Source organism: Pelophylax lessonae (genome assembly GCF_965119305.1).
Source record: "Pelophylax lessonae genome assembly, chromosome: 10".
NCBI lineage: Eukaryota > Metazoa > Chordata > Amphibia > Anura > Ranidae > Pelophylax > Pelophylax lessonae.
Window position 1 is genome coordinate 7362661 of NC_138777.1, and position 65921 is coordinate 7428581.

At 44.1% G+C, this 65921-nt stretch overlaps 1 protein-coding gene across 1 annotated transcript; it reads left to right on the forward strand.

Moving 5' to 3' along the window:
- Positions 1-27073: 27073 nt before the first annotated feature.
- On the forward strand, positions 27074-54647 carry LOC309565493 (uncharacterized protein; the record flags this gene model as incomplete). The annotated part of the gene is made up of 7 exons (XM_082270463.1): positions 27074-27169; positions 31481-31843; positions 33730-34062; positions 38130-38237; positions 41336-41818; positions 52012-52365; positions 54598-54647. The coding sequence occupies exons 1-7, from the start codon at positions 27112-27114 to the stop codon at positions 54645-54647; spliced, it is 1749 nt and encodes a 582-aa protein (XP_082126589.1). The 5' UTR covers positions 27074-27111.
- Positions 54648-65921: the final 11274 nt, after the last annotated feature.

A 65921-nucleotide genomic window follows, 5' to 3' on the forward strand; every position in this document is an offset into this window, starting at 1 on the left:
ACGCTCCTGCGTTTCTTATATGGTGTGGATTTTCAGCTGCAGAAATAGTTCCACGTCAGTAGTCATGTAAGAGATATGCTGAGATACCATTCCCAACCTCAATGACTCATCATGTGTGGAAGGTCTTATTTCAGCCAGTAAATACACACAATTAGCAAACTGGTTCCTAGAGTGACTTTATGTATGTGGTAACACAATGATGAAGGTTGAGGGATAGGTTGAGTGGAGGTGGTAGGTGATAGACACTTGAAGGTGAGACAGTAGCAGATGGATGCAGGAAGGTTTAGCAATGTTGTATGATAGCAGATGATAGAATAGCAGGTGGACATACAAAAGAGATCAACCCAGTGCAGAAAAGTAGCAGTAGTCTCAAGAGCTAGCAATCTAGTTATGCAGATGTGATAAACAGTCTTTACTATGCAGAGCTAGATAGTGTAAGCTTAGTATAAGTTTATAGAGAATTCGCCTGCGGGGTACTTAGCACTATTAGCGATACAGCCGAAGGGTGGTTCAGGAGAGGCGGATGATCCAGTAGCGGGATACAGGGATCAGCGCAGCGAGGTTCCGTCAGCGAAGTAAGCTTGCAAGCATGGAAGCTTCAAGCAAGGTTAGCATCCAGGTAAGGGTGTTTGAACGAACACATGTGAGTGAGAACCGGCGCTTTAAATAGCCATCTAGTCCGGCGCTGGGTGATGACAGCTCCAGTCTTAAAGGTGTATGCGCACCTTTCCAAAAGTAAATGGTGGGGCGCATACACTTGTGGAAAGTGTAATTTAGGGTACCAAAGGTACCGGAACATTACACTGGTGTGGTGACTGAGCGTTGCTGCAGCAATACTGCAAACAGTGACAAAAGCACTTTTACTGTGTTATAACTGGTGTGATAGACCAGTGGCCCCCCAATACCACATATTGAAGTGGGGTGTTATCTGAGTAAACTTTTACAAGTGTATTTGTGTCCTGCAACAATATTGCCTCTTTTGCTGCGTTAAGTCTGATACACACACAGTGCCAAACTCACTGGCCAATTTTTTGAAAAACTGGTGTGATAAACCTATAGCCCCCCAATACCACATATTGAAGTGGGGTGGTATCCGAGTATACTTTCATAAGTAGAGATGGCCTTGCGGTTCGCGGCAAATTTTTCTTGTACTTTTTTGTACTTTTGCCGATGTTCACGAATATGTCCGCGCCGCCATTTTCTTTTTCATTCAGAAGAATTTTGACCCATGACACAGCCGTCAGGTGGAACGGGACAGCCAATTGAAACATTTCAGCACATGGACATGCCCCCTACCTTATAAATAGACGAAAGCTGTTGGCCATTTCACATTACGCATTTTGTCAGCATAGGGAGAGGTCTGCTGTATGCATCAGGGAGAGATTGCCAGACACAAATAGCTCTGTTAAGATCCACAAAAGTCCATTCAGGGCTGGTATTTCAGTATAGGCCTACTACAGTCTCTTTTAAGTTTAGGGACAGGTATCCAGTCTGTGCTTTAGGGGCAGTTAGAGATCGGAAGCAGTGACACAAATCGCTCTGTTAATGTCCACAAAAGTAATTTAAAGGGCTGCAATTTTTTTGGTATTGCTGTGCACTATATAGCGGGGAGGGGGGTAATCCACGGTATAATATACTTTGTAGATAGCATATTATAGTGGATTAGTGGTATTATTGTGCACTGTGCAGCATTGTGACAGGTGAGTGTTGCTGCAGCTCTGACGGGTATATAATAAGGGGCACTCTGACCGCAATATTAAAGGGGCACTCTGACCGCAATATTAAAGGGGCACTCTGACCGCAATATTAAAGGGGAACTCTGACGGGAATAATAAAGGGGCATTCTGACCGCAATATTAAAAGGGAACTCTCCCCCGCATAATAAAGGGGCACTCTGACGGGAATAATAAAGGGGCACTCTGACTGGAATAATAATGGGGAACTCTGAGCGGGACACATAAAGGGGCACTCTGATGGGGACACAATGGATGTAAAGGGCCACTCTGATGGGGACACACTGGATGTAAAGGGGCACTCTGACGGGGACACACTGGATGTAAAGGAGCATTCTGATGGGGACATGGATGTAAAGGAGGACTCTTGATGGGGACATGGACACAGGCTGAATGATGGCGGGGGACACAGGCTACATGACAGCAGTGACATGGGCTGAATGACGGGGGGAATAAACACTGGATGAGGGGGGACACAGGCTGGATGAGGGGGGACACAGGCTGACAGTGTGTCCCTGTCAGAGTGCCCCTTTATATCCAGTGTGTCCCCGTCAGAGTGCCCCTTTATGTGGGCTAATTTTTGGGGCCTATACAGGCCGACACTTACTTCTGTATACTGTGTGAATGCGTAATGTACCTCCAGCCACCAAATACTACGTTCTTAGCTGTCAGGTAAACGCATGTGGGCTAATTTTTGGGGCCCCTCGGAATGGCCGACACTTACTTCTTTATCCCGTGAATGCCTAATTTTTCAGACTGGAAATGAAAATCAATGGGTCTGTAAAGGTTCCGCCAAATTGTGGAATGGATGCGGACCCATTTTACAGATGTGTGAATGGACCCTATATGTATTAGACAATGTATTTACCGGCTGCTTTCAGTTCTGGCTGATTTATGAAAAAAAAAAATTTTTTGCTGTAAAAAAAAAAAAATTAGGGTAACTTTTCCAATTGCAATTCTTCTGTTATGACATTGTTCGTCCATCTCTAATTGTAAGTGTATTACACCCCTATATACTGCACACCTATACCAGTCCTTTAAAATACTTTTTTTGTGGACTTATTATAGAGCGATCTGTGTCACTGACAATCTGTCCCTTCTGCACACAGCAAACCTCTCCCTACACTGACAAAAGACAGAATGTAAAATAGCAGCCAGGTCAGGTCTATTTATAAGGTAGGGGGTATGTCCATGCGCTGAAATGTCACAATTGGCTGTCCTGTTCCACCTGATTGCTGTGTCATGGGTCAAAGTTCTCCCCAATGTAAACTAATATGGCTGCCGCGAACAACGCCATATTGTCACATGATCGGCGGACAGCGAACTAGCAAAGTTCACCGCTAACAGAACCGCCGGGCGAACTGCAGGGCCATCTCTACCCTGGATACACTCAAACTGTTCGGCTTGAATGAGGAACTGGATATTAGAACTATTCTCTAAATATTAATATATGGTCCTTTTCATTGCTTTTTTTTTTTTTTTCCTATATTTTTCTCTGGAAGTATGTACAATTATTATCTGCATCCTTCCTGAGAGATTTTTTTTTATTTTATTTATTTATTTATTTATTATTTTGTCCTTATTATTATTTTTATCATTATTTTTATAATTTTTTGCCAATACATCAGGCCACTTTAGTCCAAAATGTCTAATTTCCTCTGTTTTCCCCCTGTCTTTTCTCTTGTGCAGTGTCACACATATTTTAGGTTTTATAGTTCATAAATATTCCTCCACTATATGCACTCATTTTTATCACTATATCCAAATATTTACTATTTGTATTTTATTTCTAGTTTACATATATTGTTTATTGCTCATAATTTTATTTATGTACCATCCACTATGCACTCCTTAGATTCTATATTTGTGTATTCACGTTATTTTACGCTTCATTCTCCCCTATATTAATCCGGCTTTTCCATGTCCTACCCACACTTGAGAAAGGAGCGCGCATGCTCCGTACGAGCCCTGTGCATGCTCAGAAACTCGTTGTGTTTTTCCTTCTCTGGTGAAGTCACATGCCAGCCAGCGTTGCAGTCCAGCTGCTCTCCATCCAACTTGCTTCCGGGTTTACACAACACCCACCGGAGGATCTCAGTGTACCCTATTTGGAGGCATTTTTCTTTGTCTGCTCGGTCATCACCTTTACGTAAGAGCCTTTTTATCCCTTCTTATGTAAGTGTACATTTGGCTGATTGCCCTTTTATATCATTAAACTGCTACACTTAGAGGCGCTCTCCTGTTTTTCATTTTAACTTGATCAAGAGCCGTCTTCACTCTTGGAGGAGAGCTACTGCCCTAATAATTGCCCTTCAGCCTAAAGTTGTTGAGCTCCTGAGCACTGGCAGTTTGCCTTTGGTATAAGACTCAGCCTCTTTGGCCCCTGATTGAAGGAGATGCGGCCTCCCGTACACACATACAGTGCATGGCAGCTCCCCGTCCCCTTTCCTAGCAGAGACCTTAGCCCCGCCCCTAGCATTGCCAGCACCGCTCTATCTCCCCTCCCTCTCTCTTTCCCTACAGTTGAGCAGAGCAGCCTAGGGCAGGTCCGGTGCAAGGATTTTCGCGCCTTGGCAAAATAAAAATTGCCGCCTTCCCATATGCTCTCCCACCCCCCATCCCCCATCCCAAGTTTCTGAAGGGGTTAAAACCAGTGGTGGCTGGTGCTCCATCGGTTAGGGGGGCGGCAGACAGACCTGCCCACAGAACCCCCCTGTCACTCCAGAGTCTAATCTCCTTTGGCCAATTGGGAAACAGGTCTCAGGACCCGCTTCCTGATTGGCCCGGGAGGAGAATCAGTGTGACAATAACAAATATTCATTCGCTATTGTCACACAACAGGGTGGGTTCAGGAGCAGTGCTCTACCAGCCCACCCTTTTTTGAAGCCTTTTAGAGCCTCTGGTTCTAATCATGTGCTTCAAAAGTAAAACCCTCATTGGAATCCAGGCACCCTGCATGTAGATTAGGTGGCCGGATGCATGGATGGGGGGGGGGGGGGGGCGGCGCCCCTGCGCCTCTAATAGACAGGCTGGCGGCCACTGGTTAAAACCCCTTCAGTGACTTACGGTAAGACACTTACCTCAGGTTAGGCTCTGCCGGCACCCCCTGCTAAGTTGCGCCCTAGACAGCTGCCTAGGTTGCCTTACTGGTAGCACCGACCCTGGCCTTGGGTGTGTCAGTATTGGGGGGCAGGGCTGCACACAGTGCTCCCGGTGACGTCACGAGGCAGCTCACACTCTGCTCAGAATTGGGAGATGCCCATTGACTTCTGGGATTGATGACACTCATCTCCCTGGAGCCAATGCAATGTACGTCGCTGCGGCAACATAAGGAGGAAGAGAAGAGATATTTTAGAATGCACCCAAGTCCTGCATGGTGGCAAGTCTAAAATGGAACTCTGCTTTAAACAGGACAAATTAAATTACAGAATAAAATTTAAACTTTTATCTGAAGTAACAGTAAAAAGGTTATTTTTTTTTTTTTTTTAGTTTTGTTATTTTTTTTTTGGTCTAAGGTTTGCGTAAACAAAAAAAAAAAAAAGAAAATCTTGTTTGTCTTTAAAAATATTATTATTAGTTTGATTACAATTATTTATTACTTTGTTATTTTTAGTAATGACAAGGTTCATGCGGAATAAACAGGTCCATAGCAGAATTGTAAAAATTGCTCTGGTCCAGGTCCGCTGATAGGGAGGGGGCCACCAGTCCTCCTGTAGGGGGCCCCAACAGCACAAGGAATCGATGCGGTCAGACGGAGGGGCAATTACAGAAGGAAGCCCTGTGTGGCTCTCTGCAGCAGCTGAAAGCCAGTTTCTCCTCCTCCTGCTGCAGGGAGAGAGACAGACACAGGGCATCGTTCCTGAAATTGCTTCTCCAACACCGATCCCCCATCCCTGTTCTGCCTGCTTCTGACCCCCCTTCCCGTGTGCCCCCCTTTCACTATGCTGCCCCCCTCCCGCAGAGCTGCAGTGCTTCCCTTCCCTGTAAAAAGAAAAAAACGAATTAAAAAAAAAATAATAATTAATTAAAAAAAATGTAAGAATCAAAAAAAACCATTAATAAATAATTTAGAAAAAATTGTAAAATAAAAGAATTGTTACAAAAGTTATACATTCTAAAAAAAAAAAAAATGTTAAAACAATTAAAAAAGGGCTAATTCACACGGCTTCTCTGTTATGATTGTGTCTGCTAATAATGATTTTAATGTATATTTAGTGAAAGTTTTGTTTTGATAAATTGGGGGGGGGGGGGGTGCTGCCAGGCAGGCTGTACGGGGCCCTGTGATTTCTAACAGCAGCCCTGCTCTGGTCCATAGAAGGTGTATGGGGAGAAGGAAAATGGTTAAGGGAAATTTAAAATCAATATAGAAAAAAAAAAACCTTTGAACTATGAGCAATAATTCAGTTTGATACAAAAGATAAAGAATGTGTCATAGTTTTATGTATTTTTTGCCTTGATGACTCCTTCTCTCCCTCCCATTCCAGAGTCCAATTCTCTATTGTATAAAACCGTTTTACGTTTATTACCCTGTTTTTTCCTGTAGCCAAAGTGCAAATGAAAAAGTGTCACAGACAGTATTCAGCTGCAATGGCACCTTAAAGCGGTATTAAACACAAAAACTAAAAATGTCATATATTGCAGCTTACCAATCATTAGATGTTGTGGCTGCATTCATTTTCTTTTTAGGAATTTTTCTACTGTCTTTTCACCTGATGATATGGCCAATGACACACTTTCTGTATTAGAGCGCCCCCACTCTGGATGAAGAATCACAGGGGGGCACCTTTACACAGGAGCAGTCAGTCTGAGGGGAGGAGAGTTTTTAGAAAGACTAGAAGATTTAGATACACTAACAAACTGAAGCCAAACTCCAGCTTACATTTTATAATCAGTTACAGCAAACATTTTTTTTTTCTTTTGGGATAAAGATTGTGCATGAATAAATAAAAGATGATCATTGTAAGCGCCCCTGTCAGTGTTAAGTGGTTTGTCTTTAAGGTAAGCTGATACATTCTGCTGGAGAGCTTGAGCTTCTGAAAAACAACTGACTTGATGGATGGATCACCAAATGAAAATAGAAAAATCGAAAATCTAAAAAAGAAATGAATGCAGCCATCACATCTAAGGCTCCATTCACACCTGGGCATTTTTGAGTGTTTTTCAGCTCCAAAAACGCTAAAAAAAACGTTCCAAAACGCCCAACAAGTAAAACCCCATTCATTTAAATGGCCCCTGTTCACATCTGAGCGTTTTGCAAAATGCCTGTAGCTGAAAAAAGTACATGAGTTTCTTTTTGGGCTGATTACCAGCGTTTTTGATAGATGTCAATGCCTGCCTCCAAAAACGCCTGGAAAAAAAACGCCTGAAAATCGCGGTAAAAAATGGCGGTAAAAATCACGGTAAAAAACACGGTAAAACGCTACGCTCAAGTGTGAATGCAGCCTAAGGCTACGTTCACATCTTGGCGTTGCTATTGCAGGCGTTTTTTCAGGCGTTTTTGCAGGCGTTTTACAGGCGTTTTTTGTGCAGGCGTCTGTAGATTGACTAGAAACCAATGGAAAATGCCTCTAATCTGCCCAAAAAGAAGCTCATGTACTTTTTTGAGCGTTGGGCGTTTTGCTCACGGCATCAAAACGCTCAGATGTGAACAGGGGCCATTTAAATGAATGGGGTTTTACTTGTTGGGTGTTTTGGAATGTTTTTTTTTAGCATTTTTGGAGGTGAAAAACACTCAAAAACGCCCAGGTGTGAATGGAGCCTAAGGGTTTAACCACTTTACCACCGGAGGATTTTGCTGTCTTCCGTCCAGGCCACTTTTTACGATTCGGCGCTGTGCGACTTCAACTGACAATTGCGCGGTCGTGCAATGCCGTACCCAAAGGAAATTTACGTCCTTTTTTTCCCACAAATAGAGCTTTCTATTGGTGGTATTTGATCACCTGTGAGATTTTTACTTTTTGCGCTATAAACAAAAAAAGAGCGTTTATTTTGAAAAAATAACAATATTTTTAACATTTTTTTATATGAAATTCCCGCCAAAAAAGATGTAAAAAACAATTTTTTTTAAAAATTTTGGCCAATTTGTTTTCTGCTACCTATGTTTGGTAAAAAAAATCGCAATAAGCGTATTTTGATTGGTTTGCGCAAAAGTTATTGCGTTTACTAACAAAGGGAAAGATTTCTGTCATTTTTGGTGTTTTTTTTAACGCGTAATGGCGGCGATCTGCGTTTTTTTTTGCGGGACTGCGACATTGTGGCGGACAGATCGGACCCTTGACTGACATTTTTGACACTTTTGGGGGTACCAGTGACATTTCTACAGTAATCAGTGCTATATATATGCACTGTTACTGTAAAAATGACACTGGCAGGGAAGGGGTTAATTTTATTGGAGAGGGAGGGGTTAATGTATGCCTGGTGCTTACTGACGTGTGGGGGGGGGGGGTGACTGAGTGACACAGGGACAGATCGGATGTCCAGCTATGCTGAACAGTCCGATCTGTCACTCCCTGTCACTATGGAGATCCGCCCGCTCGGTTTACACAGGCGGGCGGATCTCCACACTAGATCCCCGGCGATCGGGGCAGAGCAGCGGCGATCGCCGCTGCTCCGCCCCTGGCCCGACTCCCGCTGTGAATGAATACAGTGGGAGCAAGCCTCCGGCGGCGCGCAAGCCTCCGGCGGCGCGCAAGCGCCGCCCAGAAGGGGGAGTGTCTGACGACGTAGTACTACGTCGTCAGACGATAACGAGCCACTCTGCCGCAGTAATATTACTGTGGGCGGAGGTAAAGTGGTTAATACTGCTTTAACCACTTAAGCCCTGGAAGATTTTATCCCCTTCCTGACCAGGGCCTATTTTGTGATTCAGCACTGCGTGACTTTAACGGACAATTGCGCGGTCGTGCGACGCTGTACCTAAACGAATTTGGCGTCCTTTTTTCCCCACAAACAGAGCTTTCTTTTGGTGATATTTGATCACCTGTGCGATTTTTTGATCATATAAACAAAAAAGAGCGACAATTTTGCAAAAATAACAATATTTTTCACATTTTTTTATATGAAATTCCCCCAAAAAATGTAAAAATCTATTTTTTTTTAACATTTTAGGCCAATTTATTTTTTTACCATATGTTTGGTAAAAATAATCGCATAAAGCATATTTTGATTGGTTTGCGCAAAAATTATTGCGTTTACTAAGGGAAAGATTTTTGTTATTTTTGTTGTTTTTTTTTTTTAACGCGTAATGGCGGCGATCTGCGATTGTTTTTTTTTTGTGGGTCTGTGACATTGCGGCGGACAGATCGGACCCTTGACTGACATTTTTGACACTTTTGGGGGTACCAGTGACATTAATACAGTAATCAGTGCTATACATATGCTCTGTTACTGTAAAAATGACACTGGCAGTGAAGGAGTTAACTGTATTGGAGAGGGAGGGGTTAAGTGTGTCCTAGGGGAGTGATTCTAACTGTGATTGGCTGTGGCTTGATGTGCAAGAAAAGTGATCAACGGTCCTACATAGTAGAACCATCTGATCACCATTCCTACACAGGGGAGAATGACAGGCGGCTGTGTTTACATTAGCCGCTTGCCTTTCTCCCGCTGTCACGGACGATCGCGAGTGACCGGCGGACATCGGGTCCGCCGGTCACACGCGCGGGGGGGTCCGTGACCGAGCGGGAGCGCGCATCCGGCGGCGCGCGCTCACTCCCAAAACCCTTACAGGCTAGCGACGTATCCCTACGTCGCTTTGCCTGTGAGGGGCTGACCGCCAACGTAAATAGTCGTGCGGCAGTCGGCAAGTGGTTAACAGTTCATTTTCTCCATTTGCAGAGTGTTAAAAAGAGAAAAAAACATGGGGTATTAAGGCACAATTCCAGAGATGTATGAAATATGTTTTTATTAACCAGTTCTGGACCAGAAGGTTTTGCCCCTTTTTCCTCCACAAACAGAGCTTTCTTTTGGTGATATTTGATCACCTCTGCAATTTTTATTTTTTGCGCTATAAACAAAAAAAGAGCGACAATTTTGAAAAAAAAATATATATATTTTTCACATTCTGCTATATAACATTCCAAATAAAAAATGTAAAAGTCACATTTTTTTCATCCTTTTAGACCAATTTGTTTTCTACTATATATTTTTGGAAAACAAAATTGCAAAAAGCATATTTTGATTGATTTGGGCAAAAGGGCAAAAGAGTGACAATTCTGAAAAAAAAAAACAAAAAAAACAAAAACAACAATTTTTCACTTTCTGCTATATAACATTCCAAAATAAATAAATAAATAAATAAAAATCTAAATTTTTTAACATTTTAGGCCAATTTGTTTTCTGCTACATATTTTTGGTAAAAAAAAAAATTGCAATAAGCGGATATTGATTGGTTTGCGCAAAAGTTATCGCGTCTACTAACTACGGGAAAGATTTATGTCATTTTATTGTTTTTTGTTTTTTTTTACTAGTAATGGCAGCGATCTGCGTTTTTTTTTTGCCGGGACTGCGACATTGCGGCAAACAGATCGGACCCCTAACTGACATTTTGACACTTTTGGGGGGACCAGTGACATTACTACAGTAATCAGTGCTATAAATATGCACTGTCACTGTACTAATGGCACTGGCAGGGAAGGTCTTAACCCAGGGTCGTTCAAAGGGTTAAGTGTATGCCTAGGGGAGTGATTACTAACTGTGAGGGGGAGGGGCTTGTGAAATGACCATAGAGACCTGTGTTGCTATATAGAAGGATCACAGGCGCTCTGTGATCATTCCAGAGAGAAGAACGGTCGGCTGTGATTACAACATCCGACCGTTCTTCTCTCTCAGCAGGGAACGATCGCCACCGCCGGTCCTGTGGATCGGCATCCCCGCTGCCTTGTGGGTGTGGGATCGCGTCGCCGGCGGTGAACGCTCGCCCCCAGCACCGCCTTCCGCGAACCAACGTACCCATACGCCGAACCAGCCTGGCGCAGTATATATGCGGGCGGTCGGCAAGTGGTTAAAGTGTATGTATTGTTCTGCTAGATTTGGGGTAAAACCCAATCAGGTTATTTTGTTGCTGATTGTTCACCACTGGGGATATTTTTTATTTTCTTTCCCAGGGATACAAAAGGATATTAGAGGAAATCTCTCCAAAGCGAGGGAAATTTCCATCATAGACAGTTGTCATCAGAATCCTGATTCCAATTGCAAGGGGGAGAACCTCTGGGTGAGTCTAGGATGGAAAAGGACTTGGGGGTACTGGTAGACAACAGGCTTGGCAGTGGCATGCAATGCCAAGCTGCTGCAAGCAAAGCCAACAGAATACTGGGATGTATAAAAAAGGGGATTCACTCCAGAAATAAAGAGTTTACTCTCCCATTTTACAAGACTCTGGTCCGGCCACATCTGGAGTATACTGTCCAGTTCTGGGCACCGGTCCTCAGGAAGGATGTGCTGGAACTGGAGAGAGTCCAGAGAAGGGCAACAAAAATAATTAGGGGAATGGAGGACATCAGCTATGAGGAAAGACTACAAGCACTGAACTTATTCTCTCTGGAGAAGAGACGATTGAGGGAGGATATGATATCAGTGTACAAATACTGTACTGGCGACCCTAGCATAAGGAACAAACTATTCAAAGAAAGGGAATACAATAAGACACGGGGCCACTCACTAAAACTAGAGGAAAAACGGTTTAACCTTCAAATACGTAAGGGGTTCTTCACTGTAAGAGCGGTAAGGATGTGGAATTCTCTTCCACAAGCAGTGGTATCAGCAGGGAGCATTGATAGTTTCAAAAAACTATTAAATGGGCACCTTAAAGACCACAACATACAGGGGTATACAATGTACAACATACAGGGGTATACAATGTACGACATACAGGGGTATACAATGTACAACATACAGGGGTATACAATGTACGACATACAGGGGTATACAATGTACAACATACAGGGGTATACAATGTACAACATACAGGGGTATACAATGTACTACATACAGGGGGTATACAATGTACAACATACAGGGGTATACAATGTACAACATACAGGGGTATACAATGTACAACATACAGGGGTATACAATGTACGGTTAGCAGCAAACACACACACACATCATAGGTTGAACTGGATATACTGATGTCTTTTTTCAACCTCACTAACTATGTAACTATGTATAAGGTTACCCTCACCTTTTGCTCTCATGCAAACTTTCACCAGTTCAAATAGAGAGGGGACTTCCCTCCATTGGGAACACAGACCACAATAAGGCTCCATTCACAGCAATGCATTTTTTTCATGAGTTTTACAGAATCGCAGGACATTTTTTTTTTTATGTCACATCAATGCATTTTTGTGCCTCTGCCTTTTTGGAAAGGGTGAGGGACTTTTTTAAGCGCAATACAGTGCTTTTTGTTTGCTTTTTTGGTTCAATAGACTTCAATAGAGAAGCTGCAAAAAAGTGTGTAGTGCGTATTTAAAGCGGAGTTCCGGCCACAGAATCGTTTTTTTTTATTCAATAAATACTTCCCAAACAGTGATCCTCCACCCTTCATACATCCGCTTATCCGGTTTTATACATTTAAATAATAGATTGACAATCAGAAAAACTTACTTACGCAGTATGCAAGTATATGCCCTACTTCCTGGTTCTAGATGGAGGGGGCCGATGAATGCAGCGCGAAATCTCGCGCATGCCCAGTACTATGCAATCGGCATAGTATAGGGACGCCTATCATCGCGTTATTTCCTGTTTGCAAATAACGCGATGAGAGGAGCGGCCGGCCGCCTACGTCACTGCCCATTGCCTCCTGGGAGTGATGAGTAAGAGCTCCCAGGATGCATTGCGGGACAGGAATTGACGGCGCGGGCCGCGGCCGCACAGGGAGGAATTCGAAGGAAAGGTGAGTATATTTTCTTCTGAAACAAGGTAAGTAAAAAAAAAAAAAAAACGGGAATATCCAATTCTTTTTCAGATTACAATAAGGAAGCGGATGCCACAAAATGTAAAGTAACGATTTTGCGGCCGGAACTCCGCTTTAATCGTGATTTTGCCGCAGTTTGTGTTTTGCATTTTTTAAGTCTGCCCAACAACAAAGTTTCCAAAAAAAACATAAAAAATGCAAAACACAAGTTGCAGTAAAAATACAGTAAAATCGCAGTAAAAAAAAAAAAAAACACAGCAAAAAGCACTGCAGAAACGTTTAACCACTTCTGGACCGGAAGATTTTCCCCCTCTTAATGACCAGGCCATTTTTTGCGATTCGGCACTGCGTTACTTTAATGGACAATTGCGTGGTCGTGTAAAGCTGTACCCAAATAAAATTGATGTCCTTTTTATCCCACAAACAGAGCTTTCTTTTGGTGGTATTTCATCACCTGTGCGATATTTATTTTTTGCGCTATAAAAAAAAAAGAGCGACAATTCTGAACAAAAAAAAAAAAAACTATATTTTTCACTTTCTGCTATATAACATATCCAAAAAATAAATAAATAAATAAAAATCTAAACTTTTTAACATTTTCAGGCCATTTTGTTTTCTGCTACATATTTTTGGTAAAATAAAAATCGCAATAAGCGTATTTTGATTGGTTTGCGCAAAAGTTATCGCATCTACAAACTATGGGAAAGATTTATGTCGTTTTTATTGTTTTTTTTTTTTTTTTACTAGTAATGGCGGGGATCTGCAATATTTTGCGGGACTGCAACATTGCCGCGGACAGATCGGACCCCTAACTGACATTTTTGACACTTTTGGGGGACCAGTGACATTACTACAGTAATCAGTTCTAAAAGTATGCACTGTCACTGTAATAATGACACTGGCAGGGAAGGGCGAATACTGTGGTGATCAAGGGTTTAAATGTGAGCCTAGGGGAGTGATTCTAATGGGGGGGGGGGCTGGAAGAAATGTCAGAAGACCTCCTAACAGACAATAGCCCTGTCAGAGAACCTGGCTCTGTAATGTATTCTCAGGTACAATGACATTAAACACAGAAGAGTGACACTGACCTGATCCTAGGAGGAGAAGAAAGCAGATTACATGCAGAATTTTCAGCCCGGTCCTCATTCTTCCATCCATGCCGGATCCACTGCAAGAGAACTGTGAGGGACGTCTCAACTGTACAAGATGAGCAACATTGAATGGACTTTGTATCATTTTTACTTTTCAGGAAGCACAAGTTCTGATCACATGATAGAAGTGTAATCTCTGTACATGTACCAATAAGAGCTCAGATATACACTATATTACCAAAAGTATTGGGACACCTACCTTTACATGCACATAAACTTTAATGGGATCCAGAAGTGCATTTGTGAGGTCAGGCTGACATGGATGAGAAGGCCTGGCGCACTGTCTCTGCTCTAATTCATCCCAAAGGTGTTCTATTGGGTGCAAGCCAGTCATGTTTCTCCACCCCAAACTCGCTCACCCATGTCTTTCTAATGCATTCTTTGCATTAAGATAAAAAACCTTCTGTGTGCACCAGCCCCCCTCAGCCCCCCTAATACCTACCTGAGTCCCAACTTGATCCAGCGATGTTTCACCAGAGCCTCAGCTGTTCGGGACTCTTCCTCCTGATTGACTGAGACATAGCAGCGGCCACCATTGGCTCCAGCTGCTGTCAATCAAAATCAATGAGCCATTGAGGAGAGAGAGAGGGGGCAGCAGGTTGGCTCGGGTGCCCCATAGCAAGCTGCTTTCTGTGGGGGCACTCAGCAGGAGGAAGGAGCCAGTGAGGGACTCAAGAAGTGGAGGATCTAGGCTATTTAGAAAAATAATTTTTTAATGTCACTTTAAGATGATTTACCTCCCTAAATTTAATGATGTTTTCCGGAATTGTCCTATTTGGATAGCTGGTTCCATTTTCTGGGAAATTGATAATTGTGTTGGCTAATTCCTCTGGAGAGGCCCCCTCCCTCTCCCCTCACCTAGCGAAGTCCACCTTGCAACTAGGGATGGCCTTGTGGTTTGCCCGGCGGTTGGTTCACGGCAAATTTTGCTTGTTCGCTACCCGCCAATTTTGCGAACACATGGCGTTGTTTGCAGTGGCCATATTAGTTTACATTGGGGAGAACTTTGACCCATGACACAGCCGTCAGGTGGAGGACAGCCAATTGAAACATTTCAGCGCATGGATAGTCCCCCTACCCTATAAATAGACCTGAGCTGGCCGCCATTTCACATTTTTGTCAGCATAGGGAGAGGTCTGCTGTGCTCATGAGGGAGAGATTGCCAGTGACATAAATAGCTCTGTTAAGATCCACAAAAGTCCTTTTCAGGGCTGGTATTTGGTATAGGCAGTGGTGGGATTCAGCCGGTTCGCACCGGTTCCATAGAACCAGTTACTAACTTTCTGCAAGTTCGCAGAACTGGCTGTTCCCTCACAATTGAGTACAATTGAATGTCCCGTGCTCGGACCGTGCAGCCGCAGACGTGGCGGCCGGGAGCAGAGAGCCCCGACCCGCCCATTCTGTGACAATAGCGAATGAAAATTCCCTATGGTCATACGGATCCTCCTCCTGGCCAATCAGGGAGTGGGTCCTCCCACTTCCTGATTGGCCGAAAGGCAAACACCGTGCCATTGGACGAGGAGGCGGGAGGACTGAGGACTCGGAGACGCGGGGAGCTGGGGACTGAAGAGAAGCTGCGTGACCGTGCGTGAGGTAAGTGCATGGGTCTCGTGGGGGGATCGCTGGCACTCTGCAATGATTTGGGGCAATGATGTGGGCACTCTGCAATTATTGGGGGCAATGCTGTGGGCACTCTGTAATGATTTGGGGCAATGCTGTGGGCACTCTGCAATCATTGGGGGCAATGCTGTGGGCACTCTGCAATGATTCGGGGCAATGATGTGGGCACTCTGCAATCATTGGGGGCAATGCTGTGGGCACTCTGTAATGATTTGGGGCAATGCTGTGGGCACTCTGCAATCATTGGGGGCAATGCTGTGGGCACTCTGCAATGATTGGGGGCAATGCTGTGGGCACTCTGCAATGATTGGGGGCAATGCTGTGTGCACTCTGCAATGATTGGGGGCAATGCTGTGGGCACTCTTCAATTATGGGGGCAATGCTGTGGGCACTCTGCAATGAATGGGGGCAATGCTGTGGGCACTCTGCAATTATTGGGGGCAATGCTGTGGGCACTCTGCATTTATTGGGGGCAATGCTGTGGGCACTCTGCAATGATTGGGGGCAATGCTGTGGGCACTCTGCAATGATTGGAGGCAATGCTGTGGGCACTCTGCAATGATTGGGGGCAATGCTGTGGGCACTCTGAAATGATTGGGGGCAATGCTTTGGGCACTCTGCAATGATGGGGGCAATGCTGTGGGCACTCTGCAATGATTGGGGGCAATGCTGTGGGTACTCTGCAATGATTGGGGGCAATGCTGTGTGCACTCTGCAATGATTGGGGGCAATGCTGTGTGCACTCTTCAATGATGGGGGCAATGCTGTGGGCACTCTGCAATGAATGGGGGCAATGCTGTGGGCACTCTGCAATTATTGGGGCAATGCTGTGGGCACTCTGCAATTATTGGGGGCAATGCTGTGGGCACTCTGCAATGATTGGGGCAATGCTGTGGGCACTCTGCAATGATTGGGGGCAATGCTGTGGGCACTCTGCAATGATTGGGGCAATGCTGTGGGCACTCTGCAATGATTGAGGGCAATGCTGTGGGCACTCTGAAATGATTGGGGGCAATGCTTTGGGCACTCTGCAATGATTGGGGGCAATGCTGTGGGCACTCTGCAATGATTGGGGGCAATGCTGTGGGCACTCTGCAATGATTGGGGGCAATGCTGTGGGCACTCTGCAATGACTGTGGGCAATGCTGTGGGCACTCTGCAATGATTGGGGGCAATTCTGTGGGCACTCTGCAATGATTGGGGGCAATTCTGTGGGCACTCTGCAATGATTGGGGCAATGCTGTAGGCACTCTGCAATGATTGGGGGCAATGCTGTGGGCACTCTGCAATGATTGGGGGCAATGCTGTGGGCACTCTGCAATGATTGGGGGCAATGCTGTGGGCACTCTGCAATAATTGGGGGCAATGCTGTGGGCACTCTGCAATGATTGGGGGCAATGCTGTGGGCACTGTGCATTGAAAGGGGGGCACGCTGGTCACTGTGCATTGAAAGGGGGGCACGCTGGTCATTCTGCTGGGAAAGTCGGAATTGGTTACTAAAATTTTTGAATCCCACCACTGGGTATAGGCCTACTACACTTTCTTTTTAGTTCAGGGACAGGTATCCAGTGTGCTCCAGGGAGAGATCGAGATCGGCAGTGACACAAATCGCTCTGTTAATGTCCACAAAGTCCTGTTAAGGGCTGCTATTTGGTATAGGTGTGCAGTTTTTCAGTTTAGGGACAGGTATCCAGTGTGCTCCAGGGACAGAGATCAGCAGTGACACAAATCGCTCTGTTAATATCCACAAAAGTCATTTCAAGGGCTGCTATTTATTTGGTATAGGTGTGCAGTGCACTATATAGGGGTGTAATCCACGGTATAATATACTTTGTAATATAGAAAGCATATTATAGTGGATTCGTAGTATTATTGTGCACTGTGCAGCATTGTGACTGGTGTGGTGACTGAGTGTTGCTGCAGCAATACTACAAACCATGGCAAAAGCACTTTTAATGTATTATAACTGGTGTGATAGACCAGTGGCCCCCCAATACCACACATTGAAGTGGGTTGTTATCTGAGTATACTTTTACAAGTGTATTTGTGTCCTGCAACAATATTGCCTCTTTTGCTGTGTTAACTCTGCTACACACAGTGCCAAACTCACTGGCCAATTTTTTGAACAACTGGTGTGATAAACCAGTGGCCCCCCAATACCACATATTGAAGTGGGGTGTTATTTAACAGTATCCTTTTCTAAGAGTGTACTGTATTTTAGTCCTGCAAAAATTTGGCCTCTTTTGCTGTGTTAACTCTGCTACACACAGTGATAACAGTTACTGGCCAATTATTTGTAGAACTGGTGTAATCAACCTGTGGCCCCCCAATACCACGGATTGAAGCGGGGTTTTATCTGAGTATACTTTCCTAAGTGTATTTGTGTCCTGCAACAATATTGCCTCTTTTGCTGTGTTAACTCTGATACACACAGTGCCAAACTCCCATGCCAATTTTTTGAACAACTGGTGTGATAGACCAGTGGCCCCCCAATACCACATATTGAAGTGGGGTGTTATTTGAGTATACTTTTACAAGTGTATTTGTGTCCTGCAACAATATTGCTTCTTTTGCTGTGTTAACTCTGATACACACAGTGCCAAACTCCCATGACAATTTTTTGAACAACTGGTGTGATAGACCAGTGGACCCCCAATACCACATATTGAAGTAGGGTGTTATTTAACAGTATACTTTTCTAAGAGTGTATTTTAGTCCTGCAAAAATTTGGCCTCTTTTGCTGCGTTAACTGTGCTACACACAGTGATAACAGTTACTGGCCAATTATTTGTAGAACTGGTGTGATAAAACTGTGGCCCCCCAATACCACAGATTGAAGTGGGGTGTTATCTGAGTATACTTTCATAAGTGTATTTGTGTCCTGCAACAATATTGCCTCTTTTGCTGCTTTAAGTCTGATAGACACAGTGCCAAACTCACTGGCCAATTTTTTGAACAACTGGTGTGATAAACCACTGGCCCCCCAATACCACATATTGAAGTGGGGTGTTATTTAACATTATACTTTTCTAAGAGTGTATTTTAGTCCTGCAAAAATTTGGCCTCTTTGCTGTGTTAACTCTGCTACACACAGTGACAAAAGTTACTGGCCAATTTTTTGTAGAACTGGTGTGATAAACCTGTGGCCCCCAATACCACAGATGAAGCGGGGTGTTATATACCTTTTTCCAGATATACTGCGATTCTCTAGAGACTTTTGTCACAGGTTAATTTAAAAACATGACAGGCAGAGGCAGGCAGAGGCAGATGACAGGCAGAGGAAGAGGCAGACACTTACGCAGGGGTGGTAGGGGTAGGGCAGGAGCAGTAGCCAAAGTGTGAAGTTTCAGAAGGTGCGTTCTATTACGTCTAAGGACGCACCAGACTTGGTTGAGTGGCTCACTCAGCCTTCCTCTTCTGAACCCTCCTCATCCTCTCTATCTGCACCCTATTCACTCTCTGCTGTGTGCACCCCCAAAGACACTACCACAAACACCACCACCACCACCACATACCCTCCGCTTGAGTCCCTGGAATTATTTTCTGATCCATCACAAGACATTTGTGATGTGCAGCCATTCTTGGCATTGGATCAGGTAGAGGAGGTAGCAACAGCCACCACTCAGCAGTCTGACGACAGTACCCAGATCAGCCCAAGGAGGTTGGTCCCCGCTGTTGCTGCCTACTCCGAGATCTCGAATGTTAGTGGTGGGGAAGGTGACATGGATGATGACGTGTCTATGGACGTCACGTGGGTGGCCAAAATAGAGGAAGAGGAGGGGAGTTCAGAGGGAGAGACGGACCGGCAGATAGGGAGGAGAGGCAGGCAGAACTTGCATTGCACAAGAGGTACAAAGCAGACTGCAAATGTATCAAGAACGAGCCATCAACCATGTACAGTCACATCTGGCGCTCCCAGGACGCCGCCACATGGCTCCGCAGTGTGGGCTTTTTTCAATGTGTCCGTTGCTGACAACAGTGTTGCCATCTGCAGCATTTGCAGTCAACGCATAAGTCGCGGTAAGTCCAACACTCACCTAGGGACAACCGCCTTAAGAAGGCACATGAACTCCCATCACCGAGCCCAGTGGGAGCAACGCCGTCAGAAACCAAAAGGACGTTCAGCGCAGCAGGGGGGATCTTGACCGATAAGCGCACTCACCTAGCTCATGACTACCTCACATTTATAAAAATGCATGAGGCATGGATCTCTGAGGAATTCAACACATGTGACCAGTAGACCAGGTTTCATTGAAATTCCTCATGACAGGCCACAAATATCCGCCAGATCGCCATCCACCCACAACAATTCCTGGTCCTTGTCTTCGCTAAATACAGCCGCATAAAAGGTATTTCATGTCTATGGAATGCCAGATTTTCGGGGCCTTTCATGGCCGACAATTATTTTTTCTGTGAATGCCTAATGTACCTCCAGCCACCGAATACTACATTCTTAGCTGTCAGGTAAACCCATGTGGGCTAATTTTTAGGGCCAATACTGGCCGACACTTACTTCTGTATCCTGTGAATGCCTAATGTACCTTCAGCCACAGAATACAACATTCTTAGCTGTCAGGTAAACGCATGTGGGCTAATTTTTGGGGCCAATACTGGCCGACACATACTTCTGTATCCTGTGAATGCCTAATGTACCTTCAGCCACAGAATACTATGTTCTTAGCTGTCAGGTAAACGCATGTGGGCTAATTTTTGGGGCCTTTCATGGCCGACACTTACTTCTGTATCCTGTGATTGCCTAATGTACCTCCAGCCACCAAATGCTACATTCTTTGCTGTCAAGTAAACCCATGTGGTCTAATTTTTGGGACCTGGAATGGGCGACACTTACTTCGGTATCCTGTGAATGCCTAATGTACCTCCAGCCACCAAATACTACGTTCTTTGCTGTCAGGTAAACCCATGTGGTCTAATTTTTGGGGCTTATACTGGCCGACATTTACTTTTCTATCCTGTGAATGCCTAATGTACCTTCAGCCACAGAATACAACATTCTTAGCTATCAGGTAAACCCACTTGGGCTAATTTTTGGGGCCAATACTGGCCGACACTTACTTCTGTATCATGTGAATGCCTAATGTACCTTCAGCCACAGAATACTACGTTCTTAGCTGTCAGGTTAACGCATGTGGGCTAATTTTGGGGCCTTTCATGGCCAACACTTACTTCTGTATCCTGTGAATGCCTAATGTACCTCCAGCCACCAAATACTACATTCTTTGCTGTCAGGTAAACCCATGTGGGGGCCTATACTGGCCGACACTTACTTCTGTATCCTGTGAATGCCTAATGTACCTCCAGCCATCAAATACTAGGTTCTTAGCTGTTAGGTAAACGCATGTGTGCTAATTTTTGGGGCCTTTCATGGCCGACACTTACTTCTGTATCCTGTGTTTGTTTCCATCATACAGGCTGGCACAGGGGAGGCGCACGATCTCTCTGAGCAGCACGGGCTGCTCGGGTGAGACTGCACCTCCCCCACTTTGTCATGCCTGTGGGATTTTTGGATTGCCCAGAGCTCATTAGGTCTCCATGTTACACCAGCCAGTCCTTTGGCGTCTCGCACAGCACACATGTTTGGGTCATGGTTTTCTGCTGAGGTAATTCACTTTCTTTTCCAGCCATCTTTTGTAGTATAGCACAGCATATTGGTGTCTACTTTCCATTACTTTGTTTCTTCATTTACTTGTGGTGAGGCGCTCATCAATACAGGTTTATATCTATATTACCTGTTCCTACTCTTGTATTCACTTTCACCTTGGACCTTCTTTCTTCACTATTTCTATTATATCTCTTCACATCCCACTCTATATACTTCTGCTCTTTTACTCATTTTACCATTTTCTTTGATTATTGGGTCCCTTTATTAATTGTACTATATGAATATATGAGCTATTGCAATCAATTGCTACCTCTTTTTCACCTAGTTATCAGTCCTATCATTGGGGCCCATCCCTCACTATTGTTATTTATGTTTCCTTTCCTTTTTCTGTTCGGAGATGCCTGTATGCGCTCTTGGCTCACATCCCTAGTCCCTATACTACAGCTCCCGTTGCAGACTATATGGGCATCCCTCTCTATGTGACGGGTTACCATCCCATATACAGTGGCTATGTAAGTACTATACAGGGTAGGATCATTTGTTCTCTCCCTGGTTACCCTGTTACCCCCCTCTCCCCTGAGTGTGGACCCATCAGTTACTCTTACATGCTTTATTATTAGATCCTTGATGCATTCGGCCCCGAAGAAGTAATGATGATCACGAAACACGTAGGGCCCTATGATGCATCTGAATTTTATTTTACCATACCAGTTTTTATTACGATGGCACACTGTTATGCTTTATGATATGCATGTATAAACAGTTTTAGATGTCAATATTGGAATATGCTATATCTTTGTTATTACTCAATGGGCTCTCATTATGTATCCCTATTTTTATCCAATGTACTATTTTACCTTGATTGTTTACTGTACTGCTGTGTGGGATGCATGTGTTATTGCATACGGATGTTACCATCGGTATATGGTTTGTACCTGTTACTATTCATTAAATATATGGTTTTTAACCATGACCTATTTTTTCAAATGCCATCTTGCCTCAATTAAAGTCCCAATTTTTTCCCCTTGTTTTCACAATGTTGCAGGAGTGTCTCGGCTGCCCGATAATCTCCCTCCTTATTGGCTGAGATGACAGCGTGGTGCCATTGGCTCCCACTGCTGTCAATTAAAGTCAGTGAGCCAATGAGGAGAGAGAGGGGCCAGACCGTGGCCCTGTGTCTGAACTGATCCCCCGCTGAGCAGGCGGATGACAGCTGTGTCTCAGCGCTGTGTGCGGAGATACAGCTGTCAGCTCCCCGTTCTTTTCTATGGGGGAATCGAAAGGCAATGGACCATCTGTCCTTTCTCATCCGATCCGCTAGACGGATGGAAAATAGGGTTTTCATCCGTCCGGTTTTGACGGATCGGATCGGATCCGATGTCAGCGGACATGTCTCCGCTGACATCTGATGCCCCATAGAGATACATGGGGCGTCCGTTCAGATCCGCCAAAAAAAACTGACAGGCGAATCTGAATGGACTCCATGTGTGAAAGGGGCCTTAGGCGTGAAGGGGTTAACAGTAGCTCAAATTTTGTGATACACAAACCAACAACATTTTATATTACCAGCTTGACTTTCAGAAAATATATAAAGTTTTGGCATTTAGAGTGCTTTTCTATGTACAAAATGTATTAAAAAAAAAAGCACCAGCAAAGAAAAAGTTAAAAAATTTCCTGCCAAGAGGAAGAAGTGGAAGAAGCTTAAGCTTCAATAACAGCAAATGTTTCATATCTTGTTGTAACTTGTTACTTTGTTATTTTGTTTTGATTCTTCTGTAAAGTTTGAACAAATTGTAGCATAAACATTTCCTTCAGATCTGTATCTCTGTGCTCTTATTTTAACCACTTCTGGACAGGAAGATTTTGCTGCTCAATGACCAGGCCACTTTTTTCAACTTGGCACTGCGCGAATTTAACGAACTATTGTGCGGCCATGCAATGCTGTGCCCAAACAAAATTTACCCCCTTTTTTTTCCACAAACAGAGCTTTCTTTTGGTGGTATTTGATCACCTCTGCACTTTTTATTTTTTGCGATATTAATAAAAAAAGATCAAAAATTTTGCATTTGACATTTTCTACTTTGTCAGTTAAAAAATATCCAATATATTCAATTTTTGTCATTTATTTAGGACAGAAGAATTTATTTAGCTACATGTCTTTGACAAAAAAATTCTCAATGAGCGTATTTTTATCCACTTTAAGACCACGTTACTTTAACGGACAATTGCGCGGTCGTGTGAAGCTGTACCCCTGTACGTCCTTTTTTCCCCACAAATAGAGCCTCCTTTTGGTGGTATTTGATCACCTGTGCGATTTTTAATAAAAAAAAGGAGCGACAATTTTGAAAGAAAAAAAACAATATTTTTCACATTCTGATATATAACATTCCCCCCCCCCCCTCCCCCCCAAAAAATTAAAAATCTGATTTTTTTTAACATTTTAGGCCAATTTGTTTTCTGCTACATATTGTTGGTAAAAAAAAATCACAATAAGCATATATTGATTGGTTTGCGCAAAATTTATCGCGTTTACTAACTTCGGGAAAGATTTGTCATTTTTATTGTTTTGTTTTTTTTTTTTTTTTTTTTTCACTAGTAATGGTGGCGATTTGCAATTTTTTTGCGGGACTGTGACATTGCGGCGGACAGATCGGACCCATAACTGACATTTTTTACACTTCTGGGGGACCAGTGACATTACTACAGTAATCAGTGCTAAAATATGCACTGTTAGTGTAATAATGACACTGGTAGGGAAGGGGTTAACACTGTTGGTGATCAAGGGGTTAAATGTATGCCTCATGCTTACTGACGTGTGTGGGGGGAGGGGGTTCTGTGACACAGACACGGATCCCAGGTTCAGCTATGCTGAATTCTGTGATCTTCTCCTGTCTGTCACAGAGAAGATCTGTCTGCTTTGTTTACACAAGCAGGTGGATCTTCTCACGCTTTCCCCGACGAAAGACCTGAGGGTAATGGTGGACAACAGGCTTGGCAGTGGCATGCAATGCAGTGGCAAGCAAAGCCAACAGAATACTGGGTTGTATAAAAAAGGGGATTCACTCCAGAAATAAAGAGATTATTCTCCCGCTCTACAAGACTCTGGTCCGCCCACATCTGGAGTATGCTGTCCAGTTCTGGGCACCGGTCCTCAGGAAGGATGTGCTGGAACTGGAGAGAGTCCGGAGAAGGGCAACAAAAATAATTAGGGGAATGGAGGGCATCGACTATGAGGAAAGACTACAAACACTGAACGTATTCTCTCTGGAGAAGAGACGATTGAGGGGGGATACGATATCAATGTACATATACTGTACTGGTGACCCTAGCATAAGGAACAAACTATTCAGAGAAAGGGAATACAATCAGACACGTGGCCACTCACTAAAACTAGAGGAAAAACGGTTTAACCTTAAAGTACGTAGGGGGTTCTTCACTGTCAGAGCAGTAAGGATGTGGAATTCTCTTCCACAAGCAGTGGTATCAGCAGGGAGCATTGATAGTTAAAAAAAAAACTATTAGATGGGCACCTTAACCACTTACTGCAAATCGACGAAGCCCTACATTGGCTGCAATAAGTGGCTGTACCGGGATGATATGCAGCTAGAGGCATCATCCTGGTACCATTTTTTTAGAGCCGGCGGTCGGCTTTTAGACGGTAACGATCGATGCAGCTCGGGAGTTGCTGGATCATTACCCCAGCGAGCGGGAGGGGACACCCCCTCCCTCCCGCCACCTTCCGCGGCTCTGCCCGGGTCTCCCGTCCCACCGGGAGACCCAAGCAACCAGCCGGCGTGACCACCAGCTGGTTGGAGTCCCGATCAAAGCTGGATTCAGCTTTGATCGGGTCTCTGATGACGTAACCCAGAGGCGTCGTCCATGACGTTACGTCTGGGTTACTCGGCTACTAAAGACGCCAAATTTAAAAAGTGACTGTATTCAAAAATGCAGTTTTCGGCATTTTGAATACATTGAAGTGCAGTGGAGGGGTTTGGGGTCTATTAGACCCCCGATCCCTCCATAAAGAGTACCTGTCACTGCCTAGTATTGTCACATGGGATGTTTACATTGCTTGTGACAGCAATAAAAGTGATCAGATTTTTTTTTTTTTAAAACCTGTGCTAAAATAAAAAAAATTTTAACAGCTCCCGTCGCCGTGAGCTTGCGCACGAAATTAAACGTATATATGGAAGTCGCGCACGCAAATTAAATCGCGTGTGAGGTATCGCCGCGATCGCCAGAGCGAGAGCAATAATTTAAAAAAAGAGCTACTCTCTACCTCTAAAATGGTAACCGTTTAAAATGATTAAAGTGTCGCCTATGGAGATCTCTATTGACCGTAGTTTGTCTCCATTCCGCGGGTGTGCGCAATTTTAAACTGTAACATGTTGGGTATCTATTTACTCGGCGTGACATCATCTTTAACAATATATGAAAAATGGGCTAACTTTACTGTTTAGTTTTTTTTAAATGCAGTGAAATGTAATTTTTCCAACAAAATAGAGTTTGAAAGACCGCTGCGCAAATACCGCATGACAGAAAATATTGCAATGACCGCCATTTTATTCTCCAGTGTCTTTGCTAAAAATATATATATATTTATATAATGTTTGGGGGTTCTAAGTAATTTTCAAGCAAAAAAAAATACTGATTTTAACCTGTAAACACCATGTGTCAGAAATGGGCTGGGTCCTTAAAGTGGAGTTCCACCCTCAAAATGAACTTTTCACGGTCCGCTTGCTTTAATTTACCTGAAAAAGAATTGGATAATTACATTTTTTTTTTTATTCACTTACCTTGTTTTTAAAGAAAATATACTTACCTTCCTTCCTGTTCCTCCCTCTGCGGCCGCGCCGTCACTTCCTCCTTGCATTGACTCCTGGGATCCCAGGAGTCAATGCCCTGCACCAGCCCCGCTCCTCACTTCCGGTGCAGGCGCGTCATTCAGTGACGAGCGGGGCCGGTGCAGGGCATTCTGGGACTCTGACGTCACGGAAGAGGACGCTCCAGCTTCAGCTGCCCACACCTGAGATGGCAGCTCTGGACAAGACATTTTCAAGGTAAGTATTTCTTCTAAAGGGTAAGCGAACCCGGGGACAGTTCCGAGGTTATCGTTGCTTAAATGCACTAGCCCTGACTGTCCCTGGGGTATTTTTATCTAAAAAAAAAAAAATGTTCAGGGTGGAACTCCGCTTTAAGTGGTTAAAGACCACAACATACAGGGGTACACAATGTACAGTTAGCAGTACACACACATAAGGCCCCTTTCACACAGGCGGACCGTTCAGATCCACCTGTTAGTTTTTTTGGCGGATCTGAACGGTCCCCCCATGCATTCCTATGGGGCATCGGATGTCAGCGGAGACATGTCCGCTGACATCCGACCCGATCCGATCCGTCAAATCTGGACGGATGGAAACCCTATTTTCCATCCGTCCAGCGGATCGCATCGTATGGGAATCGGATCCGATTTCCCCCATAGAGATGTATGGGGAACTGACAACTGTGTCTCCGCAACACAGCGCGGAGACACAGCTGTCATCCTCCTGCTCAGCGGGGGATCGGCGGATCGAGAAAAGCAGAGTCCGTTTGACGGACTACAAGTGTGAAAGAGCCCTTATGGGTTGAACTGGATGGACTGATGTCTTTTTTTTCAACCTCACCAACTATGTAACTATGTAACCTCTGCGTTTTTTTTTTTTTTGTGCTATAAACACAAAAAGGGCAACAATTTTGAAAGAAAAAAAAAATTATATATATATATACAGTATATATATTTTACTTTCTGCTATAAAACATATCAATAAAAAAATGTAAAAAATAAAATGTCTTCATCAGTTTCAGCCAATTTGTATTCTGCTACATATATTTGGTAACAAAAAAATCCCAATAAGTGTATATTGATTGGTTTACGTAAAAGTTATAGTTACAAGTGCAGAGTTACTCTTTATACCTAGAAATTTATGGGAAGGGGGAGGGGCAGATATGCTGCCTTTAAAGTGAAAGTGCAACAAAGTTGATGGAGGAAGGATCACTTCCCTCTTCGGTCTCCGGAGAGGATTCAGCCCCGAAGGTGCGATGAGAATCTGGCGGAGAACTCCGGATATAATCTTCTTTCTTCTCCACCTAGGATCAGGTCAGTGTCACTCTTCTGTGTTTAATGGAATTGTACCTGAGAATACATTACAGAGCCGTACAATGGAAGTTCTCAGGAAATCTATAGGGAACATCTGACAGACAGCCCCTCCCCCACTAGCAATGCATTTACTGTATAAAAAGTTAAAGGGTTTGCACACTCTAGCAATCATCTCCTCCTATTTGCTCCCTCTTCAGTAAATTTAAGTGTTTTGTTACATCTGTTTGATAACTGCAAAGAAAAAAAAAGTTTCCTTCCAGAAATGTGATCAGCTGACAACTTCCTGCGCTCTCTAACTGCCCCGCATCCAAACTGTTCCTGGTTGTCACTGAGGACTACAGAATCTCCATCCATGTTACTGAGAAGAGGACTCGGAGTCTGGAATAAAGTGTTTGTAACCCTAAATAAAAAAATAAAAAAAATGATCCTGTTCCCTTAAGCTGCAAAAGACCCCCCCCCCTTAACCACTTTAAGACCGGAGGATTTTCCTGCTTAATAACCAGGCCACTTTTTTCAACTTGGCACTGCGTGACTTTAACTGACAATTGCGTGGTCACGCAACGCTGTACCCAAACTCAATTTACGTTCTTTTTTTCCTACAAACAGAGCTTTCTTTTGGGGGTATTTTATCACCTCTACACTTTTTAATTTTTGCAATACTAATAAAAAATGAGTGAAAATTTTGCGAAAATATTGTTTTTTTTTTTTCAGAATTGTCGCTCTTTTTTTGTTTATAGCGCAAAAAATAAATAGCACAGGTGATCAAATACCACCAAAAGAAAGCTCTATTTGTGGGAAAAAAAACACATTAATTTTATTAAGGTACAGTTTTGCACGACCGCGCAATTGTCAGTTAAAGTAATGCAGTGCCCAATCGCAAAACATGGCCTGGTCAGGAATGGGGTAAAACCTTCCGGTCTTAAAGTGGATAAAAATACGCTCAAAGAGAATTTTTTTGTCAAAGACATGTAGCTAAATACATTTTGGCCTAAATATGTGACAAAAATTGAATATATTGGATAATTTTTAACTGTCAAAGTAGAAAATGTCAATTTTTTCACATTCTGCTATATGACCTTACCAAAAAAAAAAAAAAAAAATGTAAAAATCAAAATTTTTTAACATTTTAGGCCAATTTGTTTTCTGCTACACATTTTTGGTAAAAAAAATAAAAAAAAATTGCAATAAGCGTATTTTGATTGGTTTGCCCAAAAGTTATCATGTCTGCTAACCACAGGAAAGATTTATGTCATTTTTATTGTTTTTTTTTTTTTTTTTACTAGTAATGGCGGCGATCTGCGATTTTTAGCGGGATTGCGACATTGCGGTGGACATATTTGACTCCTGACTGACACTTTTGGGGGGACCAGTGACATTACTACAGTAATCAGTGCTAAAAATATTCACTGTTACTGTAATTATGACACTGGCAGGGAAGGGGTTAACACTGTGGGTGATCAAGGGGTTAAATGTGAGCCTAGGGGAGTGATTCTAACTGTAAGGGGACGGGGCTTGTGAAATGATCATAGAGACCTTTGATCCTATATAGAAGGATCACAGGCGCTCTGTGATCATTCTAGAGAGAAGAACGGTCAGCTGTGTTTACAACATCCGACCGTTCCTCTCTCTAGGCGGGGAGTGATTGCGGGTGGCCGGCGGCTCAGATTGCCGAGTGGGGGCGGGAGCTCGCTGTTGGCTGCAGGCCCGTGACTGTATACCTCAGTCGGTTCGCGCAGGAGGGGCTAAGTAAAACTGCAGAGGGCCGTCCTGGAACAGGTTAAATTAACCACTTCCCACAAATCTATGTACCTGTATGTCGGCTCAGAGAAGTGGTTGTGGCGGGATGATTTGCAGCTGCAGGCATCACCCCGGTAACTTTTTTAGAGTCGGCAGTCGGCTTTCAGAAGATAGTAACCGATGCAGCTCAGAAGCCGATCAGCCATTATCCCAGCAAGGGAACCCCCCCCCTCCTGCTGCCTTCCGTGGCTCTGCCTGTGTCATGACGTCACTTCCGTGACGTCATGACACAGGCAGAGCCACGGAATACATTGAAGTGCAGTGGAGGGGTTTGGTGTCTTTTAGACCCCAAATCCCTCCATAAAGAGTACCTGTCACTGCCTATTACTGTCACATTCCCCCCCTATTCCTCCATAAAGAGTACCTGTCACTGCCTATTACTGTCACATTCCCCCCAATCCCTCCATAAAGAGTACCTGTCACTGCCTATTACTGTCACATTCCCCCCCAATCCCTCCATAAAGAGTACCTGTCACTGCCTATTACTGTCACATTCCCCCCCAATCCCTCCATAAAGAGTACCTGTCACTGCCTATTACTGTCACATTCCCCCTGATCCCTCCATAAAGAGTACCTGTCACTCCTATTACTGTCACATTCCCCCCGATCCCTCGATAAAGAGTACCTGTCACTGCTATTACTGTCACATTCCCCGATCCCTCCATAAAGAGGACCTGTCACTGCCTATTACTGTCACATTCCCCCCGATCCCTCCATAAAGAGTACCTGTCACTGCCTATTACTGTCACATTCCCCGATCCCTCCATAAAGAGGACCTGTCACTCCTATTACTGTCACATTCCCCCCGATCCCTCCATAAAGAGTACCTGTCACTCCTATTACTGTCACATTCCCCCCGATCCCTTCATAAAGAGTACCTGTCACTGCCTATTACTGTCACATTCCTCCCGATCCCTCCATAAAGAGTACCTGTCACTCCTATTACTGTCACATTCCCCCCGATCCCTCCATAAAGAGTACCTGTCACTGCCTATTACTGTCACATTCCCCCTGATCCCTCCATAAAGAGTACCTGTCACTCCTATTACTGTCACATTCCTCCCCGCTCCCTCCATAAAGAGTACCTGTCACTCCTATTACTGTCACATTCCCCCTGATCCCTCCATAAAGAGTACCTGTCACTGCCTATTACTGTCACATTCCTCCCGATCCCTCCATAAAGAGTACCTGTCACTCCTATTACTGTCACATTCCCCCCGATCCCTCCATAAAGAGTACCTGTCACTGCCTATTACTGTCACATTCCCCCTGATACCTCCATAAAGAGTACCTGTCACTGCCTATTACTGTCACATTCCCCCTGATCCCTCCATAAAGAGTACCTGTCACTCCTATTACTGTCACATTCCTCCCCGATCCCTCCATAAAGAGTACCTGTCACTGCTATTACTGTCACATTCCCACCGATCCCTCCATAAAGAGTACCTGTCACTGCTATTACTGTCACATTCCCACCGATCCCTCCATAAAGAGTACCTGTCGCTCCTATTACTGTCCCATTCCCCCCCGATCCCTCCATAAAGAGTACCTGTCGCTGCCTATTACTGTCACATTCCCACCAATCCCTCCATAAAAAGTACCTGTCACTGCCTATTACTGTCACATTCCCACCAATCCCTCCATAAAGAGTACCTGTCACTGCCTATTACTGTCCCATTCCCCCCCGATCCCTCCATAAAGAGTACCTGTCGCTGCCTATTACTGTCACATTCCCACCAATCCCTCCATAAAGAGTACCTGTCACTGCCTATTACTGTCACATTCCCACCAATCCCTCCATAAAGAGTACCTGTCACTGCCTATTACTGTCACAAGGGATGTTTACATTCCTTCTCACAGCAATAAAAGTGATCAGCTTTTTTTTTTTAAACAGTGCTAAAAATAAAACCGCATACATAAGTCGTGCCCGCAAATGAAAACTGTGTTCAAACCACACATGTGAGGTATCACCGCGTTTGCCAGAGCGAGAGCAAAAATTCTAAAAAAAACCTCCCCTGTACCTCTAAACTGATAACCGTTTAAAATTTTCCGGAACGCTGCACAGTATGTAATGGCACGCTGATTGTCCAGAATGTCATCAAATCTGTATTCTTTTAAAGTGGTTGTAAACCTCAGACATGAAATGTGAACAAAGCATATCCCTCCCCTCTGTGTACTTGTCTCCATCCAGAGCACTAAGTGTTATTTCTGTCTGCTGCTTCCTTCCTCTGCTATCTGCATGAGTCACTTCTGACAAGTTTTCCTGACCCCCAAGAGAAAAATGGTGACAGGGGAGGGACCTCCAGCAGACTGACAGCTCCACCTCTGTTCCTGTGTGCTGTGTGAAGGATGGGTGTCCCTTCTCTCCAATCAGCTCTCAGACCTCTACTAACTGAGCTCTGCAGAGTGTAACTGAATAATCTGAATGATGAAGCATTGACTGCTTTCACATATTGATGGTTTTAGGAGAAGTCCTCTGTAATTGTCGTGACTCATTTTAATTGTATTTTTTAGCTGATTTTCAGGTTCAGAAGTTGAGAGTCACGGGGAAAGATTCTCCTGTTAAAGGCCTTGTGGGAGAAGATGTCACCATCCCGTGTCTGCTATCTGGTGTCCGGACTCCGCTAAATTTATTAGTAGTTCAAGTTATCTGGAAACTGAAGTCACATGATGGAACCCAGCGCCAGGTTTATCATTTTGAAAGTTTCACGCACAGTCCGTCCAGATCCGGATCCCACATGGCCGACAGTGACCTCGTACAAGGCAACTTTAGTCTTTATATTCCCAGTGTTCAGATCAGCGATGACGGAGACTATATCTGCTCTGTGCTCGTCTCTCCTGATGATGGTTCTGCCAAATTTCCTCTGCATGTATCAGGTATGTAGTGATAACGTTCCAAACACCTATAGCTTTAGAACTGGAAATAACATAAAGCATGACAAATAACATAGCGGTAGTGACCTAAAGGCTCTATTCACTCCTGAGCGTATCGTTTTCAGGCTTTTTTTGGGCGTATTCCAGGTGCTTTTTCAGGTGTTTTTTGCAGGTGTTTGGAGGAAGACATCGACATCTAACAAAAACGCTTGTAATCTGCCAAAAGGAGCTCATGTACTTTTTTTCATATGTGAACAGGGGCCATTGAAATGAATGGGATTTTGCTTGTTGGCGATTTTGAGACTTCAGAGATGAGCGTTTTATGAGCTTAAAAACACTCAGGTGTGAACAGGGCCTAAAGGGAAATGTATAAGCAGAGTCTGAGCCTACTTGGATTATAATAATCTCACTTCATGTACCCTCAAAACATTCCTTAAAGCCTAAGTTTAGCTAAAAACACAAACCTAAAAATCAGCACAAGGGACATAACTTACAGTTAGTATCAGGCCCAGACTGATCATAGGGCACAGAGGGCACTTACCCAGTAGACCAGGGGTGCATGTCCTTCTGGGTCCCAGACAACTAGGCTGCTCCTTGACCCTGTGCCGCTCACCTAGCCTCTCCAGCAGCTCAGTTCAGCTGTCAGGGCTGGGGGGTGGAAACTACAGGTCAGCTGACCTGTGACCATGAAGAGGGAGGAGCTGGAGGAGACGCTGGACCAGAAAGAACGTAGTGGGGACCCGTGTGCCTGAATAGGACAAGCGGTGGGGCAGCTGCATTTAGAAAGCCCACTTCTCCTTCTATCCCTCCCGCAGGCATTCACAGGCTGCAGGAGGAAAATGGACAAATTGATTCTTCTAAATGCAGCTGCCCTAACGCTCCTCCTATCCAGCTTCCTTCTGCTGCCCCCTGTGCTCTTTGCCCCCCCCCTGTGATTTCAGGCTCCCCTGTGTGTTTTCCAGCTCCCCTATGCTCTCAGGCCCCCCTGTGCACTCAGCCCCCCCCCCAAGCTTTCAGTTTTCCCCCAGTGCTCTCTAGCCCCTCAGTGCTCTCTGGCCACCCCTATGCTCTTAGGCTCCCACAGTGCTCTCAGTTTCCCCCAGTGTTCTCTGGCCACCCCTGTTCTCTCAGCCACCCCCCCGTGCTCTCCAGCCCCTCAGTGCTCTCTGGCCACCCTATGCTCTCAGGCTCCCCCGATGCTCTCAGGCTCTCCCAGTGCTCTCCAGCCCATCTGTGCTCTCAGCCCCCCCCCCAGTACTCTCCAGCCACCCCTGTGCTCTCTGCCCCTCCCAGTGCTGTCTGCCCCCCCTGCTCTCCAGCCCCCCCCCTACACCAGTGCTTTCTGCCCCCCTCCCCACAGTGCTCTCTGTCTCTCCCTGTGCTCTCCACCCCCACTGTACTCTCCACCCCTATGCTCTCCTGTGCTCTCTGGCCCTCCTCAGTGCTCTCCGACCCCCTCTGTACTCTCCCTGTGCTCTACACCCACCTGTGCTCTCTGACCCCCCATGCTCTCTGCCCTCCTGTGCTCTCTGGCCCCCTTGTGCTCTCTGCCCCCCCAGTGCTCTCCAGCCCCCCGTGCTCTGGGACCCCCCATGCTCTCCAGCTCCCCCTCATGCTGTCTGCGCCCCCCCAGTGCTCTGTTTCCCCAGTGCTCTCCAGCCCCCCTGTGCTCTCAGTCCCCCCCCAGTGCTCTACAGCCCCCCTGTGCTCTCAGTCCCCCCCCCCAGTGCTCTCCAGCCACCCCTGTGCGCTCAGCTCCCCAAGATGATTGGTTCTCTGCGGAAGTAAGACCATTTACATTTCTCTGCAATACTGTATATTAGCACTGTAAGTACACAGAGGTAACTTTTCTGCTACATCGATAACACTCTGTATCAACTTTTTTGCAGTTAAACCTCAAAATGCACTGCCACGTTCCATGTCAATCGACCTCAGCCATGAAAATTCTCTTACAGTCAGTTGTGATGCCAACATGTTTTATCCAGAAACTATCACGATCCGGTGGGTTAAATATAGTAAAATTGCCGCCACCAATTTATCCCTGGACAGAGACACTTGTGCCAGATTGCCATCCAGGAACAGCGACGGAACATTTAATGTGACCAGCACAGTGATTGTGAGTCCGTCCAGCGTTGATGAAGATGGAGATAAATACTTCTGTATTGTCGGTCACCGATCCATGGATGAGAAAACTGCTCTCACTTTGATTCTGCATGTATCAGGTAACAATTATTGGAATGTCACGGCAAATTAAACCCATTCTACACATATGCTCCCCGACTCCCTTTCTGGAGATCACCCACTGTACTTTTTTATTTATTTATACATCTACCTCCTTCAGATGTCTTCAGGCTGGCCCTGTGATGTGCAGGGTCCTTTTTCTCTGAGCTTCTCCTGCTATGGGTGGTCCTCAATGATGCAGAGAGTAGGGGTGATGTAATCACATCAGTGCTACTCTCTGTTATTACATTATAAGAAGGGCGTTTAATGGGACTGGTCCATGACACTGCACTCACAGAATGTTCTCAGTCTTCCAGGTTAAAGTAGTTATTAAGCCATGCAACAACCTTTTAACAATCCCCTCTGCTATGTTAAATAATGTCCTCTGTGTACATTTGTTTTTTTATAAATACTGAGGTGCACCTGATTTCAGAGCGCTGAACGCCACTTACGTGACTGGCCGCCTCTCTCCTCTCTCAAGCTGACAGCAAAGTGGGCGGGGCTGAGAAACCCCCACTGACGTCAGCCAGGAGGAGGAGAGGAGGAGTGACATAAGCACGTGAGGCTCTCAGCCACGTTAGAAACGATCCGCGCTCTGAAATTAGGTACACAGCAGCATTTTTTTTTTAAAGAAACAAATGCACTGGGGACATTATTTACCATTGCAGAGGGGATTGTTGCAAGATTGTTGTATTATGAAACCAGTAGGAGGGGAGGATTGTGGAGTGGACAGAACTGACAGGCAGGGAGGGGAGGGGGAAGGAGGACAGAGGGAGACAAAGGAGAGCTGCAGATAGCAGCGGATGATGGAGGCACACAAACTGTCCACGGGGTTAGAGCTCAGCAGACAAGATAAACTGTGGTCAGTTTACGGGGGGGGGGGGGGGGGCATAGCCAGGCAGGATCAGCCAGGTATTTCAGGTGATACAGGAGGGCAAATTATACAGCACAAGCACTCTGTGCTGTGTAACATGCTTTAAGGCATGGATCCTCAAACTACGGCCCTCCAGCTGTTGCGGCACTAAACATCCTGTGAGGCATTGTAAAACTCTGACATTTCCAGACATGACTAGGCATGATGGGAATTCTAGTTCCTGAACAGCTGGAGGGCCATAGTTTGAAGACCCTTGCTTTAAGGTAACAGGATCCAATTTTTTTTTTTTTTTAGGGTAACAAACACTTTAAATGGTGCAGGTTGTCATTCAACTCAGTAGAATGAGGACATCTAGTGGCAAAAATTAATTACAGTGGGGAACAGTAATAAGGCTTTTTTTCATTTTAAACCCCCCTGCTGGAGAATTATATTTTAAAAAATTTGAGTTGGGTTTTCGGTGTCCACCCAACTTTCAGAAATCCCAGATCTTCCTGGAGATCTCTCAGCATTTTATTGAACTCCACACATCTATTTGTTTAAGTGAAGAAATTCTTGCTGCAGCCAATCCTTTCCTCAGGTTTTTTGAGGTTTGTAGCATGGTGATCGGACTGTGGTGATTAAAGCCTCGTACACATGCACCGATTGTTGGCCGACCGATCGGCCGTCTTTTGTCCAGTGTTGTTGTGTTGGTTGAAATGTGCTCTAGACTGCACACAAATTTTGTCAGCCAACAACAACCAACTGCAGAAGTGATGTCATGTTCTGGTCTACTTTTCGTGTGTTTTTTCTTCTCTGAGCATGCCCAGTCTTGATCATCACATTTTTGTCTGCCGAAATCTGTACTGACTGAGGAACAATCGGCCGTTCTGCTGACGGCCAACAAAAATTTTATAGCATGCACACCAGATTTTGTTCGGCTGAAAAGTTGCAGTCGGTTGTCGGAAGCATCATACTAACAAGCCGACAATCGGCCGATCGGACGTTGGTGGAAAATTTACGGCCAACAATTGGTGCGTGTGTACGAGGCTGTAGGCCAGGTTCACACATGTGCAAATTGAATGCGGGATCCGATTTCCCCGCATCCGATTTACATGGCATGTGAGTTTGATTGGCTCTCAGTGGAGCCAGTTCACACATGTCCGGGGTGGCCGCAGTCCAGAATTCAGGCAAAAGTCAGACCTGAATCGCACCTGAACCTGTGAACAGACATGCATCGGACACCAGGCATTAACCCTTGGCTGCACATGTGTGAACCCAGCCTTATACAATGGGGTTATTACCTGTGGTGGCAAAGATGCCCGGCTCAGCCAGCTGTTAGAGTTTGAAAAAAGTTATAAATGCTGTCAAATGTTTATTGTCAATATATGCAGTGATGTTGTCAGTGGCTTTCCATTAGAGCTGCACCATTCTGGATAAAATGAGAATCGTGATTTTTTTTTTGCTTAGAATAAAGATCAGGATTCTCGGGGTAACATCATCTTTTACATCATACTAAAACATTGGGCTAATGTTACTGTTTCGTTTTTTTTAAATTCATTAAAGTGTATTTTTTTCCAAAAAAACTGCGTCTGAAAGACTTCTGCGCAAATACAGTGTGACATAAAAGATTGCAACGAACGCCATTTTATTTTTTAGGGTCTCTGCTTAGTATATATATATATATATATATATATATATATATATATATATATATATATTGTTGGGGGGGTTCTAAGTAATTTTCTAGCAAAAAAAATACTGATCTTTAAGGCCCCTTTCACACACTCCGTCCGTCGGCGGACTCCGTTTTTCTCAGCGGGGGATCAATCCACCAATACCCGCTGAGCAGGCGGATGGCAGCTGTTTCTCTGCGCTGTGTGCGGAGACACAGCTGTCAGGTCCCCGCTGTTCTCTATGGGGGAATCGGATGGGAACGGACCGTCTGTCTGTTCTCATCCGATCCGCTGGACGGATGGAAAATAGGGTTTCCATCTATCCAGATTTGACGGATCGGATGTCAGCAGACATGTCTCCGCTGACATCCGATGCCTCATAGAGATGCATGGGGCATCCGTTCAGATCCGCCAAAAAAACTGACAGGCGGATCTGAACGGTCCGCCTGTGTGAAAGGGGCCTTAGTCCCGGTTCACATTTGTGCGATGCGGGAACGCTGCGAATATACAGCGTGTTCCTGCATCGCATCCGCACCCCTGGCAGTTCACACTGCCATATACGATACGCTGGGGGTGTCAATTAAAAGTTAATGACACCCCTAGATCAGATCACATATCGCAGTGCGATCTGAAAGTTCGCACAGAATCGGATCGTACTAGTGTGAACCCCCATGCGATCCGATTCTGCTGCGGACCAAAAAAAGGGCCCTGTGTGTGTTAGGTGCAATTGCAGTGCAAATTCAGCCATACAAACTGTATCACAGAGATCGCATGTAATTTTAGGAGTAGTGCGCTCCGAATTACATGCGATCTCTGGGATTGCACAAATGTGAAGCGGCACTTAGAGGTTAAACTGCCCTCACTACAGACAGAAGTTCATTGCTTTGAGCTAAAGGAAGGTAATGATACATTGTAAAACATTGTGTTTATAGTTATCTAGCAGTCCTAACAATGTTGATAAACATTTGCAGAGGCTCTTTTTTTTTTTTTTTTTTTGACAGCTGTGAGTGAGCAGGGAAGGCTCTGTAAAGCACCTTTCCGACCCGGTCCCTGTCAGTTTTTCAGGCGGACCAGATCGGATGCTCCATGCAGCCCAATGGAGCGATGGATGTCAGCGGATACATCTCCGCTGACACCCGCTGCCATCAGATCTGATCCTGTCCATGAAATCCGGACGGATGGAAACCCTATTTTCCATCCGTCTGGAGGATTGGATCAGATAAGATCTGATGAAAACGGACAGGCGGTTAGTTTTCATCCCATCCCCCATAGAAGAGAGCGGGTCTGACAGGTCCCTCTCGGCACATAGAGTGGAGACGGAGCTGTCATCCGCCTGCTTAGCGGGATCGGCGGAACGATCCCCACTGAGGAAAACAAAGTCCGCCTGGGTGCACCGCCCGTGTGAAAGGGGCCTAAGAATGGAGTACATGCTGTTTTAAGATTGTGAGGGGGGTGAATCGAGATCGCAATTTTTTAACGATTAATCATGCAGCTCTACTTTCCATGCATAAGATGACATGTCAATTATGTTTTTCTTTTATAGAAACTAAAATGACAATAGGAACCGTGATAGCTATCGTCATCATCGTGATTTTATCAGTTCCTCTGTCGTTGCTTTCTCTGAAATTATACATGTGGAAGTTTAAAAAAGGTAAGTTGCTTGTGTCGGCAACCCCAAAACTGATAAAAAAGTGTAGGAAATATCTTGGTCACTGGGACATCTGGACAGCTGGAAGCCGAGTAGCATGGAAGAGTTTCAAAGATATCTGCGCTTGGAAAAAAAGGGTTAAAATAAGCAGCTAGCACAATAGGTTGATAACACACTAAAATATTGAAAACACAAGGGCAGCGCCAATAAACTGAATATTCAACAGTGCAGTTCATAAAAAGTCCATACAAAGAATAGATGAAAGAATCCTCCACACACCACTGAGTGACAGTTTGGATGAAATCGTGTCACCAAACACAGTGGCGGATGGTGCTGCATGGGCCAGAGAGGGCAGCAGACGGACCACACCATACCCCCCCCCCCCCCCTGGACCACACCAGCTCCAGCCCGCACCCCTGGTCGCCGGCTCAGTCCCCCTGGGCAGGCGGCAGCAGCGGCTTCCCCCTCAGTCTCCTCCGTGGGCTTCCCCTGTGTCTCCTCCCTCCTCCTGCTCCTTGGCCAATAGCTTGGCTTCTCCTCTGCGCCCCGAGCCCACTCTTTTTTGAAGCCCATTAGAGCCTCTGGCTCTAATCACGTGCTTAAAAAAGAAAACATTAGAATCCATGCGTCCAGCGCCCCGCATGTAGGTTACATACCAGATAGTGCTGACTCTCAAGTTTTAGAGAAGTCAACACCAGCATAAATGTACAGAAATGGGGAATGATCCAGCAAAAAACCCAAGGTATCCATCCCAATCCATGGAATTGCAGTGTGGAACACCGATAAACCTCTTGAGTCACAAGGTCCAAGATACCCTCAGAATACAAATAAACTACAACAGCCCAGTCTAACTAAACAAGCTGATGGTTTATTAAAAGTATCGCACTTACAATGTCGCAAATAAAAAGAAGCGTGTGTACACATTCCAAATAGGCCACGGCTGTTAGCGTGCTTACGTCTCAACATCCCGACCCGCCTTACACGTTTCGTCAGAGGCTTCATTGGAAGACATCATTGGATGACATCCCCACCTGGAGCTTGTGATAATGGCCAAGTGGCTGCTTAGCTGCATTGTTTGCTATCACAAGAAAGTAGACTTCTGCTCTAAAAAACAGTGCTGGGGTGATGCTTGTCACCCCCGGTACAACCCCCTAAAGCCAAAGGATGCAAAATTACGTTAGGTTGTCCCTAAGGGGTAAATACCACCAAAAGAAAGCTCTATTTGTGTGGAAAAAATTATAACAATGTTATACTGGTACAGTGTTACATGACAGTGCAATTATTATTCAAAAGCTGAAAATTGGCCTGGACAGGAAAAGGGTAAAAGTACCCGGTAGGCAAGTGGCAAGTGGGTAAAGAAAGTTATATTAGTGTTATAGAGTAATTGTGTGCAGGCAGGGCCGCTGTTAGGGGGGCCCGGGTACCCATGCGGCCCAGACAGCAGGAGGATTGGTGGAGCAGAAAAGGAACAATGCCCTCTGTGTCACTCACCCAGCAACTGAAAGTTGGTTTCTTCCCTCCCCCCCACCCGGATTTCAGTTGCTGGTTGAGAGACACAGTGGGCCGGATTTAGGGGGTGCTCGGGTGCCCACCCAGATATCAGTTCTGCCCAACCAGATTTCAGTTCTGTCCCCTCACTGAGCTCCTTCTCCCGCCCTTACTTCCGCTCCCGCCCGCACTCACAGCTGGGACAAGGAGACAAGAGGCTGGAGCAGAGAGCAAAGAGCCCTGCACAAACACACACACAGTTTGATTGCCACCCCTATCCACATTTTCTGCTGTTGGGAGGTGAGCAGCCCATGGAGGAGATAGGGAGCGGTGTGTGTGTGCAGTGCGATCTACAGTAAGAGCAATCCTGTCCCATGTGTTGTATAGATGGATGCTCTTCTGAGGAGGAAGAGCACAACACAGCGCACCTCCTCCTGGCTTTTAGTGGCGTCAGTTGGGGGAGGGGGATGGAGGCTATTTGTGTTTGTAAACGTAATGGGGATTTGGGGAGGGGGGAATATGTTGGTATGGCAACGAGGGATTGGAGGGGGGAGGGATATGTGGTAGAAGAAAGAATGGGGGGGTGATGTGTGCTAGGAGGATGGTTTGTGGGGGGGGGTTGAACCATGAGAGGGGATGTTTGAGCTAGGAAGGGGTGGGGGATTAGTGGTTTTAGGGGGGAGGGGGGGGATTTGGGTATGGAGGAAGAATTTGTGCTGGGAATGGTAATTCAGAGGGGATGGAGGAGAGATTTGTGGGAATTTGTCCTAGGAGGGGGATTGAAGAAAGAATATTTCAGATTGGAGAGGAGTTGGGGGGAATTTGTGCCGGGGGGGGGGGGCTTAGGTAGGGAGGAAGAAGTTGTGCTGGGATTGGTAATTGAGAGGGGATGGAGGAGAGATTTGTTGGAATTTGTCCTAGGAAGGGAGATGGGAGAATTTTGTGCCAGGAGGGGGTGGGGGAATTTGGGCTAATAGGAGGGATTGGGGGGATTTGGGGGAGAAGGTTTGTGCTAGGATTGAAAGTTTGAGAGGGAAGGGGATATGTGCTAGGAGGGGGGGGATTAAGGTTGGATTTGAGCTGGGGGGGGGGGGTTGGGGGTTGTGGGGGCAAAGATTTGTGCTGGTAGGGGAGATTGGAACTGGGAGTTGGTGGAATATTCTGCATTATTGTTGCGGGGGGGGGGGGTTAATTTTGGCTTGAAGATGGAATTTATGTTTTTTTATGTATGCCGGAATGTTTGTGTCCACTAATAATGATTTCCATGTATTTTTTGTGAAAATATACTTTTGATGTTTTTGCATGGGTGGGAAGGGGTGGCTCTAGGAAGGGGGGGGGGGTGGTGATGGCGGCTACTGGGGGGGAGGGAGGAGGGGGGGTAGTAATGGCGGCCCCTGGGTAAAATGTATTGTCAGGCTCTGAGATCTGCGATGATGAAAAAGACTTGTAATCTGGAAAATATCCAATGTCTTCCGTTCTTACTAGTAGTGACCTATTAAAAGATCTGAAATGGAACAAAAAGAATGAAAGCTGCAATGATGGACTGTTTTCCATTATTCTGCTTTTGTGAATGAAATAAACATCTCCATTATTCTCATTCTTATGTTTTACAGAGAAACCAAGTTTATCATGGATCACGAAGGACGACAGGGTTTTTCACAAGGAGAAGGCAACTCTGTTCTTCCAGATCACCGGGTTCAGACCTAAAAAATGTTTGCTAAATCTATTTCTGGAAAACCCAAATTCTGAAAATGAAACGAACCACAAAGAGTTCATCCATTCATGGAAATCTACAGATAATCCTTCGTCTTCAAATTCCTTCACTGCCCCGGAATCGCTTACAGCTGGGGGTCGCAATGCCAAAGGGACTTCCATTATACCTCTGCTGGAGAAAGGCCTTGAGCGCAGTTTGCTGTTACCGGTAGAAATGAAAGCTGTGCTCACAAATTCAGATGACGGAACCTTCAGCTGTGATTGCTCCATTACTGTAACTCCCAACGCAGATACAGTCGACGGTGCAAAGCTTATTCTAGAAGTCCAACATCCTGCCCTGAAAGAGTCCATTTCCATACAGCGGACTCTGCAAGTCATCAGATGTAAGCGTCTCGTATGTAGGAGAATATATTTTCTCTAAAGGCAAAGCTTTTGTTCCCTTTCGGATAGAGTAAGGAAGGGTTGTAACCCCGTTAGTTCTAGTTTTGCCATCTGTGTCCCATTGAGGAGATTCTCCTTCATTTCCTGTTCCATAGCCATGAAAGGAAGTGAAAGGAAATCTCTTCAACGTGAGGGAATTCTTGGTTGTCACCAGAGCTAGTGATTTCCTAGATATTGCTTTTTCTGGTGACAACCCAAAATTTGGGATTTTCTTTCCTTTCACTCTCAGGGAGAATGGTCACCAAGACATAAAGAGAAACCGCAATCAAAAATTAACAGGTGTTCTAATCCTTCTTAAGGAGGAAGTAAACTTCCATCTATAAGTTTTACCTAGAGGCAGTGGTGACTGGTGCATTGGGGGCGCAGGGGCGCTGCCCCCCCTATCCATGCGTCCGGCCCCCTAATCTACATGCAGGGCGCCGGACGCATGGATTCCAATTGGGCTTTTTTTTTTAATCACTTGATTAGAGCCAGAGGCTCTAATGGGCTTCAAAAAAGGGTGGGCTTGGGGCGCAGAGCACTGCGCCCCAAGCCCACCCAGATGTATGACACTAGTGAATGAATATTCACTATTATCAGGAATGGGGTAAAATCTTCCAGTCTTAAAGTGGTTAAAAATACGCTCATTGAGAATTTTTCTGTCAAAGACATGTAGCTAAATACATTTTGGCCTAAATATATGACATATTTGAATATATTGGATATTTTTTAACTGTCAAAGTAGAAAATGTAAATTTTTCGCTTTTTTTTATTAATATCGCAAAAAATGAAAAGTGCAGAGGTGATCAAATACCACCAAAAGAAAGCTCTGTTTGTGGGGAAATCAAGGACATACATTTTTTTTGGGTACGGCGTTGCATGATCGCGCAATTGTCAGTTAAATTTGCGCAGTGCCAAGTTGAAAAAAGTGGCCTGGACGTAAAGCAGGAAAATCCTCCGGTCTTAAAGTGATTAATTCAACTTTAATTTTTCATCCATAAACAGATATCGCTATTAGGATTTCTGTATACCACATTAGAGATTAATCTACAGGTATTGCGCTCATTTTTTTTTTTTTTCTGATATTACAACTGCTTTAACTCTATTCAAAACGAAAAAATAAATAAATAAATAAACTATAAACTAAATAAAAAAATAAATAAAAAGTGTTGCCCTAGTTATACTTTGAATTAGATGTAAACCCTGGTCATCCTTGTGCTCTGTGTCTCCACCCAATTACTATATTGGTGGTAGTTATGGCAAAGCAGAAAAAAGTCCCCTTTCTCAAGCCTGAAATCCAATAGATAAAGCAAAAAACAAACATGAAAAGTTTAACATTTCTCATAATAGTATATTAACCACTTCAGCTCTGGAAGGTTTTACCCCCTTAATGACCAGGCCATTTTTCGATTCAACACAGCGTTATTTTAACGAAAAATTGCGCAGTCGTGCGACGCTGTACCCAAATACAATTGATGTCCTCCCCCCTCCCCCCACCCCACAAATAGAGGTTTTTTTTGGTGGTATTTTATCACCTCTGCGGTTTTTAGATTTTGCGCTATAAACAAAAAAGAGCGTCAATTTGGGGGGGGGGGGGGAACGCCATATTTTTTACTTTCTGCTATAAAACATTCCCAATAAAAACAAATTAAAAATCTATTTTTTTTTTGATCAGTTTAGGCCAATTTGTATTCTGCTACATATTTTTGGTAAACAAAAAAAAAAAAATCCCAAAAAGCGTATTTTAATTGGTTTTACGCAAAAGTTATAGCGTTTACAAACTACGGGATAGATTTTTGGAAGTTTTATTTTTATTTTTTTTAATTAGTAATGGCGGCGATCAGCAATTTTTTGCAGGACTGCGACATTGCGGCAGACAGATCGGACCCCTAACTGACATTTTTGACATTTTTTGGGGACCAGCGGCATTAATACAGTAATCAGTGCTAAATATTATGCACTGTTAGGGCTCTTGCACACGGTCCGCCTCCGTAGGCGGATTGGTGCTGCTCAGCGAGGATCGATCCGCCGATCCCCGCTGAGCCGGCGGATGACAGCTCCGTCTCCACTTGCAGTGCGGAGAGGGAGGTGTCACAGCTCCCGCTGCTCTCTATGGGGGATCGGATGAGAGTGGACCACTTGTCCGCTCTCATCCGATCCGATCCCTGAACGGATGGAAAAATAGGGTTTCCATCCGTCCGGATTTCACGGACAGGATCGGATACGGATGGCAGCGGGTGTCAGCGGAGGTGTCTCCACTGACATCCGCTGCCCCATAGAGCTGCATGGAGGATCCGATCAGATCTGCCTAAAAAACTGACAGGCGGTTCTGATCGGATCGCCCGTGTGAAAGAGCCCTTACTGCATAATAGACACTGGCAGGAAAGGGGTTAACACGGGGGGTGATCAAAGGGGTTAATGTGTGCCTAAATATGCTTACTGACTGTGTGTGTGTGGGAGGGGGGGGGCTCTGTGACAGGCACAGAGAGTTCGGGGGTTGTAGCTTAGCTGAAAATCCTGATCTCTCCCTGCCTGTGTGACAGAAGATCCGCCTGCTTTGTTTACATAAGCAGGTGGGTCTTCTGTCAGTTTCTCTTATGATCGCAGGAGGCCGGCTGCAATAGCCACCGCCCCTCCAACAGCCCGCCTTCCACTGTGTCTAAACCTCGACCATGAAATCACAATGAGACCTCGTGCATGAAATCACGTGATTCTGCTTAGCCAAGCCTCCCTGCCGCAGTAATACTACGGTGGGCGGTCGGCAAAAGGTTAAAATTAAGATGTTGGCTAAATCCATTTTTTTATCTAAGATTTTTTTTTATAAATCAGTTTATGATTTATTATATTCCAGAACCTATAATCTATAGTTTATTAGGAGGGCTATAGTTTTAGATAATAGCCTGTAGGTGGCACTAAAGTAGCTGCTTCCTCATACTAGTACATTTCTGACGGAAAGGGATACTTTGTTATTCCAAAGAATATAAATAATTTATATTATGTCTCCACACTTTAACCACTGACTGACCAGGCCTTTTCTGGAACTTTTTGTTACATTCGTTTTTTTTGCTAGAAAATTACTTAGAACGCCCAAACATTTAATTTTTTTTTTTTTTTTTTTTTTTTAGCAGAGACCCTAAAGAATAAAATGGGGATTGTTGCAATTTTTTAGGTCACACTGTATTTGTGCAGTGGTCTTCCAAATGCAATTTTTTGAGGAAAAATATACTTTAACCACTTTAGCCCCAGAGGATTTGGCTGCTCAATGACCAGGCCCTATTTTGCAAAAACGGCACTGCGTGACTTTAATGGACAATTGCGCGGTCGTGCGACGTTGTACCTAAGTGAAATTTATGTCCTTTTTTTTACCACAAACAGAGCTTTCTTTTGGTGGTATTTGATCACCTGTGAGATTTTTTTTTTTTTGCGCTATAAACAAAAAAAGAGTGACAAAAAAATAACAATATTTTTCAAATTTTTTTACATGAAATTCTCAAAAAAAAATTCAAAATCAAATTTTTTTAACATTTTAGGCCAATTTGTTTTCTACTACATATTTTTGGTAAAAAAAAAAATTGCAATAAGCGTATTTTGATTGGTTTGCGTAAAAGTTATTGCGTTTACTAACTACGGGAAAGATTTATGTCATTTTTATTGTTTTTTTTCCTTAACTAGTAATGGCGGCGATCTACGATTTTTTTTTGCGGGACTGCGACATTGCGGCGGACAGATTGGACCCTTAACTAACGTTTTTGACATTTTTGGGGGTACCAGTGACATTACCACAGTAATTAGTGCTAAAAATATGCACTGTTACTGTAAAAATAACACTGGCAGGGAAGGGGTTAACTTTATTGGTGATCAAGGGGTTAAGTGTGTCCCTAGGGGTGTGATTCTAACTGTTAGGGGGTGTGGCTAGTGAAGTAATCACAGAGACATACGATCCTACATAGCAGGATCGCTTTCTCCCTCTCCTGTGGAAGATCACGAGTGGCCGGCGGACATCACAGTCACCGGTCACACACGCTGGCTAGGCAGGGAACAAGCAGGGGTGGGAGCGCGACGCCGGCGTCGCCCGCTTGCCCCCTACAGGCTCTTTGGCAAGCGACCTAGTACTACATCACTTTGCCTGTAAGCAGCTGCGTGCCGCAGTAAATGTACAGGAGGCGGTCGTTATGTGGTTAATGAAATTTAAAAAACAAAACAGTAAAGGTAGCCCAATTTTTTTGTATAATGTGAAAGATGATGTTACACCGAGTAAATAGATACCTAACATATTACGCTTTAAAATTGCGCACGCTCGCATTTTTACATATGCGGGCAGCGGGAGCTACTTACTTATGTGTTTGCTTCTGCGCACGAGCACAGAGGGATGGAACACTTTAAAATATTTTTTTTATTATTTATTTTACCTTTTTTTTAATGTTTACACTTTCCCTTTATTTTTATTTTTTATCACTTTGTTTCCTATTACAAGGAATGAAAAACAGCCCTTGTAATAGAAAAAAGCATGACAGTTCCTCTTTATTGAGAGATCTGGGGTCAAAGAGACCCCAGATCTCTCATTTACCATTAAAGCAAAAGAAAAAATAAATGTTGACACTTTGACTTTAAAAAAAAAAGATCCTATTTTTAAGCCTGGGAACTGGAAGCAGGGGAGGACTGGGCCAGGGGGGCAGGGGGGCAATTGCCCCCTGGGCCACCCTGATGACCCATAAAATGGCTGCACCGCTTCTGCCACAGACATGCCTAAGGATTCCTGACGAAGAAAAGTAAAAATTCCCTGCAGCTGACCTATTAAGTGGGGGTTGAAGATAAGGACAGAGCGCAGGCCTCCACCCCCCCTCCCCAGCATGGATGGTGTACACTGTGTCTGAGCAGAGGCCGGTTCCATGCACCGCTGGAGACTCTCTTCCTCTGGCCAGCCTTAACCAAGCTGTCCCAGAGCTATCCCCAACTCTGCTGGTCAGGTCGGGAACCCAGATTCGGCCAGTGAGTAGAGAGTACCTGGAGCTGAGCTTAAGCCTAGAATGGGGGTCAGGAGGAGGCTGTGAAGAGGAAGAGTGGGAGGGAGGCCAAGTCACTGTACCATGGGCCTCTGGTTTGCACTCGCCCCCTGGGCTGAAAGCTGCAAGTCAGCCCCTGACTGGAAGTGACGTTGAAGGTCACGACGGTCCTCCAAGGACATAGAGCTGAGTGGGGGACATCTTGCCCTCACTCCACTTCCGGCCTATCCATCCAGTTCATGGGATTGCTTCTGGGTTTACCGGTGGCTCTGGTAAACCTGGAAATGACCAGAAGGCAGAGGGGGGGGGGCACCTCTCCTGCCTCCTCCTCTAAAACTAATCCCGTGGCGAATATGCAACCAGAATCTTTTTTAGCAGATGCCGAATCACCCACAGTGAAAATTGATACCAGGGTTATAGCTGCTGCCATATATACTGTTGGCTGCCAGCAACTGGTTTTTAAAGTATAAGATTATAGATTAAACAAATTTATATTTTTTCTTTTTTTTTATAAAAGCAGTTAAAGATTTATTAGGGAATAGGCTGGTGTCATCCTGGCTACCACATCCTTAATGCGGATAATCAGAATACATCGCACAAGGGCGGATTTTCATTTTTATTATAAATACAGCTTAACAATAATTTTTCATCCAAGTGATATAAAAAGAAAATAATAAAAAATATATATTCGCAGTTGTAGTTCAGTTTACGGTAACCGCCATTAGAGAGTTTCAACATACTCCCAGCTGCTGAAATATTGTTTGTTTCATTGTTAATTTGAGCTCATCTATAATCACCTGTAATAGAAGTTGTGTTTATTACAGTAATTAAAGCACCAGCTGGGAGTGAAAAAAAGATGCCTTTCCCCTTGACGCTTTTCCTATAAATAAATTCCGATTCCTCGAGTGTCTCAATGAGATAGTATTGTAAGAAAGAGAAATATATAAGAATTATGAAAATCATGTACTGCATAAATGATTGAAGGGGGCATATTATATTTACAGTATCTCACAAAAGTGAGTACACCCCTCACAATTTAGTAAATCATTTATTATATCTTTTCATGTGACAACACTGAAGAAATTACACTTTGCTACAATGTAAAGTAGTGAGTGTACAGCTTGTATAACAGTGTAAATTTGCGGTCCCCTCAAAATAACTCAACACACAGGCATTAATGTCTAAACCGCTGGCAACAAAAGTGAAAAAGTTGAAATTGGGCCCAAAGTGTCAATATTTTGTGTGGCCACCATTATTTTCCATCACTGCCTTAACCCTCTTGGGCATGGCGTTCACCAGAGCTTCACAGGTTGCCACTGGAGTCCTCTTCCCCTCCTCCATGATGACATCACGGAGCTGGTGGATGTTAGAGACCTTGCGCTCCTCCATCTTCTGTTTGAGGATGCTCCACAGATGCTCAATAGAGTTTAGGTCTGGAGACATGCTTGGCCAGTCCATCACCTTTACCCTCAGCTTCTTTAGCAAGGCAGTGGTTGTCTTGGAGGTGTGTTTGGGGTCAATATCATATTGGAATATTGCCCTGTGGCCCAGGCTCCGAAGGGAGGGGATCATGCTCTGCTTCAGTATGTCACAGTACATGTTGGCATTTATGGTTCCCTCAATGAACTGTAGCTCCCCGGTGTCAGCAGCACTCATGCAGTCCCAGACCATGACACTCCCACCACCATGCTTGACTGTAGGCAAGACACACTGCTCACCTGGTTGCCGCCACACACACTTGACACCATCTGAACCAAATAAGTTTAGCTTGGTCTCATCAGACCACAGGACATGGTTCCAGTAATCCATGTCCTTAGTCTGCTTGTCTTCAGCAAACTGTTTGTGGGCTTTCTGGTGCATCATCTTTAGAAGAGGCTTCCATTTGGGACAACAGCCATGCAGACCATATTGATGCAGTGTGCGGCGTATGGTCTGAGCACTGACAGGCTGACCCCCCCCCACCCCTTCAAACAATGCAGCAATGCTGGCAGCACTCATACATCTTTTTCCCAAAGACAACCTCTGGATATGACACTGAGCACATGCACTCAACTTCTTTGGTTGACCATAGCGAGGCCTGTTCTGAGTGGAGCCTGTCCTGTTAAACCGCTGTATGGTTTTTGCCACCATGCTGCAGCTCAGTTTCAGGGTCTTGGTAATCTTCTTATAGCCTAGGCCATCTTTATGTAGAGCAACAATTCTTTTTTTTAAGATCCCCAGAGAGTTCTTTGCCATGAGGTGCGATGTTGAACTTACAGTGACCAGTATGAGAGAATGAGAGTGATAACACCAAATTTAACACATCTGCCCCCCATTCACACCTAAGACCTTGTAACATTAATGAGTCACATGGCACCGGAAAAGAAAAATAGCTGATTGGGCCCAATTTGGACATTTACACTGTTATAAAAGCTGTATACTCACTACTTTACATTGTAGCAAAGTGTAATTTCTTCAGTGTTGTCACATGAAAGATATAATAAAATATTTACAAAAATGTGAGGGGTGTACTTACTTTTGTGAGATACTATATATATATATATATATATATATATATATATGTATATACTGTATATATTCTCAAGAGCAGTTATACAGGATATCAGAATGGCCTCAGGAGCAGTTAATATTTTATCACAGCCAGTGATCAGCTTTCGGGTAAAATTGATCCAAGTGGCTTCACAGCCACCTGATCACTTTTACAGGGTTCCTGACACCGCCTTTCCTGTTCCACAGGTCAGCTCAGGGCCAGTGCAAGGATTTTGATCTATTCAAGCAAAGGTGCATTTTGAAGCTCATGACCAGGAAGTGACATCATTGACGTCACTTTCCAGTCTGTGCACAGGAGAAGGAAGCTCAGTAGATGGAGGTCCACTGAGCTCCCGCTGCTCTTCCCAGCGACACCCGCCATGACTGCACTGGGCCCGCAGGTGGGACAGAGGAGTCCGGTAAACATGGCGGAGGGAGGTAGCATTTCATGGCAGTGGTTGTGAAAGCTGACAGAGGGCTTTACTGGTGTAGTGGCAGGAAGTGCGTAAATAAAAACAAATGTCTGCAGAACCGTTAAAGATTTGAATCCCAGCAAGTGGTGGAGAATTCCGATTTTACCACCCCCCCCCACCCCCCCATGCTGGCAGCCTAGTGTGGCTTCCTAAGCTGCCTTATGGTTCCATCAGCCCTGGGTCAGCTGCCCACAGAGGAGAGGAAGGAACATCCATTCCTCCACCTCCTCTATTGCAAATAAAGCCAGAAGCAATGAGGATTTTGGCACTTCCCGTTTCAGTTTGGCACTGGCCAGAGAAGCAGCCAATCAAACAGGCACCTGTGTTGCTGAGGAAAAGAGCTTGCCACATCATGCTGCATATGCAATTCAGTAAACCTAGAGGGTCCGGGCTTGCTGGTCCGGGGTCACCCAGGCCCATCCCAGGCTCTCTGATTTCCCGGTTTCACCTACACAGAGTGACGGAGAAAGCTATTCCCCCCAGCGGCACACTCTCTGTTCAATCCTCCCTCTTAGCCTAGTACAACCCTCCCTTCCCTTCCCTGCCCTGCTCAACTGTGCACATGCACACAAGGTGGAGGCAGGCAGACCACACTGATCTGTTTGTGAATTTGGAAGCCAGTGGGCCTGCTTAGCGGGTCTCTGAGTTTCCTCTTTTACATACAAGCCCACCATTTTCTCCTGATGCATGGGGAAGTCAAAGGTGATAATGAGGAGGCCCTAGGTCAACCTTTGCTTCAGGGCCTGCAAGCTAAAAGGTACACCTCTGGATCAGAGGACATATGTGAAACCAGAGCGCTAAAAACCTCCAACACAGGGGATGGGTATGATGAGTCAATTAAAAAAGCAAGGAGAAGGGGGAGGGGGGGGGAGGGGGAGGGAAAAGGACAAAAGCAAAACACTAAATAATGAGCACCTGAGGAAAGAGCGCGCCGGGTACATCGACCCCGCGCATGCTCAGAAACGCGTCGTGCCTGCCGTTCCTTTGCTGTTTGAACTCATCACCCCTGGTGACGGGAGAGCGTCCATCCATCCACGGAACCTTGCAGCCGTCGGTCACTTCCATCTGACCGCTCATCGTACACTGAGGCGGGAGGCTGCCGGCTTTATTTCCTCCCATTAAACATCTACTCAGCCACGGACGGCGCTTTGGATTGGACATCACCACCTCCCTCCCCCCAGAGGATGCTTTAAAGATCTGATGATGTTACACAGCCTGACTTTCGCTTATGTCTTGTGAGTTACTACACACATTGCTTCTTATGTATTATTAAACTGTCTACACTTAGAGCGCTTCTCCTTTTTGTTTTTTTTTTTTTTTTTTTTTTTTTTTTGTTTTTTCTGGATCAGAGGGGTTAGATTGTTGCCTAAATATGGCCACATGGCCATATTTTCTCAAATAAGGCCACTGGCCATAAATTTAGAAATTATTTCACCTCTATCTCCAACCTTTCCTTTATATAGCTGATGACAGCGCAGGGATCTACAATTCACCTAGTGGTACTGTTGGGATCAGTTGTGTGTCTGGGTGTGTTTTTTTTTTTTTTGGGGGGGGGACATCATGACTGACAATGGATTTCCAATGAGGGACATTTTTTGGGGGATTTTTATTTTTTAAATATGGACTTGTCAAACAGTTGGGTGTTTTTATTTCCAGGTTAAAACTCTCTTTTTGTGAATGATTAGGGATACCATTCACGTAGTAGGGCTGAAACTGAGGGCCCTTCTAAGCAGGGTATACATAGACCAAACATCTACCAGGTCAGCAGGAACTGGCTGAATTTCAGTCCACGTGTACCACTGTCTGTTCAACAGAAGCCAGTTTAATGGTCAGCTGCTGATGGATGGTCATGCTGGAAAACCAGCATTCGATCAGCACTTGAAGCCAAAGGGTCTTTGTATTTTGATTTTAGGGGGCCAGACGCATGGATGGGGGGGCGGCGCCCCTGCACTCCTAATGGATGGGCCGGCCGCCACTGGTTAAAACCCCTTCAGTGACTTACAGTAAGTCTCTTACCTCGGATCAGGCTCCGCCGGCACCCCTGTTAGGTTGTGCCCTAGGTGGCTGCCTAGATCGCCTTACTGGTAGCGCCTGCCCTGCATAGAATGCATTCCTAACCTTCCTAACCCCCATTATGTTTTTTCTTTCTAGTTACACCAACGGTAGAAATAACCATAAAGAAGGGGCAGAAGAAGGATGACATTAATGTAAATTGCAGGGTAAAGTGGACTCATCCAAGCTATTTATATATTACTTGGCTGAAGATGAAAGAAAATGAAAATAAACAATCGTCGATTTGCAGTTTTCCGAGAAGCGTTGGTCGGGGAATAGACGGCCGTTTGTGTCACATCATAGCAGACCTTGAAGAACACAATGACCATGTCAGTTTTTGCAGCATTCTAATACTGAATAAATCCGGATGGAAAGGAGCACAATTCACCTGCACCATCCAACATATTCATACAGGAGTCTGGAAGACGGCAGAAATACAGTATACAGGTGAAGGTGAGTGGGAACGCTATGACAATAATATTATTAGAGGTAGCCACCATGGTCCTCATACGTCTGCGCTTTCCAGGAAGTGGTTCAAGTCTTAAAGATTTGTTAAAACAAATAGAACTAAGCTTCCTTCCTCCTCAAACAATAATGAATACATTAAAATTAGAGCGATTAATATGTGATAACACAACCAATCCCTCAACCAGCGCTCAAAACAGAGAAATCCTAAATATTCACCTCACAAAATATGTGATTTTTTGTAGCTGCTGCTATAAAGTAAATGAAATGAAAACCACATATGTTACTCTACCAATAAACAATCAAAGATGGTCATTGGAAAGGGAACATTAGCAGCGCTGAAAAAGTCCTTATGCAAACGTCCTTGCAAACGTGTAATCTCTCTTAGGGCGTTACCAAAGTAATACCTGTACTGGTGGCAGGAACTCCCATGTAATAAACATGGAAAAAAGAGAGGGGGACTGAACTGCGATATCACTAAAATAAGATTTATTAGATAAAATATCCCCTTCTCCCCTCATACAATGCACTTACAATCAGAAAGAAAATTCAATCATAAACATCTGAAATTGATATTCTGAGTGAAAGTCACTGCAACTCGCTAATGAGACCACAAAGCTCTCACCGCCCGTCCTTATCACTTGGTTTGCGGTGATTCCCGGGATCGTGTGCACGGCGTCTGGTTGCCAAGGTAACCGCGTTCTCATGCTCTGACACGTTTAGTCATCACGACTTCGACTGAGGCCCTCAGAGGGGTGCGCTATCTACACGCGTTTTGTCATCACGACTTAGACTGAGGCCCTCAGGGGCATGAGCACGCGCCATTGCCTTAAGGATGAATCACAGGAGGTGTGGTGAAGGCGCATGTCGTGAAACCTTTGTTTGTGAACACATCAGTGATGGTGAAGGAATAAACACTCATGACTAAAAAATCATTGGACTGTTATTTATTTAACATAAGTCTGTTTGTGATAATAAGGACTTTTTCAGCACTGCTAATGTTCCCTTTCCAACAACCATCTTTGATTGTTTATTGGTAGAGTAACATATGTGGATTTCAATAATGAATACACTAAAAAAAATACCATAAAATTTACCATTGTATATAAAAAATAATCAGCGCAAACTATTTCTTAACCTGTTCCCAACCGCCCGACGCAGTTATAAGGCGGCAGGCAGCCGCTCACAGGCAAATCGCCATAGCTGTATGTCGCTCTCGTGCACGAGGCTAGGGGGCAGATTAGGGGCCCCCCCTAATCCATGCAAGGCGCCGGATGCATGGATTCCAATGGGTCTTTTTTTTAAGAAGCACAAGATTCTAGGAGGCTCTAATTGGCTTAAAAAAAGGTGGGCGCAGAGCACTGCTTCCGAAGCCCACCCAGTTGTGTGACATTAGCGAATTAATATTCACTAATGCCTCCCTGTTTCTCCTCACAGCCAATCAGGAAGCAGGTGCTGAGTCCCGATTGGCCGGGAGTCCTAAGACCCGATTGGCTGCGAGTCCTAACTCTTGATTGGCCGGGAGGAGAATCGACTGCCAGGACTCCGGAGGAGACGCAGGGATGAAGACAATATGTACAAAATAGGGAACACAGATAAACAGGGTAACACCGGAGATGCAAGGAGGAGGGGGGAACTATGACTGGGATCAGGAACAAAGGAAGTGATATGTGGCAGCAGAGTACAGGGCAGGAGCAAGATCAGGACTGGAAACAGGATCAATGGCAAGCAGTATCTGGCTAGCAAAGCAAAACACTGAATCAAGAAGTATTGGTAGAAAAGGAACTAAATACCCTCCCAGCAGCTAGCATCAGATGAAGACTGATTTCTGGAATCTGCAGGCTGCTGGGAAACACCTACTGGTGGACATTGGAACTACATTCTTCCATTCTGGGAAGCTCAATGCCACCAGCAGGTGATCCAGGTAATGATACTGCAATGCTGGGTCACTGCTCTCCCAGAGACATCTATGAGGGACACAGACAGACTCAGGTGAGTTAAAAAAAAACCTCTTTAGAAGCATTTATTTAACTATTGCCAAATGATGGGAACAGGATTGGAATAACTGGAGAACAATAACATTTACCTGGAGATCGGCTTTGTGACTGAATTATTGTAAAACCAAAGTTGTTTTTTTCTCCAAGCTAAATCCATCTTATAATGAGTGCTTGCAGTTTATTTCAGGATACTTTGACAAGTAACACGTTTGCTTTTTTTCAGATGAGAGCTTATCCGGACGGGAGAACATCAACCTACTGGAAGAACTATAGCGCTTTCTGGAGACAGAACATATAGATGTGGATGGATCTGAGAATACAACTGCTCCTCCATCATCATAGAAAAATCATGAGCAGAATCCTCACTGGACTGCAGAGTGCAGCAAATTGGATGGTGTGGTGTCCTGGTATCCAACCGGCATCCCTTTGGTGTACATTATGAGATTTGAGGGTCTCAGTAACCAGTGGTAGGCTATTTCCCTGCCTAGCTGGTTACTTAGACACGATCAGTGTTCAGCCTGAAATAACAGGATGAAAAGTGTTCCTGTCACATACCTGATAGAATGATGAGGTTGGCCTCTCTTGTATCTCCAGTCCAGGCCCTACTGAAGTTGGAACAGATAGTGCAGAGGGACAGAAATAATACAAATGTCGGCAGGTGTAAATGGTAGACTTTGCAGCAGGAGATGCAGGCTCGGAAGGTCTGGCAGGACATCAGGTCAGGAATAGAAGAGGACGAGGAAGGAACAGCCAGCCAAGGGGAACTTCACATGTAGCACAGGTACTGGAAATGAGGCTTTTCCAGTTTCCCAGGAGACTTGAGACAGGAACATACTGTGATGACTGGAGCTTAAGTAGATGACAGCCAGGCCAGGCCCTCAGAAGCAACATGAAGCCAAAGCATGGACAGGACCGCAGTTACAGTGAAAGCCAAGATCAGCAGTGAGTGGGCAATCAGATACAGAAGCATAGGCAGATGCATAGTCAAGAGCAGCACCGGGTCAGGAATGGGTAGGCAGACGTGCAAGCAGGATCCAGGGTCAGGTCTGTAGTAAGCTGGGTGAGGTGAGGAATGGGATGCAAGCAGGATACAGGAAGTAGCTGAAGACCAGATGTGGATGTGCTCCTGTGTGTGCACCCATGTCTGTATGCACATGCACATACCTGGTCACAATTCTATGGGTAATATAATGCCCATGCATGCACTTGTGCATCAGTCATCTTAATGTGACTCCCTGACAATTCCTGGACAGTGGCTGTGTAATCAGGAAGCCTAGAAATGTATACATTTCTATATTATGCCTAATATACATCTCCACGATGGTGGGAGAGCAGGGATGCTATGTGCTTGTCAAATATATGCATGTGGCAGATTGAAAAGGAACTACCTGGCAATCCCATAGGTTATGTGTTATACATATACTGTTCTCGAGGGTCGGGTGTCCCGTTGGACCCATGGATGCCGGAACGGGTTCATTGTAGTGACCGGGGGAATTACCCATGTTTGACATACCCTTCCCCTGCCTATTGAGGGGGTGGGTGAGCGGGTCAGGGGGATGCAGAATCTCGTCATGCTACTTACATTACTGCCATCATATATTTCTAATGTTCTTCTACCTAACTACTATTATGATGATTTGTGCAGATCGATTTTGTCTTCTTAGGCTCTCTGCAACCACTTCCCCATTTAGGCCGACACACGTTATTGGCGATTACGGTCGCCGTGTGTCATTTGGATGGTTGTAATTATCCGTTAGGGCAATCAGGAGGGTCACATCTGTAGTTGATTGGACCACCCTGACTGTCATCCCTTCCCTGAGGCCCTTCCTTTTATCCCTATTTCTTTTCCCTTTATCTACTCCCTCCCCTCCCCCCCCCTTTTTTTTTCTCTCTCTCTCTCTCTTTTTTTTTTCTTTTTTAGACTGGTGATGGACGATTTAAAGATTATTTCCTATAGATTTTACCCTTATAAGTCTACCACTCTACTAAAGTCTCTGCCAAGTCACAAGGTGTCTCTATACTGATATACCCGGGAGAGTCAATTGGACCCACCAGGCCATACTATGTGATCCTGACGGTAGATATCTGTTTCTAAAAGGCCTAATAAGTGACGAACAAGTGACGCTTGCTACCATTTTTGCCCCTAACTGTCATCAGCATACATTTATCTCACACACCCTAACCAACCTCCTGGACTTTGCGGAGGGCCAGCTGATTCTAGGTGGCGACATTAATGTCCCCCTTATGCCTCTCGCTGACACCTCCTCTGGGACCTTTGTGCTCTGCCCTGGTTGCAGCAACCGCAAAATAAAGTCTATACATGCGGCGCAACTTGTCAATATTTGGCGGCTACAACATCCAGTGGAAAAGAAGTATACGTTTTATTCCTCACCGCATAACAGTTATTCCAGAATCAATTTTTTTCTTATTCCTCATGCCCAGTTACACGCGGTACGCCAATCTTTTATTGGCAATATCACGTGGTCGGATCACGCCCCAGTCTCGATTTATATATTGGCGGAATTCTCCTCATCTAAACAACGTTTCTGGAGACTGAATGAAAGACTTCTCCAGAATGCAGAGGTCTTAACAGATGTATCAAGAGAGTTACAGGCCTATTTTCAAATGAACGACCAATCAAACTGTAACATGGGGATTCTGTGGGAAGCCCATAAAACCGGTATGAGGGGCTTGTTAATTAAACACGGCACACGGATTAAGAGGGAACGCAATAAGAAACTTGCATCGTTCCTTCAAAGGCATGTCTATGATCTTCTACATTATAGGGCTAAAGCGGCTCTACAGTTTTGCCGTAAATTAAGCTATGAATCTGGAAATAAGTGGGGAAAATTGTTAGCTATGTCGTTAAAGGCACATAAGTCGGCGTCCTATATTCCTCATATAGTGTCCCCTGGGGGTCTCAAGCGGACCTTACCTGCACAAATATCTCAGGAATTTAGGAATTTTTACTCTTCTTTGTATAATCTGACAAGTAGTCCCGCCTCCCAACAGGATATCGACGAATACCTCACCCATTCCCAGCTACCTATACTGTCCGCTAAAGTCCGTGCAGCTTTGGATACCCCTATCTCATTAGCAGAAATTCAAAAGTCGTTGAGGGCAATGGAATCAGGGAAAGCCCCGGGTCCCGACGGCTTTACAGTACAGTATTACCAGACTCTACTTCCGATTTTAGGCCCATATCTTGAAAGGCTCTTTAATGAGACTGGTCCTTCCGCGATCTTCCCTAGAGACACTTTAACAGCTCACATCTCACTTATCCCCAAAGACGGGAAAGACCCGTCCTTGCGTGGCAGTTATAGGAACATATCACTTTTGAATGTCGATCTGAAGGTCTTCACTAAAATTCTAGCGACCCGCTTAGTAGGCCATCTCCCGGACCTAATACATTTGGATCAAGTGGGCTTCATTACATCTAGAGAAGCAAGAGATAACACCATAACACCACAAAAGTCCTCAACCTAATCCATATTGCAAACACTACTAATACCCCCTGTGTTCTATTGAGTACCGATGCAGAGAAAGCTTTTGACCGTGTCGATTGGACTTTCATGTTTTTGGTTCTTAAGCATATTGGGTGAGGTGACTCCATGATACATTGGATAGCTAGAGTGTATTCCAATTCGACAGCCTGAGTGAAAGCCAATGGTGTCCTTTCAGAACCCTTCCATGTTAGGAATGGAACGAGGTAGGGATTTCCATTATCCCCCCTCCTCTTTGCTCTATCTTTGGAGCCTCTCCTATGCAAGGTGCGTCTGAGCCCAGACATTCAGGGGGAAATGATCAATGCAAAATCGCTGCATACGCAGATGATCTGCTGTTTTCCCTGACAAACCCGGTAGTATCACTCCCGAATCTATTGCGTGAATTTGACCATTACTGGATCCTATCTAACTTAAAGATAAACTTCGGGAAGTCAGAAGCCATGGGAGTGGGAATTACCGCCCCCCATCTTGCTTCTTTGAAGTCTAGCTTTGGATTTAAATGGACTGATTCGGCATTGAAATACTTGGGGACGCATATCCCTGCTAAATTCAGGGGCTACACTCATGGTTTGGCCGGTGAAACTTGTTGAAAATGTGTATTTTGCCAAAACATCTCTATTTACTATGCGCTTTACCTATTAAGATCCCGAACAGCTATTTTAAAATAGTTCATTCCCTATTTGTTAATTTCATCTGGGCTCATAAATGGTCATGCATTAATTTAACGCTGGCATCTCACTTTACCAAAACATATGGGAGGCCTTGCTCTCCCAGACATACGAAAATACCACCAGGCCATGCACCTAAGTAGGTTAATACACTGGTGTTACCACTCTAGATCTAAACTTTGGACCCATGTAGAGCAAGCATATTTTTAATACTGGTGCCAATAAAGTCCAAATTTCTTTCTTTCCAATCTTCCAATCCCATTATCAAGGATGTGGCACCCGTAGTTATCCCTTTTGCGCCTAGGTACCCTGCGACCTAGGAGCGCATATATAAACTATCTGATATCCATGTAGAGCAAGCGCAAACTACCGTTTCTTTGAAGAGTGCGCTGTGGTGTTAACAATCTTTACCTTCGGTATTGAAGTCACATCCTTTAATAGGTAACACACTATGTATATGCTCTCAAATCTGTTTCCAGCTTAATCTTATGACATTAGATTCACCTTTGTTTCCTGTTCTTGGGAACCCCCAATTCACTCCGGGCCTTGGCTCATGGGAATTTGTTGCCCTACGAGAGGCGGGCCATGAAAAGGTTTCGGCATATTTTTCGGCATTTTTGGGATCATGGGAAGTGGCCCTCGATCTCTAGACTGATGGATACTGAGGGGCCGTTTAGACTCCCCTTTTGGCAGACAATACAGCTACATAATTTCTTGCACTCAATTTCGAACTCTGAGCGTTTCTCCAGACCCTTGACAGTGTTTGAAACGTACTATTCCGATTCTGGGGACCTCCCGCGTATTTTGTCTGTTACATACGGTTTATTGATTACACCTTCAGAACAACCACGTCTAGCCTGCTTAGATAGATGGGAGTTGGATCTAAGCCATAAGTTAACGCCAATACAGATTCAACGATCCTGAAATTTGCTCTCAAGTCCACAATATGTACCAAAATCCAGGAAATAAACTTTAAAATTTTGACAAGATGGTATCTTACTCCTTATAGACTACCCAAATACTGTTCACTTCAGATAGCTGCTGGAGATGTTGGGAAGGTTGCTTCTCCATTTTTTCTGGTCTTGTCCTAAAATACGACCCTTTTGGTTAGTAGTAAGAGCTATAACAGAAATGTACACACTATGACATCCCAAATGATCCAGCTTTATTTTTTCTTCATGTTTCTAACATCCCCGTTGGGATTTATGGGAGATCGATTGTTGGTCACCACTCTTATTCAAAATGGCGGTGGAACCTTTAGTCATGTTGATCTGTAGGAACCCTGCCATTGTAGGCTGCTGTAGAGGTCCTTTGGAAGATAAGATATCTCTTTATGCGAATGGTGCATTGTTATATTTAGGAGACACTAATGACTCCTTGCAAACTTTAATGGGAACCATCATTACATTTGGGGAATTCTCTGGATTTACCATAAGCTGGTGTAGCACCCTACAGGTAGGTGCTAGGTAAAGATATAGTGGGCCTTGTCTGCCTAACAGCAGGGCTGTGATTTAATAGTCAGGGTGTCATGGTTTCCAGGTGTGCCTGCTGAAGGGGGAGTCTCCCAACTGGCTCCTGTGAGAGGCTTCTCATAGGACGGTGGAGGAAACCCAATCAGGGGACACATCTAGGCTTGGCATATTGTGCTGCAAATGATTCTGGGAGTGGGTATAAGTTTGGGGGTGGCACATGACACGATGTCTTTGGCAGGAGCAGAGTCCCAGGAAGGAGAATGCGGCTGTCTCTCCTCCTGTCTGAGGAAGGTGGATGTCTCAGGGTGTCGCCTGAGTGTCCAGAGCATGCTGAATGAGCTGAGGGGATCTGGTGTGCCGAGAGCCTGCAGAGAGAGAGAGGGGTCCAGTCCGAGGAAAGCCTACACAGGTCGTGATTACTGAGGATTGCCCCTGGGGGTCTGCCTGAAGTTAGAGGGGACCACTCCGGAAGAGGTTCTGGGATCCAGTGCCAGCTAGTTGTAAAGAGGGTACCTAGGTTGAGGACCCTGAAGCTACAGAGGGGGTACATAGTCAGTGGACTCAAATCAAGTAAAAAAAACACAAACAAAGATGCCAGAGTTGTGGCTGCTTCAGTTATCGCAACCAGGGTCACAGCTCACATGGGCTGGAGAGAGTACCGGTACTAATGGCAGACCCACATCAGGCCACAGGCCTGGAAATCTTGCTACACTGGTCTAAATCTGTTCTTATTCTCCTTGAACTGCTGGTATCGCCCCTCCATGTAGGTGCCTCTCAGATTGCTATTGTTAGCCCTTTCAGATACCTGGGGGTGGTGACGTCCCCGGAACCGTCGGAATACCTGACACTTATTTAATTCCTTTACTAGACAGACAATGGATTAAATGTCAAGGTTGGTGCAAGTTACCATTGTCAGTAGTGGGGAGAGTAAATCTACTAAAGATGATCTGGGCCCCACAGCTCTTATATATATTCTATAATTCACCTATGTGGATTTCTAATAAATGGTTTATATGAATTGATTCTCAATGTCGTGATCTCATTTGGTAGAAGAGGCAGGCCCTTATTAACTTGAATACCTGACAATATGGCAAAGGTCGCTGTCAGTTCCACACTCCAAAATGTATTTTTTGGCATCCCAATTACTGCAGTTCACGGGTTTGGGGATTAGGGATGGCATGCAATACAGACCCAAAAACAAATGCTACATTTGACTTTTGTCTAGCTCCTAGTTGCTACAGGAGGTTTTGCAGGCATCTGATCGCAAGAGGTTGATATTGTGAGCATACTCAGCCTTGTTATCATCCATTCAGGATCCTACCTCACTTAAATGAAGAACCCATTGGACTGCTGATATTGGAGATATAGATGGGGATCAATGGGACATGGCCCTGGAGTCTCTTCCAGTTGGGTCGGTATCGGCTTCCCACAAACTCTTGCAACTATTTATCCTACACAGAACTTATCGTAAACCTATTAAACTATTTGATTGGGGCTGGAGGGACTCTCCTTTATGCCCGAAATGTACAGTCCACAGAGGGGACTTTATACACATGATATGGCGTTGTCCGAAACGTACACGATATTGGGCAGAGGTTGCGCAGACTATTTCTGATCTAGCCCAAACACCTATACCTCTCATCCTGCTGGTGTGTCTGTTGGATGCAATCGATGCAGAAGTGTATCCAAAAGGTATTTACATCATGGTAACCAGATTATTATACCTGGCTAGGAAGTTGATTGCCCAATTTTGGCTGGCATCTACTATGCCTACTAGGGCCCAGTAAGTTGCCTATTTTAACTCTATTGGCCTATCGCCATCGTAATGCCATCAAAAAATCCAACCCTGTCTGCAAAGCTGGCTAGATAACCCTAACCTGGCCCCTCCACAGCTAGTGATAAATAGATTGTTACGATTTTAAACCCACCAAACATTTTTGTGATGTTTGCCTGGGCTTGGGACTTTTCTTATGTTCTATATATCGGCCTAGCTTAGTTGACATTTTGAGCAGGTTTCCATTAATAAGCTCGGGTGGTTTGATTAGTTTTTCTTTTTTATTTATTTTTCCTTTTGTTTTCTGTTTTTGCAAAAAAAAAAAAAAAAACACTAAATATGGGCTATATACCAGGTGACTGCCTTTTATTTTTCTGACTATATATATATTAGTTATAAACGGGGGGTTGTGAGAACCAGCGCTATGGATAAGAACTGACAGGCAGTAAAATATAAGGTTGCAGCCACCAACCGAACCCCTAAGAAACTTAGGGGCAGGAATATAGTGTGGGGGTGAATAGTTGGAAAACGGCGCTACCTAACGCATGTGCAAAGATGCGGGTGAAGAGGAAAAAAAAGCTTAGTGCGTGCAAAGTGACATATAGATAGTTGTGTACATAGGTCGATGTATATAAAACTTAGGCCAAGACAATAAATAAATAAATGAATAAAAGAAAGAATGTGAAGTTTGGTAAAAATGTATGTTAAAAGATGTATATAAAATCAATAATATAGTGATTTCCAATAGGTACTGCTGAATAAGTGATGATTAATACAATTATTAAATAGGTGAATAATGTAGAATAAATACTGTTGAATAAATATTAGGTAAAAAAAACGCTCAATGTATTGGTTATAAATCGATCTTAAATCAAAGGAGCAGTGAGGATACTAATTGTATACCTTTTGGGATGTAGTTCTCCAATTTGAACACTAGGTGTCACACTTACCCTAAGACCACAGATGTTAAGTATATGAGCCAAAAGACAGGATGTAGGTGAGATCCTCAAACCTGTCTACTGACGGTCCCCTCGGACCCAAAAAGATCCCATCTGGGTACAAAAGGGAGAAAAGAGAAAAGCTACTCAGTGTGATAAGTGTGGATCGGGTATACAATGTGATAGTAGCGACTCACGCTTGGGTAGATGCAGCAGATCCCTTCAGATATTGGCAGTCTGCGCCAAGGAAGCTCCTGCGTTCCAAGCCTAGGCGAGCTGCGGACCGGAAGTGACGTGGGTTTCCGCCCTACGTACGTTTCGTCATAGGACGTCTACGGGGAGCGGTACCCGTCAGTCGACCTCATCGTCCAGAAATAGCCAGAGTCATCCCATCAGCCAATCATTCGCCCTGATACACATCTGAGGATGATTGTATGAAAATGGAGAAATGGTGGAGTGTACAGGTTTATTATGGGATGTCTCTCTAGGCTATATTGATCATCATAATAGATCATGCTGCCATCTAGTGGATCAATTTTGAATTACAAGGATATAAGAACAAAAATTTTTTATTAAGAACGAATATGTGTAAAAAAATTCCGTAAAAATAATGTATGTAAGAAGAGAAAATAAAAAATAGAAAATAAAATTAAAAATGGGCATCAGACGTTTATTTAGATGTTTTTAATAAGGAAAAAATATAGAAGTGATCGAAAAAGTGTTTTGTGAGACATAAGGGTCCCAAAGGAACATTAGTGATAATCTGACCACAAGAAATTATATTGAAGAAAAAAATAATAATAATTTTAGTGTTAACGTCGATATATATATGAGTGAGTGAGTATATCCAAATAAAAGAATAGATGAATAGTATTAGTGGAGTGAAAAAAATGTGTATAGAAATACACCCGTGAAATATTTATGGCTATAATGAAGTGTGGGAAAAGAAGTTTAAAAAAAATCCTCATGAGCTGAGGTTAATAAAAACATCCAGCTGTTTGGAAATAACGTGTCCAATTACATTCTGTGGTGACAACAGAGGTCCACCCAAGGGCGAAATATAATAGTTATTCCTTAGAAAGCTTGAAATGTGGAGTGATGTTGGATGAGAAGGTCAAAAATTCCATAAAAATAAAAATAAAAATAAAAATAAAAATAGGAGTGGATATCATATGTGAGGTAATAAGGTAATAAATAAATTGATGCGTTGACTTCCATATCTCTTCAGAGATGGTAATCTTGATAGTAAGGAGAATTGATGTTTAAGCAAAAAAATTCTAAAAAGGTTAAAAACAATTAGGAGGCGTTAGACAGTCATTTATCAGATAGGTGAAGATCCTCAACATAAATGATGGTATATTAATATTACCCAGATGTTAAATGAGGAGGCTAAAAGGAGGATGTTGGATGAGAAGGCTAGAAAAAATCCGCATCACAAATGACATAAAATCCATAAGAAATATCTAAAAAAATCCAAAAAGTAGAGATGCGTATCGAAAAAAGGAAGAAGGCGTGTGGGAACAGGCTTAAAAAATACATATATAAAACATATGTAAAAACATATGTAAAAAATATATGACAAGAAATATAAAAATATAAAAATCGCACATAAAGGATATCATAAAATGTCAGTAAAAAGGGGAAGTAAAAACAAAATGTAAGAAAACAAAACCAAAGGAGGTTAATTCTTGAGGTAAAATCCAAAAGGAATAAAAATGAGTTATGTGTCTGTGATAAAACAATTTAGATCAATGTCGGCATTTAATCCCTCAGGACGGAGAGAACGCATTAAGAAAATCCATTTAGTTTCATTCTTTGATACCATTCTTCTTTTGTTGCTGCCTCTCCAATCGTTTTTTATTTTATCGATTCCATAAAAAATCATTCCTGTTGGATTCTGTGCATGAACCTCTTTAAAGGATTTGAAAAACACACTCTATCAAGACACTTTAAAGAGGTTCATGCACAGAATCCAACAGGAATGATTTTTTATGGAATCGATAAAATAAAAAACGATTGGAGAGGCAGCAACAAAAGAAGAATGGTATCAAAGAATGAAACTAAATGGATTTTCTTAATGCGTTCTCTCCGTCCTGAGGGATTAAATGCCGACATTGATCTAAATTGTTTTATCACAGACACATAACTCATTTTTATTCCTTTTGGATTTTACCTCAAGAATTAACCTCCTTTGGTTTTGTTTTCTTACATTTTGTTTTTACTTCCCCTTTTTACTGACATTTTATGATATCCTTTATGTGCGATTTTTATATTTTTATATTTCTTGTCATATATTTTTTACATATGTTTTTACATATGTTTTATATATGTATTTTTTAAGCCTGTTCCCACACGCCTTCTTCCTTTTTTCGATACGCATCTCTACTTTTTGGATTTTTTTAGATATTTCTTATGGATTTTATGTCATTTGTGATGCGGATTTTTTCTAGCCTTCTCATCCAACATCCTCCTTTTAGCCTCCTCATTTAACATCTGGGTAATATTAATATACCATCATTTATGTTGAGGATCTTCACCTATCTGATAAATGACTGTCTAACGCCTCCTAATTGTTTTTAACCTTTTTAGAATTTTTTTGCTTAAACATCAATTCTCCTTACTATCAAGATTACCATCTCTGAAGAGATATGGAAGTCAACGCATCAATTTATTTATTACCTTATTACCTCACATATGATATCCACTCCTATTTTTATTTTTATTTTTATTTTTATTTTTATGGAATTTTTGACCTTCTCATCCAACATCACTCCACATTTCAAGCTTTCTAAGGAATAACTATTATATTTCGCCCTTGGGTGGACCTCTGTTGTCACCACAGAATGTAATTGGACACGTTATTTCCAAACAGCTGGATGTTTTTATTAACCTCAGCTCATGAGGATTTTTTTTAAACTTCTTTTCCCACACTTCATTATAGCCATAAATATTTCACGGGTGTATTTCTATACACATTTTTTTCACTCCACTAATACTATTCATCTATTCTTTTATTTGGATATACTCACTCACTCATATATATATCGACGTTAACACTAAAATTATTATTATTTTTTTCTTCAATATAATTTCTTGTGGTCAGATTATCACTAATGTTCCTTTGGGACCCTTATGTCTCACAAAACACTTTTTCGATCACTTCTATATTTTTTCCTTATTAAAAACATC